Source organism: Spermophilus citellus (genome assembly GCF_964194105.1).
Source record: "Spermophilus citellus genome assembly, chromosome: 12".
In the NCBI taxonomy this organism is placed as follows: Eukaryota; Metazoa; Chordata; class Mammalia; order Rodentia; family Sciuridae; genus Spermophilus; species Spermophilus citellus.
The window spans coordinates 52,972,767-53,043,902 of NC_138198.1; the positions used below are offsets into that span (position 1 = coordinate 52,972,767).

Here is a 71,136-nt window from a genome sequence, read left to right on the forward strand (position 1 = left end):
CTGGGAACAGACACACGTGGCCCCAGGGGACCTGAGGGTTCTTGGACACATGCCTGGAGGCCTTGTCCACTGGGTGGACACAGGGCCCTGGACTCTGGGGAAATCTGGCCCAGAGACGGGGACTTGGGAGATAGGGCCATGGGGACGGGGTGAGGAGTAAGAAACAGGAGTGGTGAGCTGGGCCACGGGAGCCCACCTGTCCCCAGGGACACAGGCCAGCGGCAGGCAGGGAAGGTGTGGACAGGCCATCTGAGTGAGGACTCTCACTGCACAGCTTGTCTGGAGTCAAGGAAGGCCTGGAGAGGGGACCCTCTCCTCACAGCCTTCGGGGTGTGGGGTGCATGTGGAGGAGGCAGGGCCACCCAGGCTTTTAGGAATAAAATGCAGATGTAAAGGCATTTCTGTAGCGTGGCCTCCTTCGCACAGGGACATCCTTCCCGATCATCTCTGTTGCCTTCAGAATGGTTAAAGGGAAGGTACGGGTGTAGGGGGTCCTCGATTTTTTTCAGCAGCCTCCTGATTAAAACTGCAAATGCATGAGAACTCACAGAGCAAGCGGTTCCCAGTCTTTTATGTAGAAAGCTAGCTCAGGGAGGGAAGGAAAATGCTCCTGGGCTGGAGGATGAGATAGGAGGCCAGCCTGCTTCTTGTGTGCCTCCTCTTTCACTGAACTAAAACAACAAGACAGGAAGCGTTCCAGGAATCGCTGCGTCCCCTGTGGAATGACTGCTAGAAACACTGGTCACCCCTAATGATGGCTCAGAGAAGGAGGGCGGGGTGCAAGGGGGAGCCAGTGGAGCTTGCATGGCGCTCCACCTCCCCTTCACGACCATCAGCTGTGGCCACATCTTGTTCTGTTGTGCATCACGTGCTGTGTCTTGGACAAACTGGAGGTCTGTGGCAAGCCAAGAGCCACCCATCATTCCTTGTCCTGGGGCCTCCCTGAGCTACAGCCCTGAGTCAGGCTGATTAACAGCCCTGCAGTGTCCTCCATGGGGAAGGAAGAGGCGCCTCTCCCCCAAACCAAGAGCTGGAGACGCCGAGCCGAGTGAGGCAGGCAGGTGGAGGCCGAGGCCTGCGGAGGCTGCTGTGCCAAGGGCACCCAGCTGGGCGTGAAGGCAGGGTCGCCATGGACACTGGTGGGCGTGGAGGTGGGGGTCACAGTGGACACTGGTGGGCGTGAAGGTGGGGTTCATGGTGGACACTGGTGGGTGTGAAGGTGGGTGTCATGGTGGACACTGGTGGGTGTGAAGGTGGGGTTCATGGTGAACACTGGTGGGTGTGAAGGTGGGTGTCATGGTGGACACTGGAGGGTGTGAAGGTGGGTGTCATGGTGGACACTGGAGGGTGTGAAGGTGGGTGTCATGGTGGACACTGGTGGGTGTGAAGGTGGGGTTCATGGTGGACACTGGTGGGTGTGAAGGTGGGGTTCATGGTGGACACTGGTGGGTGTGAAGGTGGGTGTCATGGTGGACACTGGAGGGTGTGAAGGTGGGTGTCATGGTGGACACTGGTGGGTGTGAAGGTGGGTGTCATGGTGGACACTGGTGGGTGTGAAGGTGGGTGTCATGGTGGACACTGGTGGGCGTGAAGGTGGGGTTCATGGTGAACACTGGTGGGCGTGAAGGTGGGGTTCATGGTGGACACTGGTGGGTGTGAAGGTGGGTGTCATGGTGGACACTGGAGGGCCTGAAGTTGGGGGTCATGGTGAACACTGGTGGGCAGTGGACACTGGTGGGCCTGAAGGCGGGGGTCATGGTAGATACTGGTGTGTGTGAAGGTGGGGGTCATGGTGGAAACTGGTGGGCGGTGGACACTGGTGGGCGTGGAGGTGGGGGTCATGGTGGACACTGGTGGGTGGTGGATACTGGTGGGCATGAAAGTGGAGTTGGGGGTCATGGCAGATGTGGGTGGGCGCGAGGGTGGGGGTAGGGGCCATGGCGGATGCTGGTGGGCATTAAGGTGAAGGTCTGTGTCCCCTGAGGGTAACTTCAAGGCTTCAGCCCACGGGACCAGCACAGTCTGAAATCGTCAGGCCTGAAGGTGACACTTGGAAGAGGTGACGCGAGGCACATTCTCTCAGTGGACTTTTCCTCCCTTGGCTTCTTCATGCTGTGGACTCTTGCCCCTCGTGGGTGGATCCACTGTGCTCAGGAGCCCGAACCTGAGCCCAGCTCTGGGGCTTGACCGGCTCAGGCAGTCCCCCCGGTGCCTTCCACAGCTGCCAGAACCCAGGCCCCCTTGTCACTGGCTGGACATGCGCAGACCGGCACTCACACCCTCTTGCTCTTCAGCCTGGCGTGGAGTGGGTGACACGAATTCGTTTGAAAACACACAAGTGCCCCTTGGCATTTCTACCTATCATTTTGCAAGCCATGGGCACCAGGTGGATGAACCTGACTTCTGAGCCTTGCTGGGGTGCAGCAGGTTGCAGATCAAGGAGGAGAAGATCAAGGAGGAGAAGATCAAGGCGGCCTCTGTCTAATCTGAGGGGCTCCTGTTTCCTGGAGGTGCCGGGTTTGATGAAGACCCCTCCTCTTATTTCTCTCCCTGTCTCAGCAGCCCAAGGTCTCAGCAGCCTGTGGTCTCAGCAGCCTGAGGTCTCAGTAGCCCAAGGTCTCAACAGGCTCTAAATGGTCTCAAGAGGCGCGGCTTTGAGGGAGAGCCCGGGCTCTCTGTGTGGGTCACAGGCTGCTCCAGGGCTGTGTGGCAGTGGTGGCAGGGCTTTCATCTGACGGTTTGCGGGACGCTTGCCGTCCCCACACTGGGGACATTGGAGAACATTAACTGGGGGAATCAAAACACGCGGTATGAAAATAAAGATCCAGTAGGCTTTGGACCTTGAACCTCTGGATTTTCTTTACGTGTAGATTTTATAAGACCGTCTTAGTTCACTGTGGCTACTGGGAATCCTCCAGGACCTGCAGGCAGGACGCCTGGCAGGTAGCTTCCCGAGTAACCATGGGCATGTCTTCCGGGATTCAGCCGTGAAGGGTTAACCCAGGGACACTCTACCACTAAGATACATCCCAACACTTTTTAACAATTTTTATTTTGAGACAGGGTCTCACTAAACTGCTAAGTCTGCCCTCAGACTTGCCATCTGCCTGCCTCGGCCTCCCTGGGAGCTAGGAGGACAGGCGTGAGCCGGCACAGCAGGAATGGAGTTACATTTTAAATGCAATTATCCCAATCGTATGCAAACAGGGACCCCATTTTTATTAAAAGACAATTATATACTTAATCAGGATACCAAGGGATTAAGAGATATTCACTAAAACCTAACGAAATATGCAGAAGGTAGAATTGTAAGTTTTATTTTTGTTTTTGTAATATGCTCCATTTTCATAATAAGCATGTATTACTTTCATAGCAAAAATAATAGTATTCATAATACCAGAATCCTGATTATAAATATTTTTACATAAAATTTTAATCCAAACATATTCAAACTACAAAATATTAGAGATGCAAAAAAATCATTAAAATATTGAAACGTCTGTTACAGTGATCTTTATATGTTTTTTGACACAAAAATTGCACATATTTATGGGGTACGGCGTGGTGTTTGCATACACGCTTACGCTGAATAGTGTTCAAATGGGGTAAAGTATCCATCTCCTTATCGTGTCTCTGTGGCAAAACATTCAAGATCCTTCCTCCCAGTTCTGGAAGTACACAGTGCCTTGGTTTCCCACCTGCCAAGTGGGTTCTTGATACCCACCTCACAAGGGCTTTGTGATGATCAAGTGAAACCTGAGCATGTGGGCAGCAGCCACGGGACCTTGGTGCTGGCGGAGGATGGACAGGACAGCCTGCCTCTGATGGTGTGTCCAGGACACTATGGAGTGGCTCACAGTCCTCGGGCCACTCAGAGGGTGGGAGGCCATGTTGGGTCATCACCGATGCTCAAAATCCTGAACAGCAGTGACCTGGACATTCGTGTATTTTCTTTCGAGACAGACATTCTGCCTCAGAGAGAGTATTTCAACACTCTTCGATGGAACTTTAAATCATATGACCCATTAAGCGGAAAAGGCCGAGGAGCGGTCTCTTTGGGTGAGGATCTCAACGTTGCTTCTCTTTTCCTGAGGAATTATCACGGTGCGTTGCAGTTTCCCAGAGACTGCTGGATGAGGCTACGGTCATCTCTTCTATATGACATTTAACCCAAATTCCCTCCCTCTCTCCTGTCATCGCATTGCTTTCACCACTTGGAGCTCTCGGGGTCAGCCTGTCCATCTCAGTGGGAGGGAGGGAAAAACGTGCCCTGGGCTCCTCCATCATCCCGCCGTGTTCAGGCTGGTGGCTCCTGGCATGTTCTGGCTGTGTGCATTCTTGTCGGATGCCTCGGTCACCCCACTCACCTCCTCTAGGCCTGCACACATGTCCAGCTTGCTCCCTGTCCCTGTCATACACCAGGCTGCAGCCTCGTGCTGGGCAGGTGCTAAAAGGGACCGACATTGGCAAATATGAGCCTTGCAGCTCAGAAGCATCTCTAGGGAACCTGAGAGCCACCTCAGAAATGCCATCGGCAAAAGAAAGAGACTCTCTAAGGGTCCACAGGGACAGAGTCCTCCCTTGGGTGGTCACAGCGGCAGAGCAGAGGGCTCTCCACATGCCCCCTGTGCTCTTCCCGTCCAGCTAACCTCCCCCCAACTGCTGGGTGTGTCTGTTCCCTCATTTCCAACTGTTGTGGGGATGTAAAGGCTGCCCGACCAAAGGGTGACCGAGCTGGACAAACTGAAAACCTGGATCCATGCAACTGTGGATTCAGAACTGGGAGATCCACAGTCCATGGCAAGAGCAAGGAATGGTGTCTGTGACATTCAGCGCAGGGCTGAAATAATGTCACCAGGAACCACACAAGTGCACGCAATTGAAACCCAACACACGGTCAGGTCCATCAAATCCCCAAAGCTGGCTGGACAGGAGACAGACTTGAGTGGCCTCCTCTCGCCTGGCCCACCCACTTCAATACAGTCCTCCCTCTCTCTCTCCTTTTCCCTCCCTCTTTCTTGCTCCCGCCCTCTCTCTCTCCCTTTCTCCCTCCCTCTCTCCCTTCCTCATTGGTTTGCAAACACAGTGCCACAGTCCTGGCCTCCCTGCACCTCAGCAGCCAGCACAGCCCTTGCCCAGGTCGGCTCGAGGCTGCGGGAGGCAGGTGCACTGGTCTTCACAGGGGTGGGGGGAACCTGACCAGGTCCACTCAAGTAGCACTCACTTATCACAGGTGGAGGACTCCTATCTCAGGTGCCTGGGACCAGTACTTTTTCCAGATTTGGGGTTTTTCTGGTTCTGGAATATTGGCGTAGACATGGTGTGGCCTCTGGGGAATGCCGTCCACGTCTGAACACAGCAGCCTGTGGTCTCAGCAGCCCGTGGTCTGTCCTTTGTTGTGTGTTACGCCCGTGTGCGCAGCCAGAAGGTGACTCGCAGCCTTGGATTCTGGAGGATTTTACTTTGGGACTTTGGATTCGGGATGCTCTGGAGGAACTTCCTCTGTCCCCCCTTGGCAGGGTCTGAGGTCCTCAGAGGCAGGAGTTCAACCACCACCGGCTCCTTGGAGAGCCCAGCATGGAGCCAAGACCTGACCTCATTCGTCCTCCAGATAATGGCCTTGACCCGTTCCCTCCCAGACTGCATCTTCAGGGAAGGGCCTCTGCCCACCTGGAGATGGCTCAGGTGCCCCAGAGAAAGGCAGATGCTGACCCCAACACTGCTGGCCAGGCCCGGGTTTTAGTACTGTCTTCATTCATTTCGTTTTTTATTTTACTGCCACTTTGAGTTGGAGCTTGAAGCCATAGTTGTATTTTACTGTCTGGCTATTCTTTTCCCGGGTGGCTTATAAAATCCGAATATTTGTATCGCTAGCGTCAGCAACATTGCATCAGCTACAGGCCGTGTCCCCTGGAAGACAGACTGACCAGACTCCAGAGCACTGTGGTCTCCTCCGCCAGGGATCACACTCTTCCCTTGCTCAAGGTCAACTTCCATCCAAAACTACTAGTGGGAATTCCAGAAATAACAACTCATGGGTTTAGAATCAATCACAGGCCATGCCGGGCAGTGGGATGGAACGTGGCCTGCCCACCGCCCTCCTGACTGTGTGAATGGGCCTCGGTCCCCGTGTCCACGCCACCTCCTGGTGGTCACTTGGCAGCTCCACCCAGGCCCATGCCTGGTACCTGACGCCTGTCACACACCTGGGCCACTCACCTGCCTTCTCATCACGGAGGCTGTGTCCTCCCTCATCCTCAGCAGCGGGGCCGGAGCAGGACCAGCAGATGCCTGGGAGGGGGATCACACGCACACGACTGTCTCCCTAGCACATTGCTGCAGCCATCCGCTCCTCTGTTACTGCTGATGGCATCTAACTGGAACTCAAGTCTGCATCATGGGAAAAGTCACGGTGTGTTGGGGCTGGGTGCCACCCACGGCTCAGGCACCCTCCTGGGGTCCTGGAACACATCCTCTGTGCATAGGGGACAGCTGTCATTCAAGTCACACAGCTGCGGAGCAGGAGGAGAGCGTCACTGCAAGGGAGGGCCACGTGCCACCCAGCAGGCCCTCCTCCTGTCCGCAGGTGTTCCCCAGGGGCTGCCTCTGGGGTGATCTTCCTGACTCTGCCTCCGAGGCCTGGGGGCAACCCCTAAGAGCACGGCTGGGCCACAGGCTGAGGAGCAGCCACACTTTAAAGGAGTTAAAGCGCTACCTCCACTCACGCCGAGCCCTCCTGGGTCTCCGTGTCCCTCTAGCAGGGGCTGGAGGATTTGTGATCATCCTTATGGAAGGTAGAACTTCCTCCAGTCAGTTTATAACCCAGCTTTAAAAGTCTAAGCAACAGCAAAAAACAAACAGAAAAAAGAGAAACAAAACAACACCCCAAAGAGTGAGGGAGAGAGCTCCCCACTGACGCGGAAGCCTGAGTGTTAGGGTTACGGGAAGATTAAAGGTACCCATGAGGTGATTGCAAATGGCAGGGGAAACGTAGGAAAAGGAGGAAAGAAAATGAGAAACAGGTGTGGGAAGGCCACAGTGTAGTCAGCGTGTCTTCTAACTGTCCATCTGGTCTGTGTCCACCAAACGTCCTGGAGGGAGCGAGGGTTAGTCAGCGAATCTTACCATACGTCCTCAGGACGGTTCCCCAAGGGCAGCGATGACCAATTGGCCCCACTCAGTACACAGTCGGAGATCCATAAGTCTTTGCTGGTCCCACTGCAGGAGCGGTGCACGCGGGTCACAGAAGGCGACCCGCTCCCTTCTGGCTCACTCAGCTTCAGAGCCGATGCCCGCTGCCCAGAGACAGAGGACGCGCCTCAACACGGGCTGCCACATGGCTGGAAAAATGGCTCTGATTCTAGGCTAAAGGCTCTGATGAATCAGAAAAGGAGGCGGCTTGAGACCACGGCAAGCCCTGGCTGTGCTAGTCAGGGAGGGCGCCCACTCCTTTTCCTGTGTGGAGTCAGCAGCAAGCCATGGTGTCCTCTGGTGCGTCCATGTACAGGACACCATGGTGCCACCTGGGAAGCCGACTGCTTCTGCACCCTCTTGGTGAAATCGGCCCCACAAGCCATAGCACATGATGACCGCCTTGCATCCCAAAGGCCCCTCTCTGCCTTGCATCAGATTCAGGCTATTCACGCTATCCCATGGGGCTTCTCAGGGATTGGATTGCTTGGCTATACCACCCTGACTGCTACCTAGTCCTGATAGACCTGGGACAATGCCATGTCCCCAGCTGAGTCTTAAGGGATGGGAAGCCTTGCCACCCATGGACCAGGGCCTTTCCTGAGCTCCTCTTTTCTTCTTTCTGGTCTCACTGCTGAAGTGCAGGGACAGTATCTTTCTGCTGGATGAAGAAACTTCTCTTTCTATGGAGTCAGAGCACTTCAGGGGACATGTGGAATACCAGTCAGTGTGCACTTGGTGTATACGTGGGGGTCAAGCAGCCTTGGGATCGGAGCTTCCCAGAGCTGCACAAGTCACCTGGCAGTAGCTGCAGCACTGGGAAGAGGTGGACTGTCCCTCCCCAGGACAGTAGGGAGATGGCCTCAGAGTTAGACCCTGTGTGATCCTCGGGTGCCTCTGCCTGTAAAGGTCCTATGTGTTGAAAGGTGATTTTGTTGGCTGACACTGTCAGTGTGGGCCTGTCTGGAATCCTAGGAGTGTCATGTGTTGGCTTCTCATTTTTTTTTTTTTCTAAAATGGCCAACTAGAAGGGGAGGATGAATCAGCCAAAAATCATCTAAGTGAAACCAAGTGCAACTGAGAAGAACACTTGGGCTTGGGGGCTTCCAAATCCCATTCTTCTAAGAGGGCTGACATGGGGGCAGACTGCAGCCTAGCGGGTAGTAAAGTTGGGGAGGTGTCTGCTCTGACAATGTGTTGGGAGAGTGTGCTTCTGCGCTTGCCCGGGAAGGCTGGGTGACACACCGCGGCTGCAAGTCCCACTACTTTCCTGAGGAGGGAGAACCCATAAAGGAAAACTTTCTTGGCCTGGGACTCACCCAATGTGCCTTAGGAACATCCCAGCCTGGTGGCCCAGCCAGGTGGCCTGGGACACTCTGCCACTGGTTCCAATGTGATAGACAGGCCCTGAAAAGTAGCCAGGAGAGTCTTGTCTCCTGCGGGCTGTTAGAGAGGTTTTCCTTAAGAGGTGGAGACCAGGAGCCAGGAGCCAGGGTTTCATTAAAATGTTGAAAAATGGTTTTTCGTAACTAGAGAATTGAGATAAAAAACAGAAATACAAACAAATGTCTTCTGAATCGTGTCTTCACTTTTCTCATTTTGAAGTGCATGAAGCAAAAAATGAAGATTCTCCCTCTGGTCCCTAAGGTAATCACAGCTCGTGATGCTCAAGTTCCGTGTACAAGGTGGCAGGATGCTCACGGAGACGACGCAGATGTTGGAACAGCTTCTCGCCAAGCTGGCTGAGCCTGCGAGGGTGGAGGGCGAGGTTACTGTACCTTACTAAGTCACCCGAATTTTAATGGATCTGTTATTTTTGAGGAGAATACAGAGGACACGTAGATCTTAAAGATGGATCAGTTGAAATTCCTTTTTTTATAGTGGTGAAATTGAAACCCAGGAAGGCAGGAAGATCAGCTTCCCTAACAGAACCACGAGGAGAATCCTTACCTCCTGGGCTCTCGCTGCCACCCCGGGTTTTAGGCTTGAGGACTCCCTCTGTGTCAGAGAAGGGGGCTTGAAGGAGCTCGCAGAGGGCAGAGGGCTGAACACACAGTCATGGATTTGTGTGTTCAGCATGCTTCTCTCAAGTCACCTGTGTGAGTAGGGACATGCCACTCAGGAAAACCGAAGGTAGCCCTTACCCTCAGAAAGTGCAGGATTAGTGAGGAAGACGGGAGGGACAGAGTATAAAGAAAACACGTGAGTAAAATATGTGTCCTATTGGAAAGTGGTGAAAGCCACAGAGAAAAATTAAAGAATGGAGAGGTGGGCGTTGGAGAGTGACATTACAGTTTTTTTTTAGGTTATGTAATTTTAAAAAATTCTTAGATTCTAATTTGTTATATATGACGGCAGAATGCATCACAATTCATGCTACTGTGGAGCACAATTTTTCATGTCTCTGGTTGTGTGCAAAGTATATTCACACCATTCATGTCTTCACACATGTACTTTGGACAATATTTCCATCTCCTTTCACCATCATTTCTAACAGTTTTAAGCCAGTCAGTCAGAGAAAGCCCTGCCGATCACGCAGCCTCCTACTGAGTCTTGACTTGGGTAACACAAGTGCCTCCTTTCATGGTCGTCCTTGGGATTGCCCAGTCTGTTTTCTTTGCCATGTGGGTTTTTGAGTCAGCTCATTACTTTCTGCAGAGACGCCCATGGAACCTTGATTTGGCTGTTGAGGGTCCACAGATCAGTCACGAAGGGAGAGTCTTAGTGATGTTGTGTCCTCCATTCTGACTGGGTGCCAGCCTCCAAGCAACCGACCTCCTTACGCCTCCCCTCAGCTGTTTCTGGTCTCTACGTGTAACTGGTTCACGTCTCCTCTCAAATTTGTTCCTAAATGTTTTTTTTTTCTGATGCTGTTAGAAATTATTTTTTTAAAGTTACATTTCCAATTGTTGATTGGTAACACAGAAAAATAAACTTGCTTTTATATATCTTTTTTAAGGATTCTTTTTAGTTGTTAATAGACATATATATATATATATATATATATATATATATATATATATATATAAATTTATATGTGGTGCTGAGAATCAAACCCAGTGCTTCACACATGCCAGGCAAGTATGCTACCGCTGAGCCCCAGCCCCAGCCCGCTTTTATATATCTTATCCAGCAACTCTGTTAGGCTCCTTTGTTAGCGTCTATAGTTTTGTTTTTTGAGATGCTATAGGATTTCCACATAGACAGTTGTATTGTCTATGTATAAAGAGGATTTAATTTTTTTTCCTTTTCAGTCTAGACACATTTTATTTTTTTTCCTGCCTTATTGCATAGGTTACAACTTTTAGTGAAAAGATGAGTAGTGTGAGGAGGGACATCCTTACCTTATTCCTGATCTTAGCAGAAACCACAAATCTTTCACTATTGTAATGACCTATAGGTCATATTTAAGGACTAGAGAGGAGGATCACTTGAGCCTAGGAATTTGAGGCCAGACTGGGCCAGGAAGTCATTTGTGTCAGGGAAAAGAAAAAAAAAAAGAAAAGGAAAGGAATTCGAAAAATAACTACAACCACAGAGAGAGGAACCCAGAGGAGGAAGAAGCCCGGCAGGCAGCAGAGGTGGGAGGTACTTGGGTGGGGAGGCCAGGGTGGAGGCAGAGGCCACAGTGGGCCTATGAAGCTGGCCCCGTGCATGCTCAGGAAGGCAGACTGCACGTAAATTCAGCATCAGCAGAACAAAAGCCAGCCTGGCCTGCGGTTCCCGCACTGCACCTCATTTAGAGTGAGGCAGGAGCAATGGGCCTCCATCCACAGCTCTTGTTTGGTTGAGTCCATGGATCTGCCAATGGGACTGCTTGTTTTGTGGACACCTGTGCAAGGGCCAGGGTCTGCATTAGCGTCCCCAGCTGAAGGCATGGTCCCCAGCCAGAGCTGCTCTTGGAGGTGAGGGACTCCAGGAGGTGGGGCAGGTCACTTATGGGGTGTGCCCCGAGAGATTCTGGCACCCGGCCTCTCTTCTTCCTCCCTCAGGCACCCTGAAGTGCTCCACCACGTGCTCTGGACACAGGCCCAGAAACTACAGGGCCAGGTGGCCACAGACTGAGACCTATGAGACTATGAGCCAGGATACCTCTCCTCTGCACAAGCTGACCGTCTCAGCTCCTCCGTCACAGTGGAGCCACATCCCCAGGCCATGGCTGGTCTTCTACCACTGGAGCTTTGAGAGAGGGGACCCTCCCTTTCCTCCTCAGGACTGACCATGCCCCTGGTGAATGAGGGGTCGGGTCCTGAGGTGCAGTGAGAGGCAGGGAGGGTGAGTGGGCCTGGTCTAGACCATGGTCAGACTAGCTGTGTGGGCTTCTCTTCACCCCTAGATCCTTCAGGTCACACTGGGCTGAGTCCCCACCTCAGTGTTGTGACCCTCAGGACCCTCAGTGTTGTGCTGAGCGGGTGACACCAGCAGCCCTCCTGCCCCGCCTTGAGCCTGAGGATACTCGGCTGCTGGCACCGAGCTGTGGCCACATCCCCACTGGAACATCAGGGTTCGGAAGGATCTGGAATCCCCTCCCTGGAGAGGAGGCTGGGAAGGTAGGAATGAGGTGGGGACCTCATGACCTCACTTGGCGGGCAGCTCCTGGGGGTCCCAGCTTCCTCCCTCCTGGACTCTGGGTGCTCACAGAGTGGCCTGAGTTTGGCTCTGGGCCGTGCATGGGGTCGGGTCACTGATGTCACAAGAGCGTCCCTCGCTTGTACAGAGGCAAAGAAGCTTTACAGGAGGTGAAGTCCCTCGGCAGCCGCTCCTCCCCTCCTCCCCTGCTGGGTGGCTTTGGACGTTTGGGGAGAGGATAACTCTCCCCTGGGGGGTGTGCTGCTCCTGTCTGTCCTCCGTGTCCCCCAGGTGGCTGTTCTCCCGGGAGGGGCCCTGCACTCTTGGGGGAGGCTTCTCGTGGTCTGCGAGGACGACGGTCCCTGGTCCCAGCAGTGGCAGGCGCGCTTGGCCATGGAGACGTGGCTCTGAGGTCCCTGTTCTGTGGGGTGCGGCCCCCCTCAGGCCCAGCACACCAGGGGGTTTGTGAAGGCTCCTGGGGACGTGTCCTTGGACACACCCTGCGCCCTCAGCCCCCACTGGTGGGGTGAGCCGTCTCCCCAGGCTCGTCTCTGGCGGGAGGAGGCAGGCGAGAGCCACTGGGGAGGAGGTCAGTGAATCCCAAACCGCACCTGGCCTTCCGTTTTCTCCTCCAGTGTGGGCTGTACGCCAACCTCCCTCAGGGGTGCTGTGCAGAGGGGCCAGGGCACGGGGGTCTGCAGCCGGCCCGGCCTCACTGGGGTCCCCTAGGGCTCTGATGGCTGCTGCCATGACTTGTGTTTTTACCACCACAGGCTCTTCAGAGAGCGGCCCCAGGAACCCCAGCCCAGGGGTCTGCTGCGGGGTAGTGAGAGCAGGTCGTCCCCGTAGAGATGGGCAGCCCCAAGGTGGTCACCTTACAGGGAAGGGGCTCTCCGCCAGTGTTGGAGGCTTGGGTCCTTGTGCAGTGGCCAGGCGGCTCATGACATGCAGGGGACCGTACTGCTCTCGTCAGGACCAGTGAGGATGGGACAGGAAGGCAGAGGTCCCATGGCCCCCTTTCTGAGCACTGGACCACCTCTTCTCTCAAAGGCCCCCCGCCCCTCAGAGGCACCAGCTGGTGACCATTCCTTGGCACCTGGGGCCTTTGTGAGGTGTTCTAGATCCACGCTGCAGCAGTCACCGTGACAGCCCAATGGTGGCTGGAGACGGTGAGTGCGAATCACTGAAGTGCGAGGTGCACCGGGGGACCCTTTTCCTGGACACGAGATGCTGGTCACTTATCAGTTTAACCCCTGGATAATTAAAAGAAATAGTGAGGCATGGGACAGCCAATGAGAAGACTCCACCTGCCAGAGTCCTAGAGAGCCAGCTGTGACATGACTGAGAAGAAATGTCTAGGCGGATCCTAGAAGCAGATCCCAAGGGACACCTGCACTTTTCTTTTCCCCTTTCTCTCTCCTGCTGTCTGGAACTATGGACGTGATAGCTGGGGCTTGTGCAGCCACCCAGGGCCTCCCTCATTCCCTCCCTCCCTCCTTCCTTCCCTTCCTTTCTTCCTACTTTCCTCCCTCCCTCCCTCCCTCCCTCCCTTCCTTCCTTCCTTCCTTCCTTCCTTCCTCCCTCCCTCCTTTCCTCCCTTCTTTTTCCTTCCTCCCTCCTTCCCCTCCTCCCTCCCTCCCTCCCTCTCTCCTTTCCTCCCTCCTCCCTCCTCCTTCCCTCCTTCCTTCCCTTCCTCCCTCCTCCCTCCCTCCCTCCCTCCCTCCCTCCCTTTTATCAGGGATTGAAGCCAGGGTGCTCTACCACTGAGCTACTTCCCCAGTCCTTTTGTTTTATCTATTTCACTTTAGTTTGGACAGGGTCTCACTCAGTTGCGGGGCTGGCCTGCAGCTGTGATCCTCCTCCTCAGCCTCTTGGGTCGCTGGCATTACAGGTTTTGGCCATCCTCATCTTTTGATCATGCTGACCGTGTCCAATTCATTCATGCGTGAAGGTCGCATTCACTGTGTAAACCATTCTGTAAACATAGGCTGTGTACCTAACTAGTACACTGAACTAGTTAGCACACAGTAGGACTGGGTTGAGAAGCTGGGTTTTATTGCTGCCGTTATTTTGCTTTTATGCTGTTTCTGGCCTCCCAGAGCCTGGTCCCCTGGACGCCGTGCACCGTCTCCTGGGCACAGCGGCCAGGGCCAGGCGTTCCTGAGGCTGGAAGATGTGATTGCCGATCTGATCATCAGCTGATGATGGAGAGGCGCTCGGGACGAAGAGGCTCTGGGTGTGTCTGTGGGGGGTTTCCAGAGGCGACTGGCATGTGGGGTAGCAAGGCCAAGGTGGGGACCTGTGGGGACCTGCCCTGAGTGTGGTGGCACTGTCCAACAGGCTGGGGTCCTGATGGAGCAAGTGGGGGGCCTCCGTTGCCAGCTGGCTTCTTCCTCAGCTTGGTGTGTCTGTCCCTATCCCCATCGCCCAGGGGCCACCTACTCTGGCTCCTTCATTCTGCCCTAGTGGCTCTCCCAGTGGCTCTGCAGGGAGGTCTAGGCCTTCAGCCTGGACTGGGCTGCACCACTGTCCTCCTGTTGTGAGGCTCCAGCTTCTTGGACTGAGTCTGATGGGTCCTTCAGCTCTCAGCCTGCAGATGTCCCTTGCGGGACCCCCAGCTGCTGGTGGTGCAAGCCAGCCTGATGACCCCTCTGTACCCACACGTCTACACATCCCATTGATTCTGTTCCTCTAGAAGATCCGAGTAGTGCCGCAGGTCTGAAGTCGGTGTCATAAGTCACAGGCAGTTGACTTCATCACAGCACGGACCTGTTGCAAACGGGGCGTCCTTGCTTGGACACTAGTCTTTGCCTGGAAAGGGCAAGTTGAAGCCACCCTTGTCTCCTCTTTCGAAGGTGAGGATGGTGCACTCAAAAGTCGGGTTCCCCTGGAGTTTCAGAGGAACCCGAGGTGCAGGAGAGGTAGCTGAGTGAGTGTCCGGACCCCAGTGCCAGGATTTCTCCAGAGTCCCCTCTGCAGTTCCAAAGTCCCAGTTAGGGTACTTACTATTGCAGAAATTACTGTCGTGACAGCTAGAAAGTGCTGAGATCCACCACTGAAAGGGAGGGAGGGTTAAGGAGGCCAGCACCTGTGCCCCTCCAGATTCCAGAAATGCTCCTTTAAGGACTGATGGCCGAGATGCGTGTGGTGACAGGTGGATCAGCCTGTGTCAGTGCAGGGTGGTGTTAGTCACCTCACACTCTAGACACTGCTGGGGCTGGAGCCGGTGTCCCCAGCAGCCCGTGGCTGGATGCAGGGCGCAGGTGCACCCACACCATCCTGGGGGCTGCCTTCCACCTGGTGGTCCCGAGGTATGTCTTACCAGCTTATGTGACCTTCCCGAGGGCATCCCCTCCCCCTTCCCTGGGAGCATCTACATTTTGGCCAAACATTAGGAATTTAATATTTAATGTTAAAAGAGAAACTGTTTAGAAAGTCTAGCAACCTCTCATGTGCCTCCTGGCAATTATGTGATCCCTGGGCCCCCCTTAAACAAAGAGCTTTGTTCTTCTAAAGCAATTACCAGAAGTAAAAAAGCAATAATGCCAGTAAAACTTTTAAAAGGCACATCTGCAGGAAGAAGACGGGCGTTCAGGCCATCTGTGGGTAGCTCTGTGCCCTGCAGTGAACAGAGGAGCCTGCATGGGAGGGGGATCCTGTGCCCCTGCAGCCAGCGCAGCTGTGAAGGCCGGCGGTCAGCCGCACGTGTGCCTTGCCATGTGCAGACCACACTTACTGCTACCCCGGGACTGAAGTTAGCAGTTCTGTGAAATTTTTGTCGTCACTTAGTGCTCTTGCAGTTAAAAAATGCTTTCTGTAGAAATTAAAAAATGTTTTTTAAAAACGCTGCTGTTTGTGGGATGTGATGATAGGGGGTAAAATAAACAAGTCTCATTTTTCTTTTCTTTCCTTTTTTTTTTCTTTTCTTTTTAGTGTTTCAGGTGAAGGAAGCCAGTACACCAACCACTGTGCCAGGACCTGGGACATGTGGAGATGAGGAGTCCTGACCCTGAGGGCATCGTCCAGGCTGGACCTCCTCCTGGCTAGGCAAATGGAAGTGCTTTCTAAGAAAGCCCAACTGGTGTTCCCAGAGCTGGACCAGGAGGGTCTGCAGTGTGAGAGTGACCACGGGGACCTGAGGTCAGTCTCAGGTGACAGGGAGCGCCTCCGGGTCCCAGGGTGCAGCCCCGTCCTTGGGCACTGCAGTGGACGCTTCCAAGCAGGATGTGAGGGCAGCCGTTCTCCAAGCCCAGGGTGAGAGTTAGGCATTTACAACCACTTGTGAAGGGCAGGAGAGGAGGTCCTGGGGACACCTGGCCGCTGCCGGGTCCTGGAGCTTCAAGGCTGTCATCTGTAATGTGGGCGCAGTGATCTCTCCTTCCTGATGTTATTGTGAGAACATGAAATAATGTATTCAGTAGGCTTAGGAGTGTGCCTCAGCCAGGGCAGGCAACCCGTGGAGTCCCAAGCTTTCAGTTCAGTGACTCTTTCAACAGAATTGATGATGGGTGCATTAAAATAGGTTGGGGTCCTGGTGGAGCAAGTGGGGGGCCTCCATTGCCAGCTGGAGCACGTATATATATGATCATAATTCCTGTGTTATGATCATCCTGACCCTGTTCTCATCACATGGCTGTGCTGTGTTTGACACTATCACTCTTTGTAGGGGTCCTCCTCTGGGACGATGGCACAGCCAGGTAACCACACCGAGCTTGGAGACCGGGTGTTCGGAGGCAGCGGCAGGTGAGCTGCCATCGTCCGGGGCCCCTCCAGGCTGTGCATCTCTCAGCAGCTCCTCCCAGCAGAACCAGCCCGGGCGCTGGCAAGAGGTTCCGAGCCGCTCACCAGGACTCCACACTGCCCGTGGAAGGACCGGCCGGCTTCTTGGGCTGCTGCTCCTGGGAGAGCACTTGCCCTGCACACCTGAGGCCCTGGCCCGTCCCCAGCCCTGGACAGAGGAGGTTTCTTCAAAATTCTACATTTCAAGTGCTTCTTTGTAAAGGAAATAAACATTAGGTTTACATATAAAATATATTATTAAGTGGTAGAAGTGGATGCTTTTTAAAATTCCTAATTATTTGAAGAGAGTTTTCCCAAAACTAAAAATCCCTTCATCTTTATGCAGCAATTATATATTTCTATATTTCCTCTTTATTTAAATTTAAAATTAAATTTCCTTTAAAAATAAAAAATACAACACATTATAAAGGATAAAAAAGCAGAGTTAATAATTCCCAAAAGGGCGGAAGCAGTTCACAGGCCCTGACACTACCCGCTTGAGAGACAGTCATGAAGGTTGTCTTTTGTACCTTCCTTCTGGCTCAGGGGTCACTTTAAATGGCTTTTATAAGAACAAAATAGATACATCCATTTTTGTTTATTTATCTTTATATGTTTATGCACTTGTTTACTTGTTTCCACTGGACAGATTCCTAAATAGGAACTGAAGCTGGAATATATATATATATATATATATATATATATATATATATATATATACACACACACACACACACACACATACATACACTAATATACATATAATTATATCTGATATAATTATATGCAATTATATTATTACAATAGATATAATCAGCATAATGATATATTAAATATAATAATAATATGAAAATATAATATTTTTGCAGGAAATCATGCTCCAGTACAACCAATAGCCTAAAAGCACATGCTACAAATCTCTGGTTTTTTTTTTCAAATCCTGGAAATGGGAACCAGGGAGACATAACCACTGAGCTACATCCCTAGTCCTTTAAAATTTTTTTTTTTTAAAGAAAGGGTCTTACTGAATTGCTTCAGGCCTCACTAAATTGTTGAGGCTGGCTTTGAACTCGCGATCCTCTGGCCTCAGCCACCCCAGCTGCTGGGATGACAAGTGTGCACCTCTGTGCCCGGCTAGGCTATGATCTCTTGATAGCCACTGTAGGCTGCTAGATTTTTTTGCAGTGTTTTTGTTTATGTCCCTGTCTGTGTGTCTCCCTGATCTTTGATTCAGCTTCTTGTCCTTTCTGTCATGTGCAGGTTCGATGGGGCTGGCTTCCTCTGGGTGTGGGCTGAGCAGCCCTGTGTGAAGAGTGCTCTTTCTCGCTCTCTGCACAGGAGACGGCTGGATTTACCCAAGAGACAGAAAAAGGGCCGCACGTTCCTGGTAACATGAGCACAGCAGCGTGTTCTGCGCTTCTTGAGCATGAGATTGTGGTTCAGGGATGTTCTACTGATGGGGGAGAGTGGGTCTCCCCACAGGAAAATGGGACTGAATTGACTACAGAGAAGGAATAAATGGGCCTGGTCTGCCAGTGAGTTAGCACAGGAGTGGCCCCCCTGAGGGCAGCGGCTATGTGGCATCTTCCAGAGCTGTGAGCCAGAGGGGGCTTCAAAGAGCCTCCCTCAGAGTGGACGTCTGCCTTCTAACATGGAATAAATAGTCCCTTCTCCCATGGCCAGGTTACTCCGCCATTTAAACCAACAACAAAACAACTGCACACACACCAACAATAAATCAGTCAATAAGCCACAGTGGTCTGAGTGTCTGGTGGCTTCTGTTTGCCTCTGAGAGCATCTGAGCTGTGCTGGGCACCTCGTTCCAGGACAGCAACTCGCCCCAGTCAGAGGCCACACCACTGCCCACTCCTTCCTGGAAGGTGAGGGGCTGGGATGCAGAGCGCTTGCCTTTGGATTCCAGATCAGCATGTTGTTTTCCAGACAGCACTGGGTGCCTGTTTCACAGGTGAGTGCGTTACATATACCACAGTCCTGCAGGAAAATCCGCCAGTCTCACAGGCCACCTGGGCCCGGGTCTGCCGGTTTGGAGGGGTAACAAGAAAAGGAGTCGGAGTCTCCAGCCTTCGTCAGTCACCTGGGCTTTGCTTTGGAGACTGGTGTCAGTGTGGAGCGAATGTGGGTCAATGCTGGATGCCGTGCCATGCAAGGCCACCACGACCCTGCCCCTGACAGGTTCACCAGGTATCCAAAGTTAGGATCAGGACTGCAACTTAGGGAAGCCTCTGAAAGACAAAAAACCAACCAACCAACCAACCAACCACAACAACAACAACAAACCTGAATTTGCTGTGAAGTCGATGGGATGCGCTGCTATTTTGGAGGGTGAGTCATTGAGGCAACACATTGGAAACCTCAGGACACCAACAGAAAACGCAAGCCCTGGGGAATTTGCTTCCTGTGGAGGCAACGTGGAGCTGGGAAGCAGGGACACCTGCTGCCCTGGTGCTCCTGCACATGGCCCACACTGCTGGCCTCGAGGCAGGTCCCTGTGCTCTTGCTTGGACCTCCTGGGCCAGGATCTCTGCAGGAGGCTCCTGGAGACCTAATTGTGAGCAAGTCGGGTGTTTTGTTGAGGTGCTGGTGCTCTGAGAGCCTGCTGTGTGCCGAGGTCACCGTTGGCGCTCTGCTTGAGTTAGGCACCGAGAATGCACGGCCCCATGAGCTCTGGGTGGCCGTCTTGCCTCACAGCCAGGGAAGCAGAGGCTCTGAGTGGCCTTGGACACTGGCGTGGTCCCCAGTGGGTGAGAGGAGGGACGAGAACCTGAGCAGCCGACTTCGAACTCCCACCAAGCACCAGTGTCCCCTGAGCTTCCCATCCTTTTATACTTTGAGAACCACTGAAAAGCGAGGTCACTTCTCTAGAGCCATTTGCTCATCGTTATGTGGGCGCAGCCTACCCAGGCGGCAGGTGTGTAGTGCCCAGTCCCGACGTCACCATGTCCCCCAGCCAGGCTCTCTTAGGCTGTCCTTTCCAAGGACACTTGGTTCCTGTGACGTTCTCTATGTTCTTTACAGTTATGGACAAACCTCAAACACGGAGCGATGGAGATGACGGAGGAAGACGTGCAGGTTGCTCCCTGAGACGGCGTCTGTGCTGCGGGACCTCACTGTGGTTACAAGAGATGGACCTTCCTGCCTCTGAAAGTGTCTGGCTTTTCTTTTTTAAATTCTTTCACCTGTTGGCTTGATAAAGAAGAAATGTTCTTTTCTTGGACGTCAAACGTGTAAAGGTCACAGGTTTGAGCACAGCCTCTGTCTAACCCAGGGAAACAAAGCCTCCCTCCTCTGTGGTGGGGACCTCCAGCGGGGACCCCGCCCCGGCTAAGGAGTCTGCCACCTTGAGTTCTTCCCTTCAGAGGATGAGCAGAAAGACTTGTTTTTAAAATGAAAATCTTTTCTTACGGTGACTGATTTATCCTTTTAGATTCGAGAGCAGGATTGATCCACCAAGACCTTTCCGGATCCATTGATGCTGTGAGGCTCAATGTGACCACAGGACCTTTATTAGCTACTTGGCTACAGAGTCCCCATCAAGGCTGTGCTCCGCCACACCCTGAGAGTCCTGTGGAGCTGGCCCCAGCAGCTCAAGGAGGACGGCCAGCACAGCAGTGACCCTCAGTGGTGGGCAGCTGTCTTGGAGCTCACCCCCACCAGCCTCTTCTCACCAGGCATGTGAGGATGTGGGCTGATTAAACCCACAAGATGAGTTTTGCTAGGGGTCACAACACCTGCCTAGACACTGCTCCCAGCATTCCAGGGAGGGAGGTCCAGCCACAGCCCAGCTGGTCTCCCTGCAGAAGGCGGAAACTGAGAACCAGGAGGAGTGAGGGTGGCTGGCAGGAGAGGGAGTTTAGGGAGGGGAGAGTGCCAGGCTGAGGCTCAGGGCACAGGCTGCCCTCCTTATTAACTCCTCTGGCCTGAAGTGTGCACCGTGGAGAAGGCAGTGGTGACATTGTTCAGTAGATAGCAGATGCCCACATTGTGCGGTGCCCTCTGATCACATGGAGCCCAGTCTGGGACAAGGTAAGGGTGACATTTCCATTAGTGCTGGGCAGAGAGAGCTACAGGTCCCACAGCTGAGAGGCAAGTCCCAATGCCCTGTGAAGTCATAGCCACTGTGACACCTAGTGAATGGACCACCCCTGGGCTGGGGACGCTGGCTTCCACGACTGGCCGAGCTGCCCCGTGTCAGAGTGCAGTGGGGGCAGTGGGTGCTGTTCTCAGTGCTGGGTGCTCATCGTCACTGAGGCTGTGATGGGTTGTGCATTCACTTCTCTCTGTCCTCATCTGGGGCACAGGCCTGCTCTGCTCCACTTCTGGAAGGCTTCCTGTGGGCCGGTGGCACGTCGTGCATCTGCACTCACTGTCCCTCTGGGCTGCATCTGGCCTCTTGTGCTGGATCTGATCTGGTTCCGGTGGCCTGGAGTGGTGGGTTTCCCACACACAGGTGGCACATGGCGTGGGGGCGCCCCCACCGGGGGTCTGTGCAGACACTCTGTGGCACTGGCATTCGCACAATGAGATGACTGAAGGGCACCTTCCTCGCTGGGCCACGGCAACCAGAGAGTCACCAAGTGAAGCTGGGAAGTGCCCCACAGAGAGGCAGAGGGGCTGGGGGGCTCTGTGCAGGGCCCTGAGCTGGACGGGCACCCAGGACGGACAGTGGGCGGGCTCTGGGGAGAAGGGCTGTCCTCCAGGTGGAGGGAGATGGCTGGGCCTGTGGTGCTGGTGGAGGGGACAGGGAGCAAGGTGGGTGGAGGACCAGGCGTGCTGGGTGAAGAGGTGCATGGGCGTCTGGGGGCCCAGTGGGCACGGGTAATGGCTTCAGCAGGGGCAGCTGGGAGCCCGCCTGGCTCCGGGGGAGCAGCAGTCGCCACTGAGGGTTTCAGCAGAGGGGGTGGGATCAGAAGTGAACTCTGTGCAGAGCTTTGTCTTCCGTGGGGAGGGACAGCAGAGTCCTTGGGAGCCGAGAGGTCTGGCGTGGCAGAGAGGGAAGCTGGGGCAAGTGTGGAGGGATGGAGACCGAGAGGCTCCGAAGGGAGAGCCCCCTTGGAGCAAAGACGGGTGCCTGTGTTGCTCCTGGCCTGCCTTCCTTCCTTCCTTCCTTCCTTCCTTCCTTCCTTCCTTCCTTCCTTCCTTCCTTTTTAAAAAATGTTTCTGTGGCCTGGGGATTGAGCCCGGTCTGTGCCTGAGCTGCATGTCCACCTTTGTGGGTGGGTGGATCATGACCACTCACAGGAGCAGGATTCGTTGTTACCTGGGCCTATTTGCACATAACATGATTTGATCAATTTCATTCCCCAAACAGCCCTCCCCTTTTTTAAACCCCAAACTACATTTATTTAAAAAAGAAACATAGTTGTATTTAGACTTTGTATTTCTTTTTTTAATTGATTTTATTTTTAAAATACATGACAGTGGAATGCATTACAATTCTTATTACACATATAGAGCACAAATTTTTCATATCTCTGTTTGTATATAAAGTATATTCACCATTTGTGTCTTCAAACATGTACTTTGGATAATGATGTCTATCACATTCCACCATCATTTCTAACCCCCTGCCCCCTCCCTTCCCCTCCCACCCCTCTTCCCTATCTAGAGTTTGTCTAATCCTCCCATGCTCCCCCTCCCTACCCCACTATGAATCAGCCTCCTTATATCAGAGAAAACATTCAGCATTGGGTTTTTTGGGATTGGCTAACTTCACTTAGCATTATCTTCTCTAACTCCATTCATTTACCTGCAAATGCCATGATTTTATTCTCTTTTATTGCTGAGTAATATTCCATTGTGTATAAATGCCACATTTTTTAATCCGTTCATCCACTGAAGGACATCTAGGTTGGTTCCACAGTTCCATACTGCTTTCCATATTGGCTGCACCATTTTGCAGTCCCACCAGCAATGTAAGAGTGTACCTTTTCCCCACATCCTTGCCAACAATTATTGTTGTTTGTATTCTTAATAGCTGCCATTCTGACCGGAGTAAGATGAAATCTTAGAGTAGTTTTGATTTGCATTTCTCTAATTGCTAGAGATGATGAACATTTTTTCACATATTTGTTAATTGATTGTATATCATCTTCTGAGAAGTGTCTGTTCAGGTCCTTGGCCCATTTATTGATTGGGTTATTTGTTGTTTTGGATGTTTAGCTTTTTGAGTTCTTTATATACCCTAGAGATTAGTGCTCTATCTTGTGGTAAAGATTTATTCCCAAGATATAGGCTCTCTATTCACCTCACAGATTGTTTCTTTTGCTGATAAGAAACTTTTTAGTTTGAATCTATCTTATTTATTGTTTCTTGATTTCAATTCTTGCACCATAGGAGTCTTATTAAGGAAGTCGGGGCCTAATCCCACATGATGGAGATTAGAGCCTACTTTTTCTTCTATTAAACGCAGGGTCTCTGGTTTAATTATTAGGTCCTTGATCCACTTTGAGTTGAGTTTTGTGCATGATGAGAGACAGGGGTTTAGTTTCATTTTGTTGTATATGGATTTCCAGTTTCCCAGCACCATTTGTTGAAGAGGCTATCTTTTTCTCCAAAGGTTTTTGGTGCCTTTGTCAAATATAAGACAACTTTAATCTGTGGGTTAGTCTCTGTGTCCTTTATTCTGTACCATTGGTCTACCTGTCTGTTTTGGTGCCAATACCATGCTGTTTTTGCTACTATTGTTCTCTTGGATAGGCAGAATTAATATCATCAAAATGGCCACACTACCAAAAGCACGGTACAGATTTAATGCAATTCCAATCAAAACCCCAATGGCATGCCTCATGGAGAGAGACTTTCTATTTCTTGCTTAGTGTGCTTTATCTCATGGTCCTGGTCACAGAGTCAGATGAGGTCACCACGCTGTCGCTCTGTTGGCACACACTGGTCCACAAGCTCCCACACTCTGCCTCTGCCTTTATTGGATCTTTTTGGTTATACACAACCTTGGGATTAGTGTTGACATGGTGATAAAGGCGTGAGGTGGGACTTGCTCTCAGGCGTCCCCAGCATCTCCCCTTCCCTCCTTCCCCAGTTCACGCCCTTCCCTGCCCTCTCTCCTACTGTTCCTCCTGCTTCTGGCTTTCAGGCCTGTCCCAGGTGCTGCTCTGAGGGGACACATGGTGCTATGACAGCGAGACCCACTGTGGCCCATTCCTGTGTGATGGGAAAGCCAGGTCAGATTCCTCCCCCCTTCTCCCTCCCCCTGGATCCCCTTCATCTGGTCCACAGACCTTTCTTCTGTTTGGATGGAACCTCCCTGTCACCCTTTCCCACCCCCTCTCTTTCTTCCCCCTTGTTTTGGACTAACTTCTAGAAATCACAGAAGACATCCAACCTCTGACTTTCTGAGGCTGGCTTAGTTCACTTAGCACGATAGTCTCCCATTCCATCCATTGATCAGAAAATGCCATCATTTGTTCTTATTTATCCTTACCCATTCATCTGTTGAAGGGCACCCAGGTCAGTTCCATAGCTTGGCTCTAGGAATTGTGGTGCTGTGAACATTGCTATATCCTTGTGGTAGGCTGATTTCAGATCTTTTGGATATGTACTGAGGAGTGGGACAGCTGGATCACATGGTGCTTCCACTCCCCAATATAGTTTAGTTTTATTTGCATTTCCCTAAGTGCTAAAGATGTAGAATATTTTTCATATATTTGTTGGCCATTTGTATTTCTTCTTTGGAGATGTTTTTATTTAGTTCTTTTTCCTGTTTATTAATTAGGATTTTTATTTTTTATTTTGGTGTTAAGTGGTTTGAATTCTTCACATAGTCTGGACGTTAATGCCCCATCTGAGGGGGAGATGGTGAAGATCTTCCATTTAGTAGGCTCTCTCTTCAACCTCATTTCCTTTGTTGAATACAAGCTTTTTAATTTCATGCCATCTACACCTACTGATTTTTGGTTTTATTTCTTGTACTTTAGGAGCCTTGTTCAACCAATCTTTTAAAAAAATCATTTTGAGACAGGGTCCCACTAAGTGGCCCAGACTGGCCTCACACTTGGGATCTTCTGCCTGAGCCTCCCATTCCGCTGGGGTTTGAGGTGTGTGTCGCTGTACCTGGTGTTGTCAGCATTTCGTTGCTGTGACAAAATAGCTGAGAAAATCATACTGATGGAGGGAAGAGTTTCTTGGCTCCTGGTCGCGGAGGTTTCTGTCCACAGCCGGGAGGCTGCATTGCTTCTGGGCCTGTGTTGAGGCAGGACGTCATGGTGGCAGGTGAGGCCGGCGAAGCCGCTCACCTCATCACTGCCTGAAAGCAGTGGGAGAGAAAGGAGTGAAAGGGCCAGGGACATGATATAGTCCCAAGGGCCTGTCCCCAGCAGCCAGTCCTGTCAGCTGGGTCCCCCTACCATTCCCACCATCTCCTCCTGGTCCCCGTGGCTGCCACGTGGCTGGGCTCCTTCAGTGGTCCCATCCACGATGAGGTCAACCTTCATGATCCCACCCCTCCCCAAGGCCCCCTCTGGACACTGGCAGTGGGGACCAGCCTTCAGCAGCTGGACCCCAGGCACATCCCAGACCCAGCCCCAGAGCTCACAGGTAGTGAGAGCACGGACGGGGACGGCCACGGGGCTCCAGGCTGTGGGTGGTGGCTTTCCTCGCTGAATTGCAGCAAGAGGACGAGGTTTGGGGGGATGTAAGTTCAGCTGTGCATCGTGTTGAAGCTGGTCTCCCTCCAACATGTCATCAAGGAGGAAGCCAGAAACAGGGGACCAAAGGAATCTCAGAAGGAACAGAGGTTGGATTTTGGAATCCGGAGCTCATGGCATGGCTGCGGGATACCCAGAGCGAACCCAGTGACTAGAAATGAACTTTGCAGCGTTCAGTGACTGGGTGTGGGAGGCTGAGCCAGCCGGGAAGACGGGGAGAGGAGTGGAAAACCAACGGAGCAGTTTCTGGAAACCAAAGGGAGGGGGTATTTCAAGAAGGAGAGAATAACAGTCAATGGTGCCAAAGGCTACAGACGGTCAAAACAGATGGGGTCTGAACCAATTCCACTGGATTTAACTCCATGGAGATTCTCCGTAACCTCAGGAAGATTAACTTCAGAAGTTAAAGTAAAATCCAAGTGCAGGGAAACTTTGCACCCAGTTCAAAATTAACCATATTTCAGAGCACTAACTCTGACCTTAAGCCACAAATTCTGGCCTGGCTGATTCCACAGAGATAAGCTACATGCACATTTTGGGAAAGATTTGTAGATTTTTGGACACACAGTGGGATGGGGAAGCAGGTCCAAGTGTGGAGGAAGAAAAGTAACCCCAAGACCTGAATGTGGCTCTCCAGGCCTTCCTTGGCTGACTATGCTGACCAAGCTCTGCCAGGTCCACTCATGTGTCCAGGGCAGCCTGGCCTCTCTGCAGCTGCAGGCTGGGGTAACTCCCCAGAACCCCCCAGGGTGGATTCTGTACCTTGGAGGCAAAGGGACGGAGTGACGGGGAGGACAGTGGGGGCAGAAGCCAGGTCGTGGCATAATTGTGTCCTGGAGCGGAGGCTGTGGGGGAGACTGCACTGTGGGGGAGACTGCACTGTGGGGATCCCGACAGCGGGGCTCGTCCTCCATTCCTCCACCAGGCCCAGCTGCACGGCTGAGCTCCCGATGGTCGTGATCATAAACCTCCAGAGCCTGATGGCCTGCTTCTCATCCCAGTCTCTGTGCCCCTCACCCAAGGGGAGTGGGGAGGTATCCTGGAGGCTTGGAGACCCTGGCCAAAGCCACAGGTGGCCAGGGGACAATTCCTTTCTCCTCCTCTTATGATCCTCCACGTGTACCTTCCTTTCATGCCTCAGTATACAATAGAGTTAATGGAGGGACACTATTGTCCAGAAGACTGATCCCATGGGAGAACGGACTGCCATTTGTATAATACATTAGGAGAATTGATTTACGCAACTTGGCACGTCTCTGCTCTTTACACACTAAACAGCCAGGGAACGAAATGACCTCACTTCTCCCCCAGAAAGCAGAGCTGGTCAGTTGCAGCCTCTTGTAAAGACTGAAGGGTGTCTGCAGGCCAAGGCACTGCCGCTGGTCCTGGGGTCCTAATTCGAATTTGCGCTTCTTCTCTCTGGGCTCAGTCAAGACTTCCTCCCACCAGACCAGTGCGTCCAGCTGGGACTCAGGGCTTTACCCTGCGGGTCTGACCTCTTAGCAACCTTGCCCTGACAGTGTGCAGTTGCACCGTTTTCTTTACCGTGGCCACAGAAGCACATGGAGGGGACCCGGGGCTCTGCAGGCAGCAGGTAGGCGAAGGTGCAGATGCAGAGAGGCGGGAGCAGCTGGTTTTGCACATCTTGTCTCTTAATGCGTTTCCAAGTTGCCAGGAGCTCACGTGAAACGCTGCTTTCCACATTTCCACAAGGTTTTACAGGTACCCATGGGCCACTATTCTTCAGACCCTGTTCATCTCCAAGATATTTATCTCCATAGCATTTTTATTTATTTAAAGATAAAATTCAAAAGGTTTATGGCACCAAATGCCACAGAAAACTGGATCAAAATAATACACGAGCAAGTTTTAAGAAAAATTTCCCACACATGGTCATTGGTATTTATTCAGCTCATCACCGTCATAGATTTCTATCAATTTCTCTTCATGGAGTTTCCATAACAATCCCCAGAATTTTTTCCTCCTCTTCTCTGCCTCAAATTTAAGCATATTGTAATCTTACTTTCCAGATTTATGGTTCATCAAATTTTGACATTTAAAAATTAACATTCAGAGGGGATGTTTGATTTAGGCAGAAATTACATTAAAATATCCCCCCAAGCAGAATTACACAAAACAAAGCAAAACAAAAACGATTCACGTTAACTAAGAGAGGCTAAGGACCTTTTCAACTGAATGGTGGACGTGTGCAAGACTGGAGATGCTCCCGGAGAACTCCACGGCGCTGCTTTGGCTCACAGCTTTTGGACTATGCTTCTCTGTCGCCTTTCCAATTAGAAGTTTGAAAAAATGGAAGAAATGATTATGTCTTAAACACAAAGATCAATTCATTGTCAAGTCAGCTTATACAATAGAGAATGTATGATCCCAAAATATCAAAACGGGGAGGGGATTTTACTCGTTGTCCAAGTTGATATTGTCGGTTGACAGACAATCGCAAAGGCGCACCGCCACCGTTCGCTGTGATCATGACGAGATCGGCTCACACAGACACGCAAGCCCTCACCCGTGTGAGGCACCACGCTGTGTGACCTGCCGTCACCATGGCTTGCTGTTTGCTGTCTGCAGGTGAGAAACACCAGACCACCCTCAAAATCACTGGGGAAGCTGCACCTGCCCTGTCCAGGACCCACGAGAGGAACAGACCGACCCACGAGAGGAGCAGACCCACCCCGACGTGCAGGCCTTGACAGACACAGCTTCTGGGCGCAGATCAGGGAGGAGTGCCCTGGTCTTGGGGGCAGGGCCTGCCGCCTATGTCTCTGCTCAGCCCATGACAATTTCAAACATCAAAAGCCATTTAAAAACAGTCGAACGGAAGGGTGGCCACGGGTCCATCCTCTGAGAAAGCTTACCTGGCTCATTGTCCTTCCCGGCCGTCCAGGACGATGTCCCTGTGCATTCTCAGCCGTCACCCAGACCCTGATACTTGTACTTGGAGATTTGGGGTGGATGTCACTGTGAGGGGTTTTTCTTGCAGCCCCTGTATTGTAAAATCTTGGCTCTCTGCTGGTTTCGTGTCTTGGGAACTATATTTGTGAAAGGCGGGTTTCAGGAATGTCGCTGAGATGCCTGTGAGTCAGTCCCCTGCCTGGGGGGTTCCGAGAGCAAAGCCAGCCCTCTGGGGGATTTGATTTGCACAGGAAATTCTTGGGCTCCCCCATAGTTTCCTGTTTTTCTTATGAACTCACGATAGGAGTGGGCCGTGGTGGGTTGGAGCTGGGCGTGGGCTCCGGGTGCTTCTTTGATCTGCATGGGAGAGTGGCCAGCGCGGCGTCACAGCCAAGCAGTTCTAAGGAGTCTCTGGGTCCCGCCTGGCGAGCTTGTCCTGGGGGATGTTCCGAGAACGTTCTGACTCCTGCCTGCGATCCTTAGTTCCCGATCAGCTCACGATCACACACCCTGACCACTGACTGCCATCTGCACGAGCACCTAATGGACACCTGGGTCTGGCCCTCTGCAGTCTCCTCGCCTGCCCTCTGTCTCGCTGTCCAGTAGACTCCACTGACCAGCTCCACCCCTAGGAAGGCCGTAGGGACTGCTAGCCCGTCAGATGGCTCGCCAGGGTCTAGACCATGAGCTCCTCTGCAGCCTTGCCGTCGGCTCAGTAGGTCCCAGGCCTGGGAACAGGGCGCCCAGCTGGCCGCCCTAAACCTGCCTGGCAGCAGCTCTGCGTCCCTGGGCAGCAGACTGGACCGGTTTCCTTGCAACCCCGTTTCCAGTATCAGTTTTCACATTGATTTCAGTGGTGTGACAGTGAGTGACAGACGTCCTTGAAACCTAGTAGCAACCCTCGCGCTCTCGAGAAGGTAGAACAGGCACCTTAGCAGCTCTGGGCACTAGGGTGGGGACACAGCTGAGCCTCTGCTCCATTCCTGCTGCTGGGAAGCTCACTGCCCAAGCCTGGTGTCCCTTGACATGCTCCCAGGGGACAAGCCAGTCACCAGCCCAACGGGATTCAAGAGGGGGCAAACTGGAGTCCACCCCTCAGGAGCGGTCTCGATAAGAGGACAGGAGAGCAGGAGGAACGGGAAGTACCCTTTTGGCCGTTTTAGGGAGACACTCTGCAGCAGCTGGGTGGTGGTGGAGTGGTCACCACAGAGCCATGGGGGGCACTGGGGTGGTCACTGCAGAGCTGTGAGTGGTGGTGGGTGGTTGCAGCAGAGCCCTGGGTGGGGGGGCTGGGGCGGTCGCAGCAGAACTGTGGTTCCCCAAGAGGCTTCTTTCTGTTTGTCTGTCTCATTCTTCTCTCTTTCCATGGCTACACTACTTCTCAGTCTACCTGTGGGACAGGGAAGAAGGAGGATGTGTTGTCCTGTGGCCTTTGATGTTGTGTCTTTAGAAGGGGGACAACAATCCCTCCTGAGTTTTTGATAACTGATGAGATGCTCTGTAAAACAGAGACCCCCACACACTCCGCTGGGGTCCCACAGCTCCCCGTGCCGAGAGGTCGCCTGATTCCTTGGCTCCAGGGCCCTCCCTGGGGGGTTCCGCTGTGCTGGGACAGGGTCGGGGGCCTGGGCACGAGCTCTGGGGCTGTCTAGACCAGGCAGCAGTCCTGAAGATCCTGCCAAATTTCTTCCACCAATTTACTTCCCCAAACTTATTTCAAAACTATATCGTCAGCCTCAGAATTTTTATTCCCCCATTAAAAGCGTGTGCTGTCTTAGAATTCCCAGGTGCCCCTTGCAATTAGCATAGCCGACGTCCGTGGTTAATGGAACATCAGACTCACCGTGGGGACGGCAGCCGTGCTCAGCAAAGTGCTTGGTTGGGATCCATTTATGTCTTGTTCTTGTATCATTTTTGGTTGGGGTGGGCCCAGGACAAACCTTGAGGTTGGCGAACGTGCCTGGGTTTTCTGCCTGCCTGCTTTCAATATCCTTCCCTAACATGGTGCCTGGACACACATGTGGGTGTCCAGACCTGAGTGGGCCGTGGTGCATGCACACACACACACACACTCCCTGGGTCTGCAGCTGGGTGTCTTTAGACTTCTTGCCTTCCCAGCTGTCGGGGGGCTGTCTTGGCCTGCTCCACCCAGCTCTGGGCTCCATCTCCTGGACCACCCCCCAAACAACCTCTTGTTCCAACCCAGTTTTGGGCAGGCTGTGAACTAACACCTGACACTTTTTACTGTAGATAAGCATGGCCGGACGCAGACTCTGGGGACAGTTTCACATGCTTATTCCCGGATCTCCAGCAGCTGGAGGGTGCCCGGTGGGTGTGGATGCTGGGTGAGCAGTGGCTCCGTGGGATGCCTGGGCGTCACGTGCCAGTCTGAGCTCAGTGCTCACATGCTTAGAGAAACGATGGAGTGGACGGCGCATTGTGAGGTCCCAGGCAGAGGTACTTCTGGGCCCCACCCTTAGTATCTCTCAGATCACAGGGAGTGACTTTCACCCCTGGTTCCTGTGCGTGCCCACCCACTCTCCCCTTTGCCTTCTTGGTCTGTTCCCATGCAAACTCAGCAGGAGGACACGGGTCTCAGCTGGGCAGTTGGAGTGATCTGTGGAGTGAAGCCTGCCTGCACACGGGCTTGCTGGGCTGGGTGAGCTGCTGCAGGAGCAGGGCCAGCGCTTGCTCCCCTTGGGCTCCCTGCGGCCTTCCTTTTCTCCTGGTGGAGCTGGGTCAGCAGCAGGAGCTCAGGGACACTTCTCACAGGACATGGGGAGGCCTTGGGGATGAGGGTCCACCTGGAGTGTAGCAGCTCCCGGCCGCCCTGCAGGATGCACGGGGGCTGGGGTCCGGCCCTTGTGGCCGAGCACTGGATGGGTGGCTCCAGGGAGCCCCAACTCCAAGGAGGGACTGGCACAGCGTGTGGCTTTCTGGGATGACAGATGCCTGAGTTTCTAGGTTTTACTTCTGATTATGCAAATAAACACTCAGGCAGGGACGTGCAGAGGTGCTGGACTTATCACAAAAACCATGAGTGCCTTCTGTGATTCTTACCAGCGTCTGACTGTGTCATGCTCATGACGTGGCCAAGTATTTTTTCCCCCATTATCACTTGTGCCTTGAAGAGCAGCATTTTCCAAAATTTTCCCCAAATCATGAGTTGTAAAAGATGTCACCTTAAAAACAATGCTGCTGTTCCGTAAGTTTTGGGGACAACTTCATTTTAATTCACCCTCTTGGAGACTTCCGAAGCTCATTAGCATATTAAATCCCAAAGGCATATTTAGTAAGAAAGTCTCCTTGGCTAACTTACAGTGTCCGGCTTGCATGACCAGAGGAACTCCATATTTCTTCCTGGTAGTGGCCTCGTGTCCGGGGCCACCCACCCTGGAGGACCAAGTGCTTGTGTATTTGATTTCCTTCAGGTGCTGGATGGAACCTCCATGGCCCCCAGCCAGGCCCGGCCCCTCCTTCAGCAGCAAGTCTGGTGGCTGCTCCACCCTGGTGTTCCTCCACGCTCCTGCAGCTGTTCCGTCATCTTCAGTCCTGAGTGCAGGTGGCTCGGGGCTGGGCCGGGTCACTTCATGTACTCATCCCTGCATCCTCACACCTGAGCCAGGTGGACAGCCACATCCAGGAAGACAACCTGCCCAAGTGTCTGTGCCCGGTGTGCTTCTGACAAGGGGTGAGGGGCTTCTGATGATTCTCTTTCTCTCTGTCTCTCGCTCTCCTTCAGCCAGCAACCCTCAGCCAGTGGGCAGCCATGTCCTTCTGTGGCTCAGGGAGAGTCACCTTCTCCTCCTTCCCTCCTGCATCTCCTGCCCTGGGTGTGGCATGAGCCAGGAGGTGCTGCCTGGGCTCCTTCAGGACGGGGCCGATCCTGGTCAGGTGCTGGGGAGAACAGCTGGGGGTGCAGGGCCAGGGAGCGAGGGGCTAGCAAGGCTTCTCTCCAGGACAGGGGAGGCCATCTTCCTGCGCAACCCCTCCCTGCTCTCCAGCCCTGGAGAGGTGCCCGAGGCAGGCATCCTAGGGCCCTGTTGTGCCTTTGGTAAGTCACCTCTTCCAATGCAGCACCACCCTCAAAGGAAATGCATTCTTAGCTCCAGTGACAGAAACTAGCTTCACATAACGAGACTGTGGGTCGCTTGGTCCCCAAGTCACTGGATTGGTGTCACCCACTGCCACCTGCGGGGGCTCCTCACTGAGAGTGCTTCTGCTGCAGGCCCCGGAGGGTGGTTCTCCACACGGTTGGTCTTAGGGCTGGTTTACACATTCAAAAATCATTGAGGACTTTAAACAGTTCATATTAATTTATCGTATTAGAAATTTAATAAAACTCCAAAATATATATCTATGTAAATTCATTTAAAACTCATAAAATAAACATTTTTCATGAAAAATAGCTATGTTTCCCCAGATGGAAAAAGACTAGTGAGAGAAGATGCGTTGCCTTGCTTTTTCTTTTTCTTTTTTCCAGAACCCAGGGAACTCCACCAGGAGCCACATGCCCAGTCCTTTTTATTTGTGATTTTGACACAGGGTCTTGCTGACTTGCTGAGGCTGGCCTTGAACTTACCATCCTCCTGCCTCAGCCTCCTGAGTACCTGGGCTCTTGCTGCCTCGTTGGTGATGGAAGAAGCTTCTGGATGCACCTTATTCTGCTCTTCTGGTGGAAGGCATGAAGAAACCTGGCCTCTTCCAGGATACTAGAGAAGGCGGTGTCCTGAGGTCAGTTGCATGGAGGAGCTGAACCGTCCCAGGGAACTTTCCAAATTTGATGACGTCAGTCCATCCATCTGCCTTGCACTTTGAATGGATCTTTGGCCTTAAATAGTCAGTTCTGCAACCTCGCACCTGGGTTCACAGAGCTCGGTAGATTCTCCAAGTGTTGACATCTACCACAAACCCCACACGTCCGTTTTCACTGGTCAAGTCAGAACGCAGTCTGTACTGGGAAGATGTCAAGTTCACCATGATGAACAGGTTTTCTATTTTTCCTGGAAAGCTGTATTTTTTTTCCTATTAGAAACATTCTTGGCTGCTTTTCTTAAAGTCATATGCTTACTTGTGTTTGTTTCAGGAAAATGTTTTCTGCTAAGTCATCTGAACAATCATGGGGGCCTGTTGGTCCTTCTCTCAGGTACTATAAAAAAATGCTGTTCCTTGAAAATGGTAGTTGAGTCAGTGCACAACTCAGGTGACTGTGTCCTTGCTTTTCCTAAGACAACTATTGTTTTCTGTACCCAGCAGAGTGACTTATGAGAACTCTCTATTTCCAAACAGAATATTGAAAAGATATGCACTGGAGGGTCAAGATTTTTTTTTTTAAGAGAGAGAGAGAGAGAGAGAGAGAGAGAGAGAGAGAGAGTGAGAGAGAGAGAGAGAGAGAGAGAGAGAATTTTAATATTTATTTTTTAGTTTTTCGGCAGATACAACATCTTTGTTGGTATGTGGTGCTGAGGATGGAACCCGGGCCGCACACATGCCAGGTGAGTGCGCTGCCTCTTGAGCCACATCCCCAGCCCAAAGGGTCAAGATTTGATAAAATCAGAAAGTTTAATTCCTTTATCAAAAACTTTCTTCAATAAAGCTGATTTTATTTTTTAAAACATTGAGGGTTTGGTATGAAGAAGAATACGATGAAAATTTGTGACCTCCGCCATGCTGTTCTCCCGAACCAGGGGCCCAGAACAGCGAGTAGGCCTTAGACTGGACCTCTGATGCTGTGAGACCCAAATACACACCCCTACTCTAAATTATTCTCCTGAGGTCTTTTAGTCACAGGGTGTAAGTGCTTCTCAGAGCTGACCACCAGCAGCAGGAGATGAGTGTGGCTCATGAGTACATTTTACCCCAGGAAGGTCCCCCTCAGTGGAGACTTGGGGATAGTCCACGTTTGCACATGCACACATCAGTTGAGGTGGGCTGGACAATACCCAAGTGCTCTCCAATCCAAGTGCCTCAGGTCTTTCCTAGAGTCCCCAGTCCTGTGTCTGCTGTGAGTCTGACCTACGCACAGCACGTAGCACTTCCAGACTCTCTAGAACAGGATTCCTTTTCCTAGCCCAGACTTTGAAATGTAGTGGGAAACGATGACTGAGCAGTTGCATCTAAGTGTGTAGGAAAGACAGTGGAAGTCTGGGAGCTGGTCAGTCTCTCCCCGAAGCTGGCCAGAGGCCGGGACATGTCTCTGTCCACTGAGAGGGAGGCGCCTCCGGCTTAGCGTGCCGTCATGTGGCTCGGCATGCCGTCATGTCCGTGGGTGTGCTCAGAGCTGGACCGGGCTCCCCACTGAGTGGATGAGCTGCCCAGAAGCGTCACTCCCAGGGCGTCTCAGCCTGCCTGGAAGCATCCAGGCACAGGGCGACTCAGGGGCTTGGCCAGTTGCCGAGGGCCTAAGGGATGGTCTGACCTCCTAAGTGGGAGCAAGAAAGTGAGGTCACTGTAAAGCAGGAAGGGGCTCTCACACACAGGACACCCTTTCTGTCATGGTCATTTATTTTTGGTACCAGGGATTGAACATGGGGGCACTTAACCACTGAGCCCCATCCCCAGCCCTTTTATTTTTATTTTGAGATAGGGTCTTGTTAAATTGCTGATGGCCTTGCTAAGTGGCTGAGGCTGGCCTTCGGCATGTGCACCACAGCCCCCAGCCACACAGTCGCTTTTGGCTGGGATTCAGTTTCCAGCCACCTGCTCAGTGGATCTGTGTCTCTATGCAAACCGTTCCTGCTGCAGCTTGGATTTGTGGGTGGAACAGCGTTAGTTGACTTTACCTGGCCCGTGTCTTGGTGCCTTGACAAGCGTTACCGGCAGGTTATGATTTGTGCTGATTCTACGTGATTCATGGGCCACACTTGCAATCACATTGAGAGTGTCACGGTTCCCTGCCAATGCAGGTCCATTAGGCACTTAGATAAGGAGCTGGTACTGAGTGCTTTCCCGTCCTCCTGAGGGGGCCAGAGACCCAGAGTCTGCAACAATAACGATCTCAATGCTGGGAGAGGCTGTGGCTGTCGTGGAAAGGATGAATCCTTTGTTGGAACCATCTTGGCACTTCCTGGCCAGTGCTGCGTCTCGAGACATGGCCAAGCCTGGCTAGGCCCCTTGGCATGTCCAGGCAGATGGCCTGGGGCCAACACCTGGAACTGGAGCTGTCGACTTGAGTGGGCACTAAGACTCAGCTGCAGACACTGGGCCGACCCACCACCTGGCCATCTGGATGCTGTGTCTTAATGGAGGGTGCATCCTTGGGGGTAAGGCTGAGGCACCTGGGGTCCGGCCTGGAGGGAGGAGGTGCACCCAGGGAAGGCTGCTGTCCACCCAGAGGGCCCCCAGCAAGGCAGGAGGGTGCAGCTCCCCTGGTCCTTGACTTCCTAGGCTCCCGAGGAAGTTTGAGCTGAAGGACTGACAGACCAATCATATGCTGGCTATCAGCACAGTAGTATAGATCTGTTGAAAACTGAAGGATACAAAAATGCATCAAGAAAGAATTATTTTCCAAAGAAAGAAGAAGGGGCGATACCGTTGTCAGCTGAGTTACCTTCAGAGCAAAGTACCTGTGAGACCTGTGAACCATACTGACCTAGAAGGAAACATGGACAGACCCACACTTACAGCTGTGTGCCCTCTCCACAACTGAAGAGAAAACCAGTAAGGGTGCAGAGGGTCTCCAAAGCTCCGCCAAGCAACAGACCCGATGGACATTCACAGGACACCCTGCCGCAGAGATCCAAGGATGTTACCTCTGGACAGTTATAAATATCCAGGAACATATGCCAGTGGGAACTGCATAGTGAGCCACCAGACAGACAGCAACACACTTGAAATAACTGGAATGATACAGAGTGTTTTGTGATCCCAGAGGAATCCAATGAGGAACCAAAAAACGAAAGATAACAGCAAAATCTCCAAACACTTAAACCAAAACAACACACTTCTAAGTAATCCTCACATCAAAAAGAAAGTCTCAAGACAACTAGAGTATACACGGAGTCCGGGAAATGGAAATACGTTAAAGGTCGTGGTGGAAGAACAATGCGTGGTGCTGAAGACTGGCGTTGGGGCACAGCCGGGCTCACATCCGTCATCCAACTCAGCTGGGACAAGAAGAGTGAACCAGGCCCAAGCAAGGAGAAGAAAGAAAGCTGCGAGGACCAGGCAGAAATCCACGAGAGGAAAGCAGAGATCATCAGGGAAACAAGAAAAGAAAAATTGATGGATCTCAGTAAGACTGACAAGGGCCAAGGGACAAATGCAAGTCACAATATCAACAGTGAAAACAGAACCACCCCTGCAGACCCCACCTCCATCAAAGGTGGAAAACCCAGGTAGACCCACCTCCAGCAAGGAATAGAGCTGATTCTACAAATAGAATCCCACCACACACACACACACACACACACACACCCCACACACATTATACACACACATCACATACCACGCACACACACACACACACACACACACACACACACACACCACACACGAGATACCTTAATGAGTCACTTCTAGAATCAAACTACCACTGACGGACTCAGTAGAAAGAGGCATTTTGCATGGCTCTATAAATATCAAGGAAACCCAGTTTCCATTTACACTCCGCACAGCAGCCTCTGGGTGCAGATAGCCTCACTGGAGATTCTACAAAAAGGTTTAAGGAGGAATCAACATAACTTCTACATTAAACTCAAAGAGAGGACACTGGCAAAATCATTTTAGAAAGCTAATGTCACATTGATATTAACACTAGACACAGAAAATATTTAAAATATCAAATATCAGAAAATATTAAAGTTAATATTACATTAATGTTAAAACTAGATAGTAAAGAAAGAAACCTACAGACCCACAACCTCATGAGCATATAGTACACACCAAGTAAAGGTGTTCTGATCAATGATGGACTGTGTGTGCAACGGTGGTTCTGTAACATGCTGAAACTGGAACCATCCTGTCTGGTGACATCATAGTCATGATGACATCACAGCATAAGCATCATTCACGTGTGTCGATGTTGGTGTGACAGATGGCCTACAGGGCCAATTGTATAAAGCACAGCACACACTGGATGATGATAATAAAGGCAGTTTCTGGTTCAGGGATGTGCTGTAGGATCCACTTAGTCTCTATGCTAAATTGTGCCTTTCTGCTGTCACACAAGTTCACTGGAAGACAGTGTGCTGTGCTCGCAGTGCTGGCCTCCATGGCTCGTAGTCCCCTCCGCTCTGGATTGCATCGTTTTCCCTGGTGCTTGGTTCGGTCCCATGCTCTAGGAGCAATAGTGGCAACATGTGCTGCACAGACGGCAGGGACCAGGGCGTGTTTCCAGGGGTGCAAAGCCATCTCTGTATTGGAAAGTCAATGAATGTCCAACACCACGTTCCTAGACTGAAGAAGAAAAGTCATATGACCTTATCAACTGATGCTGTTCAGCATTCGACAAAGTTGAATGATTTTAAAAGGTTCATAAACATAGGAATATAAGAACTTCCTCATCTCGATAAAATGAATCTACAAATTCTACAACTAGCATCACACTTAATTGTAAAAGACAGCATGCATTCTCCTAAGATTAGAAATAAGACAAGAATGTCTGTTCTCATCATGCTTATTCAACACAGGACGATAAGTTCTAGCCAGTGCAATGAGGCCAGGAAAAAAAGGGATAGGGATGAGAGAGAGAGAGAGAGAGAGAGAGAGAGAGAGAGAGAGAGAGAGAGAGAGAGAGAGACTTTCTGATGATTCACATAGTAAACCCCAACATGCCTACAAATGCTACACTTTATAAGTGAGTTCAGCAAGATTTCAGGATATGAGGACCATATTTAAGGATTGGAAGACAACACTAAACATGTCAATTCTCCACAAATTGATTTATAGTTTTGATGTGATACCTAACAACTTACAGAAAAATTTAATAGGTATAGATGGGGTTATTCTAAAATTTATATGGAAATGCAAAGGAATTGAATGACTAAAATAATTTTGGAAAAGCATAAAGAGAGAAGAGTCAGTCTGCCTGATTTCAAGACCTACTGTATACCCTCACTAACCAAGACTCTGGAGTTAGGGGTGCAACAGTCAGACAGATTCATGGGACTGAGACGTGAAGCCAGCTGCGTTCTGGAAAAAGTGCAAAAGCAATTCAAGGTGGGAGGGATAGCTTTTCCAACCACTGGTGTTAGAACAACTGGACCTCTCTGGACCAAAATATGAGCCAGGACCTAACACACACCCACTTTATACAAGAATTGATTCACCAGACTTAAATGTAAAATTGGAACTACAAAACTTACAAAAAAAATGTAGAAGAAAATCCTTGGTATTTAGGATAGGCAAAAGGATGTTAGAGTTAACTGTGAAATTACAATATGTAGACGGAAAAAGCAATAAACTTCATTAAAATGTCCAACTTCTACAATGCGAAGGACCCAGGTAGGGTGAAAATACAACCTGTATCCTTGGAGAAAATATTGGAAAACTGCATTTTTATAAAAGTTCTAGTATCTATACAGACTGCATACAAATTCTCAACTCTTACTTGTAAATAACTCAAGAAGAAAATATGCAGACATAAATAGAAATCTTACCAAAGAGGATATGCAGATGGCAAAGAAACAAATGCAAAGATGTTTAGCATCTTTAGCCATCAGAGAAGTGCGAATTCAGACCACAACAGGATTCTGCTACAGGAATTGCCAGAATCACTACAGTAATGGTGCAGCACCAAGTGGTGTGAGGATGCAGAGCACCTCCACCCGCCCTACCAGGTCTCTGTGCAAGCTCTGCATACAGCGACACACACAGGCACGAAGTCATGCTTGCAGTAACATACAATGGTACCGCTACACCAGAAAATAGCGTGCCACTCTGGGGTGCACAGGAGCACAGGCTGGTTAGCCGCGCTATCCTGGAATGTGCCAGAATTCCAGAGTCCCAGGAGAAGAGCAAGCTGGTTCCAGACCACTTCACAGCCTCAAAGCTCCACCTAGCCAGGGACGCCCCAGGTCAGGAGTTTCCAGAGTGTGTCCCAGGGCCCCAAATCTGCACCATTCTGCTGGGAGTGGTCCAGACGCCAAGGGAGAGCTTACTCTCTTTAAGTGTCTGTGAAAGAATCAAAAGTAGGGTAATATTTCATGATGTGAGACAATTACAGGAAGCCAAACTTTCTATCCATAAACAAAGGGTTTGGGTCCCTTGTTGTGCCCGTTTATTTGCAGACTGTCTACAGCTGGTTTTGCACTGTAATTCAGGACTGGGTGGTGACAACAGACTGTCTGCCGCTGAAGCCCGAGGGGTTTGCTGAGTTGAATGGTAGGGGACAGGTTTGTGACTGCCCCTCTAGATGGATATTATAAATAAGTTCAAATGTTTCATCAGATGGAAAGATTTCTCCCAGAAATCTAAAAATGTTCGGCTCTATCAAACTGTTTCATTACTTCAAATAATAGCAGCAGCTGTAAGTGTCCACCCAAGACCAGTGATTTCTGCTCTTTGGGGCTGGAGTTGCACGTTCCCAGTTTGTGTAAATAGAGGTCATGATATGTCACTTCATGTTATGTCATTTACACGGGAGGATGTTGCTCTCACTGCCAGAAGGCTCAAGGCTTAGACCTCAAGTGCTCTTGTCTCCAACATACAGAATGACTCTTTTAAATCATGGGCGAAAGGAAGTGTCCAAGGCCAGCATGCCTGGTTTTGGAAGCTGGAATCGGAGGGAGAGGTGATTCTTGATACTGGACCTCAGGCCCAGGGCCAGAGTTTGAGTGTTACATTAAAACAACGTAGCACCATTAGACTGCTTGAAGGAGGGAAGTAACATAGCATGACCTCTATTTACACAATTAGTTGGCCTTTCACAGAAGAGTGGAAAGGGGCCTAGTTGGAGGCCTTGCAACAAACCAAGTAAGAGATGTCAGGGGCTGGTGGTCGGAGGACACAGCCAAGGGAGGTGAGTGGGCAGAGTTGAGACACTTCTTGGAGGAGGATTGAAAGCAGTTGAGAAAGTGGGTGAATAGTGATGCTGTGTACTGGCCTTATCTAGGCATGGAGGAGGAGTGTTGATGGAAAATTCCACAAGTCTGTTTTTAGGTATCCAGTGTATGGCCCTAGACATTAAAATGGCATATTAAGTAAATAGTCTAACCTGAAAGAAAACCCAATAAGAAACTGGAACACAGACCTGCATGTTGTTCCTGGCTGCCTGGAGAGAGCCAATGTGGTGAGAATCAAGGTGGGCAGGGGTGTGGCGCAGTGTAGAGGGCCTGCCTCACAGCCCAAGGCCCTGGGTTCAAGCCCAGCACCACCAGCCAAAGGCTTGGGTGTTAGTGGCCACACAGGGCTGAGAGCCCAGGCCTCCATCGAAGCGGGGTGTGTTGCTGGGTGTGAGATCCTCCATGACTGTTGGATTTTGGACCACCACATATCATAATGAAATAGTGAATAAAAATGTACTTTGGCACACAGATGAAAATGTCTCTTGTAACAAGAGTTCTGGATACAAAGAATTGTACCTGAGAATTTGTAACCACAGGCTGATTCTCATGTGGTTTGTGGTTTGAATATTTATTGCCTACTTGATCTGGTAAACCATAAACCCATCAACCAATTAATATTTAAGCAGAATTCTTGGAGATTCAGATGCAGAAATAGTGAAATGCCCTTATCAGATTAACCTTCTTACACATAACAATGACAATCTCCGAATGAAATATTTTTTAAAACCACAACTATTAGAAGCTACTGAAGAATTAAAAAAAAAAAAAAGGCTGAAACTGGAGAAATTTTGACCCTTGGGGGAAAAAAAAAAGCACTGGTGAGAGCTATATCCATACTACCTTTCTCTGAAAACGGTCCAGTCCATACACTGCAGGGATAGCTGGAATCGAAGCAGAAAAACATTGGTATTCATTGGAATGAAGGGTCAAAGCATGGAATCCAAGGCGTGAGAACATTCAGGCAAACACATTGGCACCCTGGACTTTTCTCCTCTGAGTGTCTTTAATAGCTAATTGATAATATGTTGAATAAATATGTCATAATTTGGGATCTATATCAGGTAAAATATAAAACAAATGGTGACATGGCAGAAAACTAGGCAAATGTTGGGCAAGGTAGGCAAACAGAATTACGCTGTTGCAAGATTTCTGAATTTTATATAAATGGTATACTCTTAACTCTAAGTTGACTATGATGGATTATAGATGCATATTATATGTAACCCTTTAAGTGTCTCTAAAGTAGTAAAAAAGATGTATGGAAAACCCGTTAGAAGAAATATGTGAAATAATAAAAATTCAATCATACCAAAAGAATTCATGGTAGGAGTAACTGAAGAACAACAACAACAAAACAATAAATAAATCATATAAAGCATGTAAAGTACTTAGGTGACTGACACACAGCAAACAATTTAGTCATTTCCTACCCAGGAAATTTTTGAAAAATATAAAAAAAACTCAGAATCAAATCCAGGTAGATTATAATGGTTATAGCACATTTTGTTTTCTTTAAATCAGAGATTGAAAAGTTACGACACTGTTTGACCCTGAAGAAACAAAGTCAAAACCAAAAAAACAGATGAGAAAGAATAAAAAATACAAGATGGCAGTCCTGAGATTAACTGTATTACTATCAACATCAGGGACACTGGAAACCTTTGAATCAAAGGCACATGTTATCAGATTGGATTTAAAAAACAAACAAAAAAAATGGAAGGCCCAACTGTGCTTTTTTTAAGAAACTCTGAGTAATTCTAAAAAACTCTAAATGAAATGTCCATAATACACGGAGAAAAAAAAAATACAAAAATGGAGAAACATATACTTGGCAAACAATAAACATAATAAAATCTGGGTCTATACATTATATCATACAAAATATATTTGTATCTTAAACTAGTGTAGACATAAATATTGCACAAATATATTTCTAGCTAAGAATTATTATTAAGATAAAGAACAATATTTTATAATGATGAAAAGATAACTAAACAATGAAGATGCAAAAATCCTAAATGTGTATGTACTTACTAATAAAGCTTTAAAAATGAAGCAAAAATGAACAGAATTTAAAGAAGTATATGAAATCCAAAACGGTGTGAGATATTTTTTACAACACATTCTCAGTAATTGAAAGGACAATTAAATGAAATGTCCATAATATAATAATCCAACTTGATCTGATTGACATCCATGGATCACCAGACTGAGTAATATCATTCTGTACATTTTTAGTGCAAAAGAGCACTCAACAATGTAAGATGTGGACTATGCCATAAAAATATGTACCAACACATTTCATAAGACTAATATATTATCAAATATACAACATGACAGAAATACAAGTAGATTAGATTTTTAAAAAATATTTATTTTTTATTTGTTTTTTAGTTTTCGGCGGACACATCTTTATTTGTATGTGGTGCTGAGGATCGAACCCCAGCCGCATGCATGCCAGGAGAGCACGCTACCCCTTGAGCCACATCCCCAGCCTGTAAATTAGATATTAACATAAAGAAAGATATAGAAAAGTCCCTCAATATTTGCCAACTAGATAGCACAGTCTGAGGAGGAAGGCCCATGTAAGGTCATGAGACATTTACAGTGAACAATGAAAATGCAAACCATAAAGGTTGTCAAGGTGAAAACTGAGTGATACTTAGAGAAGGATTTAGTTTTTAGAGAAAATAACCACAAACTACAGTTATCTGTATCTAATTTACATTTTAAGATTAAAGATGAAATAAGGACATTTTCAGGCAAGGAATGGGATTCATTGACCAGTTACAGACCCTCACTGAAAGAACGGTTGGAAGCCCTTCTGCAGGAAGAAGCGTCAGTCAGGAAAGTCTTGGATGAGATGAAGCTAGCACTCATATGGATAAATCTAAATATGTATTCACTATATATTTTGACTTGCTATTTGAAAATTTTTGCTGTAACCACTTACAAGAAATTACCAACAGAAGTTACTTCTGAAAAAATATTTTGTAATGAAAATGGAAGAAATAATTTTAATTTTCTTTATTACTATTATAAAATAAAAGGATATGAAGGTAAAAATTGACCTTATAGAACTTATTTGAATTACAAATTTTTTTTTCTTTAAGAAATTGAATTTTTACCCTAGATACCTCAAAAAAAGCCTTTAGATAGTAGAGCTTTTAAAAAAAATCATTGAACCTGGAGATTATGCAACTTAAAAAAAAACCTAATAACAAAAGATTAAAGAAAAAACCAACCAAGCCTCAGGAGTTTGTGAAGATATATCAAGAGATCCAACTTATGTAAAAGTGGAGCTTCAGAAGATAGGAAAGAGAATGGGAGATAAAATATTTGGAAAAAAAAACAATAGCTGAAATGCCTAAATTTGATGAAAATCTTTAACTTCCAGACCTCAGAGCTCAATCAATCCTGAAGACACTCAACAAAGAAACCAGACTAAGCACATCACAGTCAAATTCCCCAAACCCCCAAAGGAAGGGAAGAAACAAATAAGCCAACCTTCAAAGCAGCAAGAAAAATGACATTACATGCAGATGGAGAGTGATAAGGTGAATGGACAGCGTTCCAACAGCAGCAATGCAAGACAGATGGTGGACTGAAAGGACAGACTTAGAACAGCCGAGGGAAAAAGGCTGTGGCCGAGAACTCCGTATCCACCAAACCGTCTTCTACTGTGGAAGTGTCGAGACATTTTCAGATGAATGGCAGAATTCACCCGCAGCCAACTTGCACCTTGGGACGTGCTAAAGACAGTCTTTCAGACCCAGGAACAATGTTGCCCCAGAGCAACTCGATCCTCCACACAGAAGCGAGAGCATCAGAGAGGGCAAACGTGTGTGCACACATGTGTCGATATGCCTGCATTTCCTTCTCCTCGATTTTGTGAACTTCTGTGGCATGGCTTCTGCATTTCATCAGAAGTAATTAAAAATTAACTCTAAGTAGGTTTGTGATAAATTAAAGATGCCTGTTGTAATCCCTAAAGCAATCTCTAAAAATAATTTGAAGAAATGATATCAAAAACGTCAGCAACATGTCCTTCCGCTGACTGGATGTTTGACAAAAGCCCTTGATTGCCAACCCGTGATGGCCACTCAATATTTCATATTAGGAAATGGTCTGAGGTGGTTGCCAGAGAGCCTCTTTTTGAGAGACAACTACAATCCTGTTATTGATCACTGATTGAGACTCGATTACTAAATGACACAAATTTTGTGGAGACCTGAAATACTCTACATGTAATGGACCATGTCAGAAAATTACTCCGATGGGGAGGCCATTCCCTAGAATTGCTTCGGAGCCAATGAACAAACAAAACAAGCATGGTGGGTTCAGGAATCTGTGGCAGGGAACCCACCCAAGGAACCATGGCAAACAGGAGCCAGTGGCTGTTCCATCTCTGAGCCAGGAATAAGTCTCCCTGAAGAGTGATTTAACCCACAGCTGGACTTGGGCACCCATAGGATTGAACTTGAGGGCCACACCCACAGCTGGACTCAGGTGCCCGTAGGGTTGATACTGGAGGGCCACACCAAGGCAGCCTCCCTTACAGAAAGCACTCTCCCGTGGAGGCCAGTTGTCCTCCCAGGGTGACTGTGCTGTGCTTGCCAATGGCCAGTGACGGAAGAAGGACAGCTCAGTCCTCTCATGGGAGACAAGTTAGAGTGGTATTCTTCAAGTTATTGGAAAAACCAAATGACATTGACAGAAATGTGGCATGGGTTGATTTGTTCTTGGAACACAGCCAATAACTTTCTGAAATGGTCTAGAATAGGGGGCCTTAGTTGATGGAAAGTGGTAGAATCCCTGGCACAGGCCCAATATTCTAGACAGACATTACAGACTTCGTGGTAGCCCTCTTTCCAGACGGTCTCCAAATTGCTCCTACTTCCTGGTACTTACAACCTTGTGCTGTCCTCTGCTCCCCGTCAGGGCTGCTCCACGTGACAGAGGTGACTCACACCAGTGCTTCCTTGTGTCACTCACTCTGGGGAAAGCCAGCTGCAGGGTGACAGGTAGCTTTCTAACAGAGGCCAGAGTGGTGAGGGACAGCAGCCATGCCAGGGAGATCTAGTGCAGGTCCACCCGCCACCATACTGAAGCCGCCAGATGACAGTAGTCGTGGTAGGCTGGCTTCTCTGCCAGTTCATGAAGAGTCTAAGCCAGAGCCACCCAATTCACCCTGCTCATGAGTTCCTTATACTTGGAAACTAAGATGATAAGTGCCCGTTGTTTAACACAAAGCAAGGGTGGCTGGGAGTCCACCACAACGCTCATCTAGGTGCTTTGGGAGAACGGCAGGCCCTCAGAAAGCAGTCCCGCAGTTGGTCTCAAGTTTCACATAACTTACTTCATGATTCAGCAACCCCAACTCTAGCCCTTTCCCCATGAGGAATATGTCCATCTAAGACCCGTATGCATTCAAACCAAGTGATTTATCATAGTGAAAACCCAAACCACCCATGTCCGTCAACTGGACACTGCATAAGGGAAGCAGGAACTTCATAAGTAGGAAGAAGGGTCAGCAATCCAACCCGAGGCACACACAGCTGGGACGTTGCAAGTTACCATGATCCCACTAAGAAGGGGTTTGAAAAAATTAGGGGGGCCAAAAGCAGATCAGACCTTGCCCAAAACCAAGATGGCAATGGGGCTGGGGCCAGGGGAGGCCTGGGCTGCGTGACTGGGAAGACCCTCAGTTGTCTGAGCGTGGCTGTGGGTGCATGTCAGAAATTCGTCTGCTGAAACCCATCAGACTGGGCTTATCGATTACTAGGCTGTGGTAAGTATTTATGTATTTTTGGTACTGGGTTTGAGTGGTACTGATTTGTACCACTGAGCTACACTCTGGCCCTTCTTTTTTTTTAATTATTAATTTTATTTAGCTGTAGTCACACACAATACCTTTATTTTATTTATTTTTATGTGGTGCTGAGGATAGAACCCAGGGCCTCACATGTGCTAGGCCAGCGCTCCACTGCTGAGCCCCAGCCCCAGCCCACACCCCAGCCCTTCTTATTTTTTATTTTGAGACAGAGTCTTGCTAAGTTTTCCAGGCTGGCTTTGAACTTGCAATCCTCCTGCTCAGCCTTTGGAGTAGCTGGGATGACAGGCAAGCGCCACTGTCCCCGGGAGTAAAGCCAGAGAGGAGCCAGAAGAGTTTACTGCGCTGAAAACAGGGCATGTTAAAACCTGACAGTTGCCACTACAGCGACGCTACCAGAATTTTCATAGAATTAAAAGGTTAAGACTATGGAACAAAGAACCACTGTGGACCCTGGGCTCCTGAGCTGGTTTGTGCGGGTGCAGTGGGCAGCAGGGCTGCCCACCAGGCACCGGGGGGCGCATTCTCCTCCTCTGCTCCTGCCAGCTCCAGTTCTTTTGAGGAGCTCTGAGGAACCCCCCAGTCCTGTGAATCAGCTTTCAATGGCCACTGCAAGAGGACAGAGTCCACCTCATCCCTGAAGGGCCTGAACCTCGGAAGGGCCGCTCATCTGGAGGGGCAGGAGGGAGGGGCAGCGAAGGTGGATAGGAGCAGAGGGAATCCAAGGGGCTTAGGAGGCAGAGACGCAGCTAGCTGGCTTGGCCATGTGTGTTGGGGTGATTCCAGGTGCTGCTGGTACCCGCAGCGTGGAATGTCTGGAATCACGCAGCAGCAGCCTGTGGAGGTGGGGATGAGGAAGAGGAGGAGAACTGGCAACTGTGCCTCCAGGACTCTAGCCTGCACTAGGAAGCAGCTGGGGGCAGAGCCCAGAAGGACAGCTAGCAGAGAAGACCCACAGGCGGGCACCCCTGGGGGTGGTCCGAGGATTTTACCTCGACACTGTGCGCCCTCTCCCTGATAGGAGCACCGGGTTGCAGTCTACTCGGTGGCTCATTTTAAAATTGGGGCAGACAGAGTAAGGCCAGTACTGAGAATGGCCATCATGGGATCCTGCAACCCAGTGAAGGCTACAGGCTGTATTTTGAACATGGAGCACTGGCCTTTCTCTTTCTCACACACTGGGCACCCTGCAGTGCGGAAGTCCAGAGGGAGCTCCCCAGCAAGTCCTGGGCAGTGGAGGTCTGGACAAGGCCACAGAGCGCGAGTGAGGTCTTGGAGATTGATCCGTGTGGATAAGAGGGGGCAGTGATTGACAGGAAGATGGGGAGGCATAGGTCAGCAGGGTGGAGGTGGCCTGGCACAGCACCCAGGCCAGCTAGACACAGAGGCTGAATTCACCAGGGGGTGAAGAGGAAAGGGCAGGCAGGAGGAAGTGCCCAAGGAAGAGGGAGGTAGATAGAGACTAGGACTCACCCACAAAATGGCACGAACTTGGAACAAGTTATTCACGGCTCTGCACCTCTGTTTCCTCATCAGGAGGTTTTGGGTGCAGAAATCTCTTAGATTCCCTCCAGTTTTACAAGTCTATCATCAGGCAAGAAAAGCAGTGTGGAGTGGACCCACTTGGTAACATTTTCCTTAGAAGACTGACCCCAGGGTCACTAGGGCCAAAGCCCACAGCACCCGGGGCTGGAGCTAGGCTCCCCAGTGTGGCCAGTCTCAGGGGAGTGGCCAGAGCAGGTGGAGAGACAAATTGGCCAGTTAATTAAAAGTAGCCCCTGAATTACTTCGGGGTGAGCAAACCACAGGGAACAGGCAGAGGCAGAGCTGGCTGGCCCTGGGGAACCCAGAGGGCAGAACCCACACAGAGGCTGGTGGCCGTGGGCCTTACCCTGCGGAGGGCTCCAGGGCCCTGAATCCCATATGGAAAGCTGGATTTTAAATATAAAATAAAAGCGATACTCAGCTCCTCGCTGACTGATTAATGGGTTCAGCCCACACCTACTGGGCAAGCTGCCCTAATCAGTATATGTCACAAATTTACAATGTCTTTCAATCAAGCCCCTGGTGGAGACTGGTGGGGGATCTAAGACGGCTAGTGCCCGGACTGTCTCGCTCTCCTTGGCGCGGTCTCGCTTCTCCCCACCTGCTGCCTTCACTGCTGATGCTTTCCCACCGATGACCACATTTTCCCGTCAACCAATAATGTAATCATCATCTTTTTATTTTTCTTTTTTTTTGCTAGGACCAAATGCCTGCTGAGTGGCCTTTAAGAATTGCCCAGAAATGCTGGAAGCCGTAGATTCCAGACTCGGCGTCCTGGTGTGCTCCAGCCAGGCCTCAGAGCCCTCCACCCTTCTTCCAAACTTCTAGACTAATAAAGAGAAGTGGGATGAGAACTCCCAGTGGACTCCACATCCCAGCACAAACTTGGAGAGGCTCTGGTAGTCTTTAAACAAATGGATGTTAGAAGGGAAAGTCTTCGCGGGATCTCCAAGAGTTGAGTCCTGGGGGACACGGGTGGGACACTGGACCATCTATCCTGGCTCCCCTCCCCACCCTCCATTTCCTGCACCGTCTCTGGCATTTTTCTCTTCTCCCCATTGTATAATGGAATGTGCATTCTGGATCTTTTCCCAGCCTGGCTTCTTTCACTTTGCCGTGCACACTGAAGAAGCAGCCATTCCTCGGTGTGGATGGATGCTTCATTATTGAGATTGCTAAGCGTGTCGCCATGTGTGAAGGGACCACAGTTTGCTCCTCCACGGACCTGCCCGATCTCTACCCCGGTTGCTTCGGGCTTTTGGTGACTGTGAATGGATGTGCGTGGCATTGGCATGCTGGGTTTGTGAGGACGTGTTTTAGAGCCAGCTGGGTAATCACCTAAGCACTGGGATTGCTGTGTTCAGCTCTGTAAGAAGCTGCCAAGTTGCCCTCCAAATGGGTGAGATCACTTGCCCTCTCAGGAGCAGTGAGAAAGAGTTCCAGTTGCTTTGCATCCTCACCAGCACTCACTTTGCTTTTTTCAACATTTTAAAAAATTTTCATCATTCTAATAGCTGCAAATGGTGTGGCATTGTTTTAACTCACAGTTGCCTTCTGGCCCATGATGCTAAACATCTCTCCAGGCCTGTCCACCTTCTCCCTACCCTCTCAGGTGAGGCATCTGCTCAGATCTCTGCCTGGTTTTTAACTGGATTACCGGTTTTTATTGTTGTTGGATTTTAGAATCCTCCCCACCGATTTTAAAAAGGAGATTATAAAAGAATACATCAGAGCAAAGAAAGCTTAGAAATGTTATAGCCATTTGATGTCTATTAAGGCCAGGAATAAACTTGTGTTTATATTTTAGATATATACTTTTTCATTTTATTTGGCAGTAATTCATCTTACTTTACAAAATTATTTGCCACTGTAGGTTTGAAATTTAAAAAATAAAACATAGAAAACCAGCCCTTCTCCCAGAGTTTGAAAAGCACTGCATTAGAAGACTGAGAGGAATTTCAGAGAGACCAGGAGATTGCTCAGGTCAGGACTGACGCGTCCGTAACGGCGGGCCCCCACGTGCACTGGCAGAACCCTCCAGAAGTCTGTGCTTTGGTTCATGAGTGTTGAGGCCAGTGCTCTGGGCAGCTGAACATGTCTCCACACAGGGACCCACTCTCTTGCCTGCAGCCTGCTAAAACCTGGGCCTCAGAGTCCCCGGTTGGACATGGCTTCCAGACCTTGGTCAGAACGGGAGATGCGGTGGGGAGTTGGATGGCCAGGCTTGGAGGGGTGCACACCATTTCTGTTTCTCATCCCCCTGGACACCACTGTCACATGCTAGCACCTAGAGCAGTGTCCCCCCAGTGCCTGGGGAGAAGGGAGAGCCGCTGTGGTGGACCTCTGCTGGTCCTCACCTCACTCCTCCACCAGGGGCTATCTGACTTGCCATCTTACTGTCTGAAGCTGTTATTAATGCTCCCATCCTTGCAGCTGGGCCAGCCAGAGCACATGGCCACAGGGACATGAGGGGCAGAGCAGGAGGTGGAAAACACAGCTGTCCCCCTCTACCGGTTTCTTTCTTCACCCCGTGTCCTGAAATGGGTGGTTTTTGTTGGGTCCTGCCTCCCTCTACCACCTCCGTGGTGAGGTCCTAGCCGCTAGGATTCCTCACCACTGTGGGATTTTATCTCCTCAGGAGAGGAGCTGGTGGGGACTGAGCAAAGCCGTGCACACCCCTGTCCTCTTGGGACTGACATTGCAGGCGAGCACCCCTGGGCGGTCATCGGACAGCCGGTCCAGACTCCAGACATAATAATTCATGTTAGGACAACTTTAGAATCCGTGTCATGTTTTCTGATCTGTTGGCATCAGCTTTTTGCAAGTTTCTTAAATGGCCTTAACTAAGCGGGGAGGCTGCCACGGCATCTGGCAGCGGGTGTGTCAGTCACTGAGGCCAGAGCTCACTTCAGCCATGGCCAAGCCTTTCTGGTCTTGACTCTAGGATTGCTTGTGTTCTTTTATCCATTGACCAGAAGAGGGGAGTGGAGGAGTCAGCTCACTCCCAAGGCTTTGCCACGGAGGACGAGGTCCACGGGCTGCTTTGCAGGGGTTTCCCCTTGCCTGGGGCATGAGCGTCCCACGTTACCGTGCCAGCACTGCACAGAGCCTGCTGCAGTCCTGCCAAGTGGTGTCCTTGCAGTGAACATTTCAGGGCCCCATTCCCAGCAGTGTGGAGAGCCTCAGAAGACTGGAACCACCAGACCAGTTGCCCACCCTCCGTACACATCCAAAGCTCCAATAGCAACACACTATGGTGACGCAGCCACACCACTGTGTATAGCAGCACAGTTCACAGTAGCTCAGCTGCGGAGCCAACCCAGGTGCCCTTCAACAGATGAATGGACAAAGAAAATGTGCTGCAGGTACACAATGGAGCATAACTCAGCCATAAAGTAAAAAGAAATGATGGCGTTTGCTGGTAGATACATGGAACTGGAGACCATCGTGCTCAGTGAAATAAGCTAGTTCCCCAAATCAAAGGTTGAATAACTTTTCTAATATGCAGAAGCGAATCTGATATAAACAGGAGGGGAATAAAACAAATGGAAGAAAGATCAGTGGAGTCGACAAAGGGAGTGAAGGGAAGGGCGGAGGGGTGGGGTAGGGAAACACAGTGGGATTCGTCTGAGCTGACTCTCCGGGTACAGGTGTGAACAGTGAGCTCAGCATCACGCACATCCACAAGAAACTAAGTTCAAAAAAACCTAAATGGTAAATAAATAGAAGAAAGATCAATAGAGTGGAGGAAAGGGAACAGAGGGAGGGGGGAGGAGAGGAGGAGGGGAAGTCCTGGGCACTGAATTAGAATAAATCATATTTCATGCTTTTATAATTGTGTCAGATTGAATCCTATTGTTATGTATAAGTAAAAAGAACCAATAAAAACTTACCAAATAGCACTATTTTTTAAAAGGCCCTGTTCCAACTCCCTCTGGCCCTGCACAATTTTATCTGAGGGCTTTCTCTGGCCACCAAACCCAGTTTGGGGCTCCTGCAGCAGAGCAGAGAGGAATTACTGGGGACCAACACCGGCTGAGAGTGGAGCTGTTGCTGAGGGCTAGTGCATTTGTACCCCAGCTGGGGCTTCACCCCTTGGTGAGCCGTCTCTGGGCACCTCTTCTTCTCTGTCTCCCAGAAGTCCCCGGGACCCTCGGTGGTGACTGGGTTAACCTAGAATTTAGTGGCCACTTGGCTGCCCACCTCAGGTCCCTACCCACGTGGCCATGTTTTCCTCACCTGCCCAGTAACCTAGTTGTACACAAATTCTCATCTGGAGATCTACTCCCCAGAAAACCCAGTAGACAACCCTGTGCCAGTCAAATCATCTTCAGTGGAAATCTGGCTGTGTAGCTATAGATAGGGCCAGAAAAAATCCGCAGAAAAAGTCCGAAGACTTCCAAGTTGTACTGAAGAAGAGTAAGGCCCTCCTAGGATCCGCTCTGAAGGATCTTGGCGGTTTTCAGTACGTCCTCAAGTGAAACTTGGCTGTCTCCATGAGGATTTACGCTGCCCTCTTGAGAATCCCAGGATCATTCTGTACTTTAGATAAAAATCCACACATAATGTGATGAGTTCTTTTTTATTTTTTCAGTGTTTTCCTCATTAACTTTTGGAGTAAAGATTAATGAGAAAATTAATCTTTACTGCCTCCCCAATCCATGCCCTCTACTGTGCTGATCTACCTTCTATTATCATTTTAATTAGTGCATTATAATTATAACTGTGATCCTGTGATCCAGAAGAGTGAAGCATGTGGGAAAGTACTGGGGAACAAATCTACCAAATTGTGCTGTTAAGGTTTTTTTTTGGACAATACAACCCACCCCCCTCAGTAGGAAGTGTATTTTCTGTTTCCCAAACGCCACCCCATTTACTTGTATCTTTCTAATGCCACTCACGTTTCAGCTCACAGAAAATATTTTGGAGATATTTTCTGTAAATAGTCTCTACTAAACTCCAATCTCCCTAATGTGATTGTAGTGTTAGAAAGCAGCACGTGCTTCATTTCTCTCAAATCATCTAAAATATGCTCCAGGTCAAACAGAATCCAAATACGACCGTGTGACTTTTGGACAGCCTTCCCCTCCAGCCCCGAGTGCCCTTGGCCAGCCCGGAGTGTCCTTGGTGAGGGCGTCTGCGCTTTGCTGACCACTCGTGGTTTCTGCAGTCCTTGGTCTCCTCTTCACTGGGCATTCAGAGGAACAAAGCCCATGAGACCCAATGTCCTTCTCCTTCTGCAGAGTTCCCCTGTAGCAGAACAGGAAGGCCCCAGATGATCTTCTGCTTTAAATTGGTAGGAGTGCAGGTTTTCCTCCCAAGGCTGAAGTTCCATGAATTACTTAGTAGAGGAAATACACTTAATGACCCCGAGCAAGACCACTGGAGAGGTTTCTTTGCTATTAAGAACACATCCCACTCTGCTTACCTCAGTGGTCATAAAAAGCCTTCCCAGACGAAGATCTGCATCTAGATGCTTCTGCTAAAAGTCCATGTCAGTGCCGGTGTGCGGTTTAACCATTTAAGTCCTGTGAACTTTGGTGAGATCCCACGGCTAGCTGGGTTGTCTGTGGTACTTAAATTTAAGATTCCTCGTAAGTGCGTGCAGGACACGTGGGTTTTTATGCATCTGGACTCTTGAGAGAGGCAGCAGCCTGGCCCAGGCTCTGCTGGGCTCTGGGGAGGTGGTGATCTGGAGGTGCGTGGCAGGGTTGGGAGTGTGGGCTGGTTACTGTGTGCGTTCTTCTCTGCTGCGCTCTTCACACTGGCCGTCTGGATTGCCACAGGAGAGCGCAGTTCTCCCGTGAACCAGCAAATTACCAGAGGTAATGTTGCCTGTGCTTTTCTCTAGCTTGGTTCTAAGTTCTGCATCTGCAGAGTGACCGTCAGCCACGCTAGCACTGTCCTGAAGGCCCTGGCCAGCAGGAGGGTTGGGGTCAGGGCTGTCAGGTGACATGGAGTGGGTGGCACATCAGAACATATGGGTGACAGAGGCAGTGCTCTTACAGGTCCAGAAGGCCCCTAAGGGCCAACGGGAGGTCAGGAGTAGCAGGGTGCCCCACGGGGAGAGAGAGAGGGGGTCTGTGGGACTGTGCCTCGTTGGTGACCCTGGGCATCATCCCTTGGACTCTCCCCAGGGTTGCCACGGCAGCACAGAGAAGATGTGGTGAGGGGGACGTGCTCACAGCCTGGTGCTGACCATTGGGTTCTTTCATGGCCAGCAGCTGCAGGGTGTGTTGGGTTTGAGCCACTGGGATGGGGAACACCAGGATAGATGGCAGACCACCTCATGGAGAGAGGAGTTCTGGGCTGGAGATGACGTTACGACAGGCTTCCAACTACTCAGGGGGAAAGCAGGCCTCACGGCAGCATGAAATGGCAAGATGTGTGACCGCGCCAGGTGTAAGGGGAGCAGGTGCTGGGCTTCTCAGATGCTGTCTCAGGCAGGGGAAGGAGACACCAGGTCCAGGGATCAGCCATCAGGAGAGAGGCGTCTGGGATGGGCTCTGGTCTGGACCTGGCTGGGCACTTTCCCACATGCAATTGGGGATCTGCAGAGCCTTCTCAGGGCAGATGGTTGGGGAGGCTGTCCATGACAGAGCTGCAGAGCACAGGCCTGCCTGCCACCAAAGTCCTGGGCCTGCACAGGAGGGAGGGAAGGAGTAGGGAGGGGCGGGATGGAGGGGAGGGAGCTGAGAGGATGCACTATATACAGGGGGAAGGAGGCTGGTGAGAGAGGGCAGTGAGAGCCCGGAGGACAGTGTGAGGGCAGGAAAACAGGCCACAAGACGGTGGAGTGTCCTGAGCTTCCCTGCAGTCACAGGGACCCCGGCGTGGGTCTCATGGTGGTGGCTGCTTTCCTAAAATCACCTAAGTTGAGCCTAAATAACTGTTATTTCAAACCAGTTATTGGGGGAAAATGAGTGCAGAAACATTGGGATTGGGCTGGGGTGTGGCTCAGTGGGTTCCACCCACAACTGCCAAAAAAAAAAAAAAAGAATTAGAATTGTCTTGAAATAGTGACCCAGATGCTCTATGGAGAAAGCTGTATTTCGTTTGCCACACATTTTAACTTTTAGAGACTGCCCGCAGGGTGTCACTTGCTGGCCTGGCCTTCCAGTGCTACAATATTACCAGTCACGCTGGGAAAGTCATTATTAAAATCCCCTTTCTCGAAGGAGGAAATCTGATAGGCCCTGAGCGAGAGGCTCTTGTGGTTTGGGCAGCAAGCTGTGTTTTCACTCGAGAGAGGGAGATAGTGAGCACAGATTGATGATGCAGGCAGTAGTAATCACAAAACCACAGACAGCAGGCTGACGAGAGGCCCAGGGCCAATTTGCCTCTCATCCTGTGGTACATGTTCGCCTCTAAAATGCTTCTAACTGGGTGGCTGGGTGTGCTCAGTTACCTTTGTCCCTCCAGAAAGTTCTGCACAACCTGAAGAGCATGGTCTAGAAATGTCGGTTTATTCTTTGGGTATGCTTCGACTTGTGAACTTGTTTACTGGTGACTATTCTGAGAACATAACTTTAAAAAACAATTTTTAACTACTTTAAAAAAGAAAGAGCATACTAAAATAAATTTCCCCCAGCAGTTCTGATAAGAGATTTGGATTATGTTTGCTTATCCATCTTGTCCTCAGAGAAGGAACGTTATGAAAACTTTGGGGCTTTCAGCAACTAAAGCACATGTGTGTCATCAGAGGCAGCTTGAAGAGTCAGGCTCTTCAGAAACCCCTGACTGTGACCCTCACTCTGCTAGGCTTTCCTGGCCACCCCCTCTTGCTCAATCTTAGCTAGAGGAATCATGGTGTGGAGCAAGGCCTGGGCTGCAGTATGGTAAGATGAGTTCTGTGGCCCCTAAGAAGTGTCCTCCCCACGTGGTCACCTGGGGGAACAGAGCTGACTGGCAAGTCATCAGGATAGACAAGGGCCATGGGGGGGGAGACCCAGTCGCAGGTTGGAGTTGCCCTTAATGCAAAAGTGTTCCTGCCCACCCAGCCAATTATCTGTCAGCTTCTTTATAAGTATGCATACCAGAATATTCCCTCCCTCCCCGATGCCTTAAAACAACACTTAAGGTCAGGTACGGAAAGCCCGGCCGCAGCTCCTGTGGGGTTCTTAAGAGAGCAGCCTCTCTCTGTGTAATGCACAGCCTCTCTATTCGTCTAGCATTAAAGCATCGTGGAGGTCACAGTCATCAATTATCCCCAACCTACTGTCATCTCCTATGATCTTTAGAGAAAGAAAAAATATCACTCTAACACACACACACACACACACACACACACACACACACACACACACTCAGCCTCACCCACTAAGCAATGCAGAACCAACGTCCAAACAAGGAAAACCCCATGTTCCTTAAGTCTTTCTTTTTTCTTTGTTCAAATCTCCAGCAAAATGTGGAGTATTTTAAAGCATAGTTCCACTCTTCAGAGAAAACAAGGGGCACTAGAAATTTTATTCTCTTTTTCTTACTTATTTAAAAATTATGCATTCCTCCTATTTCCTTAAAAACAGAAGTTGATCTAAATGATCACAAAAGGAGTTGGGCGATTTCTTTGGGGAAATCTCCCTACACATAATACATTTTGCAAACAGTTTAAAGGGGCAACAGCAAGGCCAGCTGGCCCCAGAGTCTGTCTGTCCAACATCCTGGTTTGCCTCTGTCCCTGAGCTCTCCTTGAGGATGTCTTACTGTCCCAGTTGTGATCATGGGCCCTGCCCAATGCAAACACTCATGACTTCCTGTTCTTTTCACTGGCCATAGAAAAACACAACAATATTGATGTATTTAAGCATCTCTTTGTTCAGAGAACACGGAGAGAACCTATATTCGAAGGTTGTGTTATTGATCCCTGAGGCTAGTGGCTAACTCTTGGGAAGTGGAGATAGAGGCTTTAACACGAGACTGTGGTGAGCATTCTTCAGTTTGCTCTAGATTTTGCTGCCCTGCAGAAGGATGCTGGGTTTCCCATCAGGCCGGATGAGCATCCAGAATGTGAGCTGCAGAGGGACTCTACAGCATAGGGCCTGGAGTTCTAGGGGAGGTGAGACCTCCATGGTTGGGGACCCTGGTGTCCTAGATGTTATAAAACAAGACTGCTTTGAAGATAATTGCATGTCACTCAGCAGAAAGAAAATGAAGGGCTAGCATGTTTGGGGGCAAGGAAATGGAGTGACCTAAGCCTCTGCCCTGCAGAGTGCTTGTCCTGTCACCCTCTCAGTGCCAGGAAGCCTGATCACTGTCTTCTCCCTGGAAAAAGAAACCTTCTGTTCTTTATGGGCAGAGCCCTGCTCCTTACCCACTGGCCCCCAGGGATGGAGCTGGGTCATGGAGGGTCCCCTCAAGTTCACATGTTGAAGCTCTAAGCTTTCATGGGATGATAGGTGGAGGTCAGGGCCTCTGGAGGGTGATCAGGGTTATTGAGGTCAGGAGGGCGGGACCGGTGGTGAGATCAGTGCCCTTATAGCAGAGGCACCAGGGACAGCCTTCAGAACAGGTGACCTGCCCAGTGAGACAACCAGAAGGTGGCCATCTGCAAATCAGAAGGAGCGTCCTCACCAGAGCCTGATCATTTGTCAGCTGCACTGGGAGTTCCAACGTCCAGGTCTGTGAGAGGGTACCTTTCCATTGTTTGAGCACCGTCTTGGCGTTCTGTGAGGGCAGCCGGAGGGGACCAGCTCAGCAGGTAGAAAAGGAGTAGCCTGGATTAAATGGAGGAGAGTCTTTCTCACTAAGGTAGGCTGACTCAGGGCCACCCCAAAGTGCTGGGCCCGAGTCCCTGGAGCCTGTCCATGGTACCTTATGATGTCAGAGATCTTGGCCGGATCATGGCCTTAACTTTGGACTCACAGCCTTCAAAACTGACAAAATAAATTTCTCTTGTTCTGAGTCTCTGAGTTTGGCGTGACCGGGCTGCCTGCCATAGGAGACTTCTCGCTTTCCCAGCTGGGGTGGTGGTGACCTGCATATGCAGCGTCCTGCCTTGAGGGATGGCTCCCTTGGTGGCAGCAGAAGCTGGGCGGCATGACTCTATGGGACAGTCCTATGGAATGAGAGGGTCAGAGAGATTCTCGTCCAACCACCGGGCTGTGGTTGACTGGAGGTCAGACTCTAGTGGGGAATGTGTCATGGCATTTGGCAAGTGCTCCTTGTGGCATTTCTAAATGCAGGAGTGGGAGGTCAGGATTTCAGGGAGGAAGCTGCACTGCCCCCAAAGGCCATCTTAGTTCTCTGAATGAGCTACAGTAATTCTCTTGACTCTGTTTCTACTCTTTGTTTTTGTGCTGCGAAGGCCTGAGATGCTGTTTCTGCGATGTCCACCAAACAGGCAGACTCGGGGCAGGACCGTCCACAGCTCTACATCTGCCTCCTCTACTAATTGTTCTGCAGCTTGGATTCAGAGCCCCTTTGGCTGGTGGAAAGGTCATCTTATTCTCCAGGGAGCAGGAGGAGGGGGGAACTCTGCGTTCTCTTTTACTGAAAAAGGCCAACTTTCTAAAAATCCAGGCCATAATTAATTGAAAGTTTAATTTTTAATCCCTGTTGAGGATTTGGCTGGGGCTCAGCCCAGTAATGGATAGCACATGCATAAACTCTCCTGCTCCTCCACCTCTCGGGCTTTCCTTCCTTTGTTGAGGTCTGCATCTAATGTTTTTTTGAGTCTCCGTGCTTATTTGTATTTTCCAGGAAAAAACCGAGTGTGCCTCGTTCCCCATCCATCAACCTCTTCTTGTGGGTCCTGTGGGTGACTGGGCCGATTGCCCACCTCCCCATCTTCTTCTCTCAGATGATCAAAACTAAAGCATAAATACTAACAAATGCCATCTGAGTCATCTTTCTAAAATCTTCCTGGTAATCTCTCAAGCTACTAATTAATTACTTGTGAAGAAAATAAAGCTTTCAAAAAGCTCGGCAAATCCCTGCCTTCCTGTTTATGATGGGAAGCTTTGAACAACTAAATATTTCATGGAGCAAATGCCTGAGCAGTTGGGTCAGCAAAGCCAAGAGACTGCATAAGAAAGGAACATGGGACTGCACGCAGGAGTTCCACAAGCACCACAGAGGCTTAGTGGCGGGCGGGGCGGACGCGCTGCTGGACCCGCGGTCCCTGCCGACCCCGCGCGGGCGGCGGGCGGCGGGAAGGTGGGCGGCCGGCTCGGTGGCGGCGCGGGCGGCCGGCCCCGCGCGGAGCCGCCTCCCTCCGGCGGGGCTCGGCCAGGAGCCGCGGGCAGAGCCGCCTTAAGGTGGCGCCGCTGCCCCCGCGCGCCCCGCCTGGCACCCGCGCCCCCCGCTCACCGGGTGCCTCCCCTGGGGGTACATCCTGCCGTCCCAAGGCCCGGCGCCGCCCGAGCCGGACAATGTGGGCCCGGGGCGGCGGCGCGGGGCGCGCGGCCGGGCGGGCGGGGCGGACGCGCTGCGGGACCCGCGGTCCCTGCCGACCCCGCGCGGGCGGCGGGCGGCGGGAAGGTGGGCGGCCGGCTCGGTGGCGGCGCGGGCGGCCGGCCCCGCGCAGAGCCGCCTCCCTCCGGCGGGGCTCGGCCAGGAGCCACGGGCAGAGCCGCCTTAAGGTGGCGCCGCTGCCCCCGTGCGCCCCGCCCGGCGCCCGCGCCCCCCGCTCACCGGGTGCCTCCCCTGGGGGTACATCCTGCCGTCCCAAGGCCCGGCGCCGCCCGAGCCGGACAATGGGGGCCGGGGGCGGCGGCGCGGGGCGCGCGGCCGGGCGGGCGGGGCGGACGCGCTGCGGGACCCGCGGTCCCTGCGGACCCCGCGCGGGCGGCGGGCGGCGCGAAGGTGGGCGGCAGGCTTGGTGGCGGCGCGGGCGGCGGGCCCCGCGCGGAGCCGCCTCCCTCCGGCGGGGCTCGGCCAGGAGCCGCGGGCAGAGCCGCCTTAAGGTGGCGCCGCTGCCCCCGCGCGCCCCGCCCGGCGCCCGCGCCCCCCGCGCTCGCGGCGACCCAGACCCCGGTCCCTGCGCCCTGGGCCCGCGGGGAAACTGAGGCTGGCGGCCAGGCCCTGGGCTCCCACCCCGGACGAGGAAACGACCGACACCCGCCGCCCCCGCCCCGTGGGGAGGGCGCCGGTCTGGGGTCAGCAATGGCTTTCCCCAGGCAGTGACATTGGGCTCAGATTGAAGGGTCAGGAGGAGGGTCTGGCCAAGGGGAGGCAGGAACACCTGCCAGGGAAGGACAGGGCCGGGCTCCACTGCCCAGCAGGTCAGGCCCTGGCCGGTCGGTCTGGGCCTCCCTGCTCCTCTGGAAGGTAGGAGCTCAGACGGGAGTCTGGGGCAGAGACACCCCCTCCTGGGCCATCCAGGGAGCCCTCACTGCCAGTGGGGAGTCCTTGCTCCCATCTTGTCTAGGAGACCCTGAGCCCATTAAGTCAGTCAGCAAACACCAGAACCTACTGTGCTGGGCCGTCCTGGTCCACAGCGCCTCCGGGGACAGGGGGCTAGGCACCGGCACTGTGTAGGGGAGCCCCCTGTTGCTGTTGGACCTCTAGGCAGGTAAGCAGCAGCGGAAGGGCACCGGATCCCCTGCCTGAGTCACAGGTGCACTGTCTCTGACGGGTGCCATCCCCCACCTGGAGGGCGCAGGCCAAGCCCCCAGGGCCTGGCACAACACCATTCCTTCTCCCAGTGAGGGGCCTACTGCATGCACCCGTGGATGGCACCAGGCTCCCCCACAACAGAACTGGGGTCCAGACATGCCCAGGAAGGCATGCCAGGGCGGGCACTCCAGCACCCCACACTCCCCACCAGGAAGCCCTGGCACAGCTCTGCCCTAGGCTCTGACATTCTGAGGGACAGAATCTAAGCATCTGTCTGCTCAGAGCCCCAGAACCCCTACCATCCCCCTAGAAGCCACTGGTCAGTCTCAGGATCTCCTGAGTAACCCCGGGCCACTTCAGAACCTTGACACCCCCCTCAGAACCGTGGGGCACATTCAGAAGCTCAGGAAAGATCTCAGAAGCCCACAGAATTGGGGTCAATCTCGGAGCCTTGAGGACAGCCTGGAAAGGTGGGCTCAGTCTAAGTCAGGGCCTGAGAACAATCTCAGAACCTTCTGGCAATACCACTGGGATGGACTCAGGGCTTCCAGAATTCCCAGTGTCTCAGGGTCCAACGCCAAACCTCAGACTTGGGCAGGAAGGGACCTCCAAGACCATCAGCCAGGGCCTTTCCTGGGACAGAGGCCTCTCCACAGTCTCCTACCCAGAGGGCCACCCTCGGCTCCAGGGGACACCCAGCCCCTGCCCCCTGCCCGCCTCTCTGCTGGCTGGCTCCAGCTGTAGCCCCTGTCCCCAGAAACTGAAAATCACTTTGCTTCCATGAGCCGGTTGCCCAATCAGCCCCCCGGAGCCTCTGCAGGATTTCATGATGAGCCTCGCTCCCTGGGTCTGCCTTGGCCCAAATTGCACCCTGGGGTCCCGTGGCTTCCCGACCCCACCCTCCCTCCTCAACACCCCAGCCCTGCCGTTACCTGCTTATGCATCTCGATGTTGAGCCCGTAGGACATTTCGTAGTACTGCAAAGGAAAAGCCCACTGGGGACACCTAGGAGCCAGGGGGCACTGGGGTCTCAAGAGCACCCAGGCTAGGGGTCAGTGTGACATGGAGGCCCCAGCCCCATGGGGGCGTCAGAAGGAGAGACCAGGGGGGAATCAGGGGGTCTGCCTGGAGGAGTCCCTCTGCCCTCCTAGGAGAGGAGGGGCAGGTGGGGATACCCAGAGACCCTGGCCCACAGGGCTGCGGAGGGGCAGTCCAGAGGCAGTGGACAGGAAGCCCAGATCTCAGGCGGGTAGGATGGGGCTCAGGGTCAACACCAGCCCCCGGCCCTTCTCCCCCCCCCCCCGCCGTCCAAGGACCAGCCCCTTACCATAACATAATGCCGCTGCATCTCGGTCTTCTCACTGGCCAGCTGCTCGCATTCCAGCTTGAGGCTGGGGAGGAGAGGACAGGAGGGTCCCCGGGCCCCACAGTGGGCCAGTTTCCAAAGTGAGGAGGTGGGCCCCCCCTCACTTCCCCCCACCCTCCCGCGACCCGGGGGTGCAGGCTGTCGCCCCTCGGCGCCCCCGCGGTGGCAACCCGCAGCCCTGGGCGCCCACCTGCCCGCCCTGGGCGCCACCTGCCCTGGACTGCGGTGCTGGTGCTCACCTGTGGTACTGCGCCTGCAGGAACTGGAACTCCTCCTTGATGCGGTCGCAGATCTCCAGGATGGAGAACTTGAAGGGCTGGCCGGGCTGCAGCGGGGTCTGGGGGGACGTGCGGGGCTGAGTTCCAGGGCCCCGGGCGGCCGGCGACCCCCAGGCGCCCGGGCCCCCCCGCTCACCGGGTGCCTCCCCTGGGGGTACATCCTGCCGTCCGAAGGCCAGGCGCCGCCCGAGCCGGACAAGGTGGGCCGGGGGCGGCGGCGCGGGGCGCGCGGCCGGGCGGGCGGGGCGGACGCGCTGCGGGACCCGCGGTCCCTGCCGACCCCGCGCGGGCGGCGGGCGGCGGGAAGGTGGGCGGCCGGCTCGGTGGCGGCGCGGGCGGCCGGCCCCGCGCGGAGCCGCCTCCCTCCGGCGGGGCTCGGCCAGGAGCCACGGGCAGAGCCGCCTTAAGGTGGCGCCGCTGCCCCCGCGCGCCCCGCCTGGCGCCCGCGCCCCCCGCTCACCGGGTGCCTCCCCTGGGGGTACATCCTGCCGTCCCAAGGCCCGGCGCCGCCCGAGCCGGACAATGTGGGCCCGGGGCGGCGGCGCGGGGCGCGCGGCCGGGCGGGCGGGGCGGACGCGCTGCGGGACCCGCGGTCCCTGCCGACCCCGCGCGGGCGGCGGGCGGCGGGAACGTGGGCGGCCGGCTCGGTGGCGGCGCGGGCGGCCGGCCCCGCGCGGAGCCGCCTCCCTCCGGCGGGGCTCAGCCAGGAGCCATGGGCAGAGCCGCCTTAAGGTGGCGCCGCTGCCCCCGCGCGCCCCGCCCGGCGCCCGCGCCCCCCGCTCACCGGGTGCCTCCCCTGGGGGTACATCCTGCCGTCCCAAGGCCCGGCGCCGCCCGAGCCGGACAATGGGGGCCGGGGGCGGCGGCGCGGGGCGCGCGGCCGGGCGGGCGGGGCGGACGCGCTGCGGGACCCGCGGTCCCTGCGGACCCCGCGCGGGCGGCGGGCGGCGGGAAGGTGGGCGGCAGGCTTGGTGGCGGCGCGGGCGGCGGGCCCCGCGCGGAGCCGCCTCCCTCCGGCGGGGCTTGGCCAGGAGCCGCGGGCAGAGCCGCCTTAAGGTGGCGCCGCTGCCCCCGCGCGCCCCGCCCGGCGCCCGCGCCCCCCGCGCTCGCGGCGACCCAGACCCCGGTCCCTGCGCCCTGGGCCCGCGGGGAAACTGAGGCTGGCGGCCAGGCCCTGGGCTCCCACCCCGGACGAGGAAACGACCGACACCCGCCGCCCCCGCCCCGTGGGGAGGGCGCCGGTCTGGGGTCAGCAATGGCTTTCCCCAGGCAGTGACATTGGGCTCAGATTGAAGGGTCAGGAGGAGGGTCTGGCCAAGGGGAGGCAGGAACACCTGCCAGGGAAGGACAGGGCCGGGCTCCACTGCCCAGCAGGTCAGGCCCTGGCCGGTCGGTCTGGGCCTCCCTGCTCCTCTGGAAGGTAGGAGCTCAGAAGGGAGTCTGGGGCAGAGACACCCCCTCCTGGGCCATCCAGGGAGCCCTCACTGCCAGTGGGGAGTCCTTGCTCCCATCTTGTCTAGGAGACCCTGAGCCCATTAAGTCAGTCAGCAAACACCAGAACCTACTGTGCTGGGCCGTCCTGGTCCACAGCGCCTCCGGGGACAGGGGGCTAGGCACCGGCACTGTGTAGGGGAGCCCCCTGTTGCTGTTGGACCTCTAGGCAGGTAAGCAGCAGCGGAAGGGCACCGGATCCCCTGCCTGAGTCACAGGTGCAGTGTCTCTGACGGGTGCCATCCCCCACCTGGAGGGCGCAGGCCAAGCCCCCAGGGCCTGGCACAACACCATTCCTTCTCCCAGTGAGGGGCCTACTGCATGCACCCGTGGATGGCACCAGGCTCCCCCACAACAGAACTGGGGTCCAGACATGCCCAGGAAGGCATGCCAGGGCGGGCACTCCAGCACCCCACACTCCCCACCAGGAAGCCCTGGCACAGCTCTGCCCTAGGCTCTGACATTCTGAGGGACAGAATCTAAGCATCTGTCTGCTCAGAGCCCCAGAACCCCTACCATCCCCCTAGAAGCCACTGGTCAGTCTCAGGATCTCCTGAGTAACCCCGGGCCACTTCAGAACCTTGACACCCCCCTCAGAACCGTGGGGCACATTCAGAAGCTCAGGAAAGATCTCAGAAGCCCACAGAATTGGGGTCAATCTCGGAGCCTTGAGGACAGCCTGGAAAGGTGGGCTCAGTCTAAGTCAGGGCCTGAGAACAATCTCAGAACCTTCTGGCAATACCACTGGGATGGACTCAGGGCTTCCAGAATTCCCAGTGTCTCAGGGTCCAACGCCAAACCTCAGACTTGGGCAGGAAGGGACCTCCAAGACCATCAGCCAGGGCCTTTCCTGGGACAGAGGCCTCTCCACAGTCTCCTACCCAGAGGGCCACCCTCGGCTCCAGGGGACACCCAGCCCCTGCCCCCTGCCCGCCTCTCTGCTGGCTGGCTCCAGCTGTAGCCCCTGTCCCCAGAAACTGAAAATCACTTTGCTTCCATGAGCCGGTTGCCCAATCAGCCCCCCGGAGCCTCTGCAGGATTTCATGATGAGCCTCGCTCCCTGGGTCTGCCTTGGCCCAAATTGCACCCTGGGGTCCCGTGGCTTCCCGACCCCACCCTCCCTCCTCAACACCCCAGCCCTGCCATTACCTGCTTATGCATCTCGATGTTGAGCCCGTAGGACATTTCGTAGTACTGCAAAGGAAAAGCCCACTGGGGACACCTAGGAGCCAGGGGGCACTGGGGTCTCAAGAGCACCCAGGCTAGGGGTCAGTGTGACATGGAGGCCCCAGCCCCATGGGGGCGTCAGATGGAGAGACGAGGGGGGAATCAGGGGGTCTGCCAGGAGGAGTCCCTCTGCCCTCCTAGGAGAGGAGGGGCAGGTGGGGATACCCAGAGACCCTGGCCCACAGGGCTGCGGAGGGGCAGTCCAGAGGCAGTGGACAGGAAGCCCAGATCTCAGGCGGGTAGGATGGGGCTCAGGGTCAACACCAGCCCCCGGCCCTTCTCCCCCCCCGCCGTCCAAGGACCAGCCCCTTACCATAACATAATGCCGCTGCATCTCGGTCTTCTCACTGGCCAGCTTCTCGCATTCCAGCTTGAGGCTGGGGAGGAGAGGACAGGAGGGTCCCCGGGCCCCACAGTGGGCCAGTTTCCAAAGTGAGGAGGTGGGCCCCCCCTCACTTCCCCCCACCCTCCCGCGACCCGGGGGTGCAGGCTGTCGCCCCTCGGCGCCCCCGCGGTGGCAACCCGCAGCCCTGGGCGCCCACCTGCCCGCCCTGGGCGCCACCTGCCCTGGACTGCGGTGCTGGCGCTCACCTGTGGTACTGCGCCTGCAGGAACTGGAACTACTCCTTGATGCGGTCGCAGATCTCCAGGATGGAGAACTTGAAGGGCTGGCCGGGCTGCAGCGGGGTCTGGGGGGACGTGCGGGGCTGAGTTCCAGGGCCCGGGGCGGCCGGCGACCCCCAGGCGCCCGGGCCCCCCCGCTCACCGGGTGCCTCCCCTGGGGGTACATCCTGCCGTCCGAAGGCCAGGCGCCGCCCGAGCCGGACAATGTGGGCCGGGGGCGGCGGCGCGGGGCGCGCGGCCGGGCGGGCGGGGCGGACGCGCTGCGGGACCCGCGGTCCCTGCCGACCCCGCGCGGGCGGCGGGCGGCGGGAAGGTGGGCGGCCGGCTCGGTGGCGGCGCGGGCGGCCGGCCCCGCGCGGAGCCGCCTCCCTCCGGCGGGGCTCGGCCAGGAGCCACGGGCAGAGCCGCCTTAAGGTGGCGCCGCTGCCCCCGCGCGCCCCGCCTGGCGCCCGCGCCCCCCGCTCACCGGGTGCCTCCCCTGGGGGTACATCCTGCCGTCCCAAGGCCCGGCGCCGCCCGAGCCGGACAATGTGGGCCCGGGGCGGCGGCGCGGGGCGCGCGTCCGGGCGGGCGGGGCGGACGCGCTGCGGGACCCGCGGTCCCTGCCGACCCCGCGCGGGCGGCGGGCGGCGGGAAGGTGGGCGGCCGGCTCGGTGGCGGCGCGGGCGGCCGGCCCCGCGCGGAGCCGCCTCCCTCCGGCGGGGCTCGGCCAGGAGCCGCGGGCAGAGCCGCCTTAAGGTGGCGCCGCTGCCCCCGCGCGCCCCGCCCGGCGCCCGCGCCCCCCGCTCACCGGGTGCCTCCCCTGGGGGTACATCCTGCCGTCCCAAGGCCCGGCGCCGCCCGAGCCGGACAATGGGGGCCGGGGGCGGCGGCGCGGGGCGCGCGGCCGGGCGGGCGGGGCGGACGCGCTGCGGGACCCGCGGTCCCTGCGGACCCCGCGCGGGCGGCGGGCGGCGCGAAGGTGGGCGGCAGGCTTGGTGGCGGCGCGGGCCGCGGGCCCCGCGCGGAGCCGCCTCCCTCTGGCGGGGCTCGGCCAGGAGCCGCGGGCAGAGCCGCCTTAAGGTGGCGCTGCTGCCCCCGCGCGCCCCGCCCGGCGCCCGCGCCCCCCGCGCTCGCGGCGACCCAGACCCCGGTCCCTGCGCCCTGGGCCCGCGGGGAAACTGAGGCTGGCGGCCAGGCCCTGGGCTCCCACCCCGGACGAGGAAACGACCGACACCCGCCGCCCCCGCCCCGTGGGGAGGGCGCCGGTCTGGGGTCAGCAATGGCTTTCCCCAGGCAGTGACATTGGGCTCAGATTGAAGGGTCAGGAGGAGGGTCTGGCCAAGGGGAGGCAGGAACACCTGCCAGGGAAGGACAGGGCCGGGCTCCACTGCCCAGCAGGTCAGGCCCTGGCCGGTCGGTCTGGGCCTCCCTGCTCCTCTGGAAGGTAGGAGCTCAGAAGGGAGTCTGGGGCAGAGACACCCCCTCCTGGGCCATCCAGGGAGCCCTCACTGCCAGTGGGGAGTCCTTGCTCCCATCTTGTCTAGGAGACCCTGAGCCCATTAAGTCAGTCAGCAAACACCAGAACCTACTGTGCTGGGCCGTCCTGGTCCACAGCGCCTCCGGGGACAGGGGGCTAGGCACCGGCACTGTGTAGGGGAGCCCCCTGTTGCTGTTGGACCTCTAGGCAGGTAAGCAGCAGCGGAAGGGCACCGGATCCCCTGCCTGAGTCACAGGTGCACTGTCTCTGACGGGTGCCATCCCCCACCTGGAGGGCGCAGGCCAAGCCCCCAGGGCCTGGCACAACACCATTCCTTCTCCCAGTGAGGGGCCTACTGCATGCACCCGTGGATGGCACCAGGCTCCCCCACAACAGAACTGGGGTCCAGACATGCCCAGGAAGGCATGCCAGGGCGGGCACTCCAGCACCCCACACTCCCCACCAGGAAGCCCTGGCACAGCTCTGCCCTAGGCTCTGACATTCTGAGGGACAGAATCTAAGCATCTGTCTGCTCAGAGCCCCAGAACCCCTACCATCCCCCTAGAAGCCACTGGTCAGTCTCAGGATCTCCTGAGTAACCCCGGGCCACTTCAGAACCTTGACACCCCCCTCAGAACCGTGGGGCACATTCAGAAGCTCAGGAAAGATCTCAGAAGCCCACAGAATTGGGGTCAATCTCGGAGCCTTGAGGACAGCCTGGAAAGGTGGGCTCAGTCTAAGTCAGGGCCTGAGAACAATCTCAGAACCTTCTGGCAATACCACTGGGATGGACTCAGGGCTTCCAGAATTCCCAGTGTCTCAGGGTCCAACGCCAAACCTCAGACTTGGGCAGGAAGGGACCTCCAAGACCATCAGCCAGGGCCTTTCCTGGGACAGAGGCCTCTCCACAGTCTCCTACCCAGAGGGCCACCCTCGGCTCCAGGGGACACCCAGCCCCTGCCCCCTGCCCGCCTCTCTGCTGGCTGGCTCCAGCTGTAGCCCCTGTCCCCAGAAACTGAAAATCACTTTGCTTCCATGAGCCGGTTGCCCAATCAGCCCCCCGGAGCCTCTGCAGGATTTCATGATGAGCCTCGCTCCCTGGGTCTGCCTTGGCCCAAATTGCACCCTGGGGTCCCGTGGCTTCCCGACCCCACCCTCCCTCCTCAACACCCCAGCCCTGCCGTTACCTGCTTATGCATCTCGATGTTGAGCCCGTAGGACATTTCGTAGTACTGCAAAGGAAAAGCCCACTGGGGACACCTAGGAGCCAGGGGGCACTGGGGTCTCAAGAGCACCCAGGCTAGGGGTCAGTGTGACATGGAGGCCCCAGCCCCATGGGGGCGTCAGATGGAGAGACGAGGGGGGAATCAGGGGGTCTGCCAGGAGGAGTCCCTCTGCCCTCCTAGGAGAGGAGGGGCAGGTGGGGATACCCAGAGACCCTGGCCCACAGGGCTGCGGAGGGGCAGTCCAGAGGCAGTGGACAGGAAGCCCAGATCTCAGGCGGGTAGGATGGGGCTCAGGGTCAACACCAGCCCCCGGCCCTTCTCCCCCCCCGCCGTCCAAGGACCAGCCCCTTACCATAACATAATGCCGCTGCATCTCGGTCTTCTCACTGGCCAGCTTCTCGCATTCCAGCTTGAGGCTGGGGAGGAGAGGACAGGAGGGTCCCCGGGCCCCACAGTGGGCCAGTTTCCAAAGTGAGGAGGTGGGCCCCCCCTCACTTCCCCCCACCCTCCCGCGACCCGGGGGTGCAGGCTGTCGCCCCTCGGCGCCCCCGCGGTGGCAACCCGCAGCCCTGGGCGCCCACCTGCCCGCCCTGGGCGCCACCTGCCCTGGACTGCGGTGCTGGCGCTCACCTGTGGTACTGCGCCTGCAGGAACTGGAACTACTCCTTGATGCGGTCGCAGATCTCCAGGATGGAGAACTTGAAGGGCTGGCCGGGCTGCAGCGGGGTCTGGGGGGACGTGCGGGGCTGAGTTCCAGGGCCCGGGGCGGCCGGCGACCCCCAGGCGCCCGGGCCCCCCCGCTCACCGGGTGCCTCCCCTGGGGGTACATCCTGCCGTCCGAAGGCCAGGCGCCGCCCGAGCCGGACAATGTGGGCCGGGGGCGGCGGCGCGGGGCGCGCGGCCGGGCGGGCGGGGCGGACGCGCTGCGGGACCCGCGGTCCCTGCCGACCCCGCGCGGGCGGCGGGCGGCGGGAAGGTGGGCGGCCGGCTCGGTGGCGGCGCGGGCGGCCGGCCCCGCGCGGAGCCGCCTCCCTCCGGCGGGGCTCGGCCAGGAGCCACGGGCAGAGCCGCCTTAAGGTGGCGCCGCTGCCCCCGCGCGCCCCGCCTGGCGCCCGCGCCCCCCGCTCACCGGGTGCCTCCCCTGGGGGTACATCCTGCCGTCCCAAGGCCCGGCGCCGCCCGAGCCGGACAATGGGGGCCGGGGGCGGCGGCGCGGGGCGCGCGGCCGGGCGGGCGGGGCGGACGCGCTGCGGGACCCGCGGTCCCTGCGGACCCCGCGCGGGCGGCGGGCGGCGGGAAGGTGGGCGGCAGGCTTGGTGGCGGCGCGGGCGGCGGGCCCCGCGCGGAGCCGCCTCCCTCCGGCGGGGCTCGGCCAGGAGCCGCGGGCAGAGCCGCCTTAAGGTGGCGCCGCTGCCCCCGCGCGCCCCGCCCGGCGCCCGCGCCCCCCGCGCTCGCGGCGACCCAGACCCCGGTCCCTGCGCCCTGGGCCCGCGGGGAAACTGAGGCTGGCGGCCAGGCCCTGGGCTCCCACCCCGGACGAGGAAACGACCGACACCCGCCGCCCCCGCCCCGTGGGGAGGGCGCCGGTCTGGGGTCAGCAATGGCTTTCCCCAGGCAGTGACATTGGGCTCAGATTGAAGGGTCAGGAGGAGGGTCTGGCCAAGGGGAGGCAGGAACACCTGCCAGGGAAGGACAGGGCCGGGCTCCACTGCCCAGCAGGTCAGGCCCTGGCCGGTCGGTCTGGGCCTCCCTGCTCCTCTGGAAGGTAGGAGCTCAGAAGGGAGTCTGGGGCAGAGACACCCCCTCCTGGGCCATCCAGGGAGCCCTCACTGCCAGTGGGGAGTCCTTGCTCCCATCTTGTCTAGGAGACCCTGAGCCCATTAAGTCAGTCAGCAAACACCAGAACCTACTGTGCTGGGCCGTCCTGGTCCACAGCGCCTCCGGGGACAGGGGGCTAGGCACCAGCACTGTGTAGGGGAGCCCCCTGTTGCTGTTGGACCTCTAGGCAGGTAAGCAGCAGCGGAAGGGCACCGGATCCCCTGCCTGAGTCACAGGTGCACTGTCTCTGACGGGTGCCATCCCCCACCTGGAGGGCGCAGGCCAAGCCCCCAGGGCCTGGCACAACACCATTCCTTCTCCCAGTGAGGGGCCTACTGCATGCACCCGTGGATGGCACCAGGCTCCCCCACAACAGAACTGGGGTCCAGACATGCCCAGGAAGGCATGCCAGGGCGGGCACTCCAGCACCCCACACTCCCCACCAGGAAGCCCTGGCACAGCTCTGCCCTAGGCTCTGACATTCTGAGGGACAGAATCTAAGCATCTGTCTGCTCAGAGCCCCAGAACCCCTACCATCCCCCTAGAAGCCACTGGTCAGTCTCAGGATCTCCTGAGTAACCCCGGGCCACTTCAGAACCTTGACACCCCCCTCAGAACCGTGGGGCACATTCAGAAGCTCAGGAAAGATCTCAGAAGCCCACAGAATTGGGGTCAATCTCGGAGCCTTGAGGACAGCCTGGAAAGGTGGGCTCAGTCTAAGTCAGGGCCTGAGAACAATCTCAGAACCTTCTGGCAATACCACTGGGATGGACTCAGGGCTTCCAGAATTCCCAGTGTCTCAGGGTCCAACGCCAAACCTCAGACTTGGGCAGGAAGGGACCTCCAAGACCATCAGCCAGGGCCTTTCCTGGGACAGAGGCCTCTCCACAGTCTCCTACCCAGAGGGCCACCCTCGGCTCCAGGGGACACCCAGCCCCTGCCCCCTGCCCGCCTCTCTGCTGGCTGGCTCCAGCTGTAGCCCCTGTCCCCAGAAACTGAAAATCACTTTGCTTCCATGAGCCGGTTGCCCAATCAGCCCCCCGGAGCCTCTGCAGGATTTCATGATGAGCCTCGCTCCCTGGGTCTGCCTTGGCCCAAATTGCACCCTGGGGTCCCGTGGCTTCCCGACCCCACCCTCCCTCCTCAACACCCCAGCCCTGCCATTACCTGCTTATGCATCTCGATGTTGAGCCCGTAGGACATTTCGTAGTACTGCAAAGGAAAAGCCCACTGGGGACACCTAGGAGCCAGGGGGCACTGGGGTCTCAAGAGCACCCAGGCTAGGGGTCAGTGTGACATGGAGGCCCCAGCCCCATGGGGGCGTCAGATGGAGAGACGAGGGGGGAATCAGGGGGTCTGCCAGGAGGAGTCCCTCTGCCCTCCTAGGAGAGGAGGGGCAGGTGGGGATACCCAGAGACCCTGGCCCACAGGGCTGCGGAGGGGCAGTCCAGAGGCAGTGGACAGGAAGCCCAGATCTCAGGCGGGTAGGATGGGGCTCAGGGTCAACACCAGCCCCCGGCCCTTCTCCCCCCCCGCCGTCCAAGGACCAGCCCCTTACCATAACATAATGCCGCTG

The 71,136-nt window shown here is 53.8% G+C and overlaps 1 long non-coding RNA gene across 1 annotated transcript; it reads left to right on the forward strand.

The window, feature by feature from the left end:
* Window positions 1-16,472: 16,472 nt before the first annotated feature.
* On the forward strand, window positions 16,473-18,469 carry LOC308631532. Its single transcript, XR_014018242.1, has 3 exons — window positions 16,473-16,721; window positions 17,800-17,926; window positions 18,333-18,469. It is a non-coding gene; the product is annotated as an uncharacterized lncRNA (long non-coding RNA).
* Window positions 18,470-71,136: the final 52,667 nt, after the last annotated feature.